General features: G+C 40.4%; 2 protein-coding genes across 2 annotated transcripts in view; one reads left to right on the top strand and one right to left on the bottom strand.

The window, feature by feature from the left end:
• LPIN2 (lipin 2) overlaps positions 1–28666 on the top strand; it is a 38130-nt gene extending 9464 nt beyond the window's left edge. Inside the window, exons 3-20 of the mRNA XM_050915644.1 lie at positions 1–32; positions 3005–3303; positions 7319–7426; positions 11637–11760; positions 12402–12723; positions 12965–13064; positions 14224–14411; positions 15625–15718; positions 16089–16158; positions 16267–16356; positions 17109–17191; positions 18343–18487; positions 19321–19469; positions 19942–20028; positions 21801–21953; positions 22985–23099; positions 23806–23909; positions 24236–28666. The exon at positions 1–32 is cut by the window's left edge and continues 64 nt beyond it. Coding sequence (XP_050771601.1) covers positions 1–32; positions 3005–3303; positions 7319–7426; positions 11637–11760; positions 12402–12723; positions 12965–13064; positions 14224–14411; positions 15625–15718; positions 16089–16158; positions 16267–16356; positions 17109–17191; positions 18343–18487; positions 19321–19469; positions 19942–20028; positions 21801–21953; positions 22985–23099; positions 23806–23909; positions 24236–24380 — 2408 coding nt within the window. The 3' untranslated portion in view covers positions 24381–28666. The remainder of the gene's footprint in view (positions 33–3004; positions 3304–7318; positions 7427–11636; positions 11761–12401; positions 12724–12964; positions 13065–14223; positions 14412–15624; positions 15719–16088; positions 16159–16266; positions 16357–17108; positions 17192–18342; positions 18488–19320; positions 19470–19941; positions 20029–21800; positions 21954–22984; positions 23100–23805; positions 23910–24235) is intronic.
• Positions 28667–32170: 3504 nt separating this feature from the next.
• EMILIN2 (elastin microfibril interfacer 2) lies at positions 32171–70439 on the bottom strand. The gene is made up of 8 exons (XM_050891563.1): positions 70315–70439; positions 70024–70146; positions 55851–56026; positions 51094–53028; positions 44690–45022; positions 44071–44109; positions 38180–38314; positions 32171–37389 (listed from the first exon to the last, which is right to left on the bottom strand). The coding sequence occupies exons 1-8, from the start codon at positions 70437–70439 to the stop codon at positions 37052–37054; spliced, it is 3204 nt and encodes a 1067-aa protein (XP_050747520.1). The 3' UTR covers positions 32171–37051.
• Between the last annotated feature and the right edge of the window lie 1402 nt (positions 70440–71841).

Below are 71841 nucleotides of genomic sequence, written 5' to 3'. Positions count from 1 at the left end.
CTTTCTTTGTACAAGAAACTGAGGAGGAAAACGTAAGGGCTTTGTGCTTCATGATGGCTACAATGCAGTATTAAGAGTAATGTGTTAAAAATATTTAATATAGTGTTGTCAATATTGTAACTTTTATGAAAGCTAGATTTTCTGTGACTGAATCTTAACATCACTTTCATACGCTGCCAAGATGCTTGGTGCTTTGTACAATTCTGCTACCAGTGATAATAAAGTAACTAATTCTTTGTTTTATTAGAGCATTATTTGAAAGATTTGTTGAAATTTTTTTACTTTGTTTTAGTATATTCATTCTTGTTGACTGCAGTTATACAGATTATAGTGCCTTATAATAATTTTTGCCTTAAGTTCTTATAGCTTGTGCTACTGATCTCTGTACTAATTAAGGTTGTCTATTTTGGCATATTTTTAATTTGTCTTATAATTTTTAGCACAGTTTTTCACAATTTTAGCTATGAAACTTTCACCAGTTAACAGTAACTTCTTCGACTTGAGAATTCTTCTTGTATTATAATACAGTAATTAATTTCCCAAGAACCTATTGCAGCTGGAAGCTAATGAGCCTCTGAAAAACAGGAATAATGGTTCATTTTTAGTCTGATTTCCTAAGGATATGGGACCTATGTAATCACAGTATTTGTCAGTCTTGAGCTTTGGTTTTGATCCCTTTTGAATCTGTTGGCATTTTTCAGCATGACAGAAGGAAAGAGGTTCTAAATACAAAGTTCCAAAAGGTATAATGAAAATAGTCAGTTAGAGGAGAGAGAAAAAAATTTTGTCTCAGTAAAGTAAAAGATGAAGTGTTAATTTGCTGTTGTTATTAGGAATCAGAGTCTTTCAAGGAAATGAGCTTGATCCACTTTTTAGTTTAGGGCACTGCTTGTTTATTGTGAGGGATTGGAGGAAGCTCTCATTTTGAAAGGAGTTAAATGTAATTTAAAGTGGAAGGAGAAAATAAGCATTAAGACCCCAAATGATAACTTAGGGTAGGGTTTCATAACCTTTAAGAGAAAGGAAGGTTGGGTTCTCTTTTAGCATACACCATGATTAAAATCAAAACTGAAAGCAGTTTTTTATAGATGTAGGCTGTGTCAGCCATTGATGGGAACTGATCAGTCTTAAGACTTTCAGAAAGCAAGGGTGATAACCACTACCTTTGTCCCCAGTACAATGTTTTAAAGGAGCTATTGCACTTGCTTAGTATATTTTAATTTATAACAAGAGTGCCTTATCTGTGTATAATGTGTTCTGGAAAGCTGGTAGTTCGTGCCAAAACTATAGATCGAGTTAGCTACAAAGCAGAGGACAGAGTTGTTTTTAGTGCTTCTAGACATTTTTTTCCTCAGTATTTCTGCTACTGATCAACATGTCCTTGTGGTCACCTCTTGAAGCTATGCTTAAGGTATAAACAATAAAGCTCTCATCGAGTTCTTGATGGATTCAGAAAGGCTCTTTTAAGTGATCAGTCTTTGCTGTTTTCACATCTTCACATTCAAAAGTAACACCACATGCCTCAATTCACATAAATCAGGACTATTATAGTGTAACTTTCAGGCATCATTTTTCAGCCAGTTTTCTTTTAACTTTTCCTCTGGTTTTTTAATTTTGTCTTGTTATTCTGGATTATCACTAATTGTATAGAATATTAACTTTATTTTAGGTGCTATCATTTTATTTGGAGGTTTTTCACAATGCAGAATCTGTGTGTCATTAGTGCTGTATAAGGCTGTATTTTGTTCTCCTTTCTCCACTTCTCTCTACTTTACAACCAGTGAAACAAAACTTGGTCTGTAACACTTAACTCAATGGAAAAATTGAATTTAATATTAAATAATAGCAGTTCAGACTTTGAACACCTCAAAAGTAGTATCAGTGCTCTGGCTGTTTCTGATCACAGTGTAGTTCCTGACTAATCTTCTCATAAGAGTCCTGTAAAGTAACAGGCATCTTGTAATTAGTTCTAGTCTTACCATGAAATTGAGCTCCATAACTTTTTCTCTTTCTCCTCGCTATGCAAATTCCATTCTCTTCTACTTTTTCCACTTTGTCTTTGTCCCTTCACCCTGTGTTTCTTTCAGTGTAGGTGTCAATACCTTTAAAGTTTCTTGTTATGATGTAAATAAACCCCAGGCAGTCCATTGGTAAAGCTTTTCCTTCATTTGAATTGTTCCTTCAAAGGGCAGTGAGTTGTATTTAGTCGACAGTTGTTTGTTGGTTTTAACGTGAGTAAGTTACAGTTGAGTTTTTCTTTTTGAAAGATACTTTACATAAATAGTGTCTGACATGGATGACAAGACTGAATGCACCTTCACCAATTTTGTGGGTAACGCTGAACTGGGAGGAGAGCTAGACAGGCCAGAAAAAGAGCCACCACATACAGCCAACTTGGCAGGCTGGAAGACTGGACCAACAAGATTCACACAAGGTTTAACCAAGATACATGTGAAGTCTTGCATGTGGGTTGGAAGAATCCCACACAGCAGTACAGGCTGGGGTCTGACTGGATGAAATTCATCTCTGCTGTAAAGGCCAGCAGTGTGCCCTGGCAGCAATGAAGGCAAACGTGTCATAGGCTGCATCAACAGGAGTACAGCCAGCAGATGGAAGGATGTGGGATTGTCCCACTCAACCTAGTATACGTTAGGCCAAACCTGGAACACAGTTCTGGTCTACCAAGTTCTGGTTTCTCCAGTTGCTCAGGGGCTGATAATTTCAAAAACATTGCACTCACTGGGTATTTGTTTTGCTAGCAAAATCAATTGTTTATGTCTGAAACTGTAAGAATACTAACATTCATTTTCCTGAACTTTTTGTAATCCCTCTAGTGAACTTGGTTCCTTTCTGGGTATCAGCTTCATCCTACTGGGCTATTGTATGGTTTTGTGTCTAAATATAGATGCAAGGATTAATCTGTAGCTGACAACTATCCTGTATGCACAAAACAAAGTAAAAAAAAAAAAAAAAAGTCTGTTCTTTATTTTCTTTTTTTGCTTAGGAAAAAGTTCCTGCATATTTGGCAACATCTCCAATACCCACTGAAGACCAGTTTTTTAAAGACACTGACAATCATTTGAAATCAGGTGAAAATGAGAGGACATGTGCAAACTCAGAAATTCCACACTCTGTGGAAACAGAGACTGTATTCACCCCAGGTTCTGTGAAAAAGAAAAAAAGAAGAAGAAAGAAATACAAACAAGATAGCAGGAAGGAAGATCAGATCTCTTCTACTGGGACGGAGGAGATTTTTGAAATGGAAATAAGCTCAGATGATGAAAAAAGTGTTCAACCCCTAAGGTAAACTGTCAGATACTTGCTGACTGCTTTCGCTGTTATCACTGAACATTTAACAGGCGACTTGTACCTTTCCTCTATGGAAGTAATGCATAAATTTCAATAGGCTCTGGGTAGGCTTTTCCTCAAACAAACAAACAAAACTCCATTATCTTCCACCTCTTTACAGAATCCTTCAAGTTTGGCCATTTTGTTATGAACATGAAATCCAGTTAAGCCCATTCTGGTAAAGAAGTGTTGTCATGATCTGTTGTGTGACTGAGAAAAAGTTTCAGTGTAATTTCTCCAATGAGGCAGAGTGGTCTTCTGGTATGTTTGGTAACCTTTACATAAACTGCAGTGTGGAATGCCTGTAGTACACCACATCTGAATTTGACTTCTCTGTAACTTGAAGTTTACTTTGGTAACTGAAAACTACATAAATGAATGCTTCTTCACATTAGTAAGGAGAATTCTTTACGTGTGTGTATTCATAAAGGAGGGGGTGGGGAGGAAAAAAAAAGTCTTGTATTTTGAAGTGGATAAACTATTAGTAGAGTAGAGCTTGCAGTAAAGTGGTAGCACATACTAATAAGCTGAAGAAGCTTATATGAGTAATAGGAAAGATTATAGTAATAGAAGAAAGCTATCAAGCATATAAATGCTTAAAATCCAGGAAAGGCCTACTCATCAGTTTTATGTGGAAGGTTCTTAGGCTGCTTAACAAAAGAAGTGGACTTAGTTTTTAGGCAAAGCTCCTGCTTTATTGGACAGCATTACTGTTAAATGTAGTACTGTCAGAATAAATTTGAGATCTGGTCTGGGAATTGGAAGAATGTTTTGGTATAAGAGAATAAAATATAACTGAAAAAACTCCTTCAGTATGGGTCTTCAAGGGAGTCTCAAATTTAGTAAGTATCAGTCAAAAAGGTTAGTGCAACAGGAGAACATGAGTCTGTTATCACACCTATGACCAATAAAACACAACAAACAAAATTTGGATTTTAAAGTGTTTTTTAGAATGTCTTTGGCTTTCTTAGTTCATTTGCCTTATTTTTTCACTGTCATGTCAATGAATTGTAATTTAGATATTCACTGCTCTGTTTAAGTCTGGGAATTGGCATTTTGTTTGGTTTGAGATTTTTCCTTTTTTCCTGTTTAAGAAAAGCAAGATCTTTGTTCAGTCTTCAGTGTGAGAGTGTTGAGACAACGATAACTCGTCATAGTGAAACGACAAAAATAAAAATAACCATCAAGTACAGGAAGAAAGAGAATATAGCCCATGAATTGTTTATTCTTTATTTAATAAATTGTTACAAATGTATGAAGAATTTAGGAATGTCACGCCAATAATGGCTGTTTTCATCCAGTGTTTAGAATTCAAATTGCTGTTCTAGCAATTATCTTAATTTGACTAGAGATGAATAAAAAATTGTAGGTTTGACTGAAATGTCAAATGTTTAGTCATAGCTGAACAGACCGTGGTGTTTATATAAAGGTTACTCAGGTTTTATTTTTTGTACCCTTTAGAATGAAAGATTGAAAAGGCATTTTATTTGTAAACCACACTTTTTTACATATATATATAAACAGAAACAGCTGTAGAAATGCATTTTCAGTCAGAGACGAGTGTTACGATGTGAAAGGAAGATTTTGTAAAAGAATGCTGTTTTCTTGTGAATAGCAAGTAAATGCAGGACTGAAAAAATACATTGTAGTAATGGAAGCCCAGAGACAGTAGGTTTGTGGCTATGTATCTGTTAGTGGAATTCATATACAGTCATTCCAGTGGGCTACCAAGGCAGGAAATAAAATGCCTTGCAATAGGCATACACTGTTTTCTTCCCAGCTAAAGATACGGTTGTGAAAAAATGTTCATAAGCTTTCTTTTCACAGCCTGTGGGGATGTAAGGTGATATCAGCATGTTTGTTTTGGTTTGGGGTTTTTTTTTAGTTATAAATGTGTGGCTCTGAAAAAGAAAAAAAAAATAGAAACTTAACTAACTGTTATTAGACATAGCTTCAGATTTCAAAGTGAAACTGGGAAAGGAAAAGGGAGGCTGGTGTTCTAACAGGAAGGTCAAAAATTCAGCCATGGGTACCAGTATGTAATGTCTTATCTAGTTCTATTCTTATAAAGTGGAAAACAAGCTGTTTCCTGTTCCTTGGGAAAATCCATTTCCAAGTGTTTATGCAACTTTTTTGAAAATATGTCCTTTTCTAGCCATTATTTACATATGTTAGTAGTGCTTGACTTACCTAAAATAGTACCAGGAGGACTGAGATTACAGTGTGTACAACTCAGAAATAGAGGGCATTATTTCTCCAGTGCTAAGGGTGTTAAAGAGTTAAAGTAGTTATCTGTCTCTAAAATCTTATATATTTATTTAGACCATGTATGAAGTGGATAAGGATGAGAAGAAGTGGTAGCACTGTTTGTAAATGTTGCAAAGTAAATAGCTTAGAATTGATAGTGTAACTCGAAGTTATAAGTTGATGCATACTGATTTTTCCCCCTCTTATTTTCAATAATCTTTGACTGCATTTGGATTTTTGACCTTCAGATTTATGCACTGATGGATGAAATCTGATTTTTTGAATGTTTCATATGAACTCATTTGGTCGCCTATTCCCAGTGAACAAAGTCTGTTCAGTACCACCTGTGTGTCATCTTGCCCCCCTCTGAAGTCATAATATTGAGGACCTCTCTGTAATAATGTTTTTATGTGTTCACACAATTGTTCAATAATACCTTTTTCCTCTTTTGGAGATACTTAGCACTGCATACAGACAAAGATAGTATAAAACGTTTCTATCACAGTTAGCTTGGTTTATGAATACGAAGGATGTACAGTCTCTGCAGCTCTCATCTCAAGTCAAGCTGTCATCATCAAGTTTCATAAGAATACTACTACTGAATAAGAAGTCGAGCTATTAAGACATTTTTAGAGTTCAGTATTTAACATAGTCTAGACTGTCTTCCAAATGAAAGACTTGTGCAAATGAGATAGATCACTGTGACTGCTTAGGGTCTAATGGGCTGTATTGAGTAAGCATGTAAATCCTAAACATTTATGTATTTTAATAGATAATGTTAAAGACTTTTCTCCATCCATAAGAGAATTTAGCATTAGCATTCCAAAACAAGTCCAGTGCAACCGTGTTGGTAATGGAAGAAAAATACTTTTTTCTTTTGTAATAATGGCTTAAAATAATTTGTATTGCACTTTACACTCAAATTGCAGGCTTGTCTTCTTTGTATTCTATCCACTGTATAGCCATGATGCCCTTGATCTTACCTCAAAACAAGTTAGTTGTATCCTGAGAATAGCTATTTATTCAATTAAATTCAGAAAGCTGTGAAAAGATCTGAAGTACTTACGATGGTAATATATAAAAGGGACTTCTGTGTAAAATACAGTGCATGCCTGCCCAATGGGTCATACTGTTGATTGGTGTGGCGTTTTTTTGTTATAGATATTGAGTAGACTTCCCAGTGCAAAACAAACCCTACTGTTCAGAAAAGTACAGTACTTCTAGCTACTTGTTGTAGTTTGCAAATTAACATAAACTCTTGGGTAAATTGTGAGGCTAGTACCTACCCCTGTTTTCTTACTGGTTTTGTGAAATGTGCAGTCATAAAGTGCAGTGTCAAAACTAACTTTTCTATTTAACTTTTCCAGTGATTCTAAGGTTTATGTAGTAAAGGTTATGTGTAAATCTTTATGTTCATCTTTGGGTTTTGGTAATATTAGCTGGCTGTATAGAGTAATATCATTTATGCTATTGTGACTTCTTCAATATTAACTTACTGTGTCAAGAGTAGTAGATTTTTAAACTTGCAATATTTTCAAGTATTAATAATACTTTTTATACACATTTTAAGTGACATAAAGATGTGTTGCAAACAATGAATGCTTTAAGCTATACACTCCTTTCTTTTGATCTTGGATTTTTAATAACATGTAAGTAACTTTTCTAACTGAATTAGTAACGCAGATTTCTTATAGCTGACTTAATGTCTCATGTATCTCCGCAGAGGATCCTCAAATTCATCACCAAAGGGTGAAGAACAAAAAGAATCTTTGATTTATCACTCCAAGGATCATTACCCCTTATCTGATGGAGACTGGTCCCCTCTGGAGAAGTAAGTCACTTTGTAATGTCATCATATGTATAATGGTGAATAATTATAAAAAAGATTAATGTGCCTTTTTATTCATTTTCCCCCCGATCTGTAAAACTATCAAACATACCTAACTTTTGTGACATCAAATGCAGCATCTGATACTTACTTGGAACTTTGGGAACTTTCCTCTCTACTGTATGTATTAAACAAAATTTGTGTCATTTTTCTTTCTTTTTTTTCCCCTCAAATAAAAAAAAAACTTTCTTATTAAAATACACTATTAAAGGAAGAAAATACAATTAGTAAGATTTCTTTAGGTTGAGAAGGATATGGAAAACGAGTACGTTCCCTGTGATTCACCCTAGCACACTTGATATGCCATAAAGCAGAAGTGATGAATATGTAAGCTAGATTTTGCCAGGTGAAGTAATGCAAATTACTCAAGGTAAAGCTAGGTCCTAAACTTGAATCATATTCCACTTCAGAACAGAGGATTTGCTCGTTACTGGAGTTCTGATATCTCTGGTTACCCAGAGATGCCAGAAACAGTATTAGTTGATTGTGGATTCTTACAAATGGCATAATACAGCTCACCAGTCAGTTTGCAGTTACAGTGACTAGGACACTTTTGTTTATACATTCAAACTCCTCAGTTTCTGATGTTCAGGCTATTATATTCCTCTTGCATTCAGTTTCTAGATTTTTCAAGGCTCACCCTTTGGATTTCACCACTCTAACATCAATCTCTATTTGCATAAGAAAGCATTCTGTCCATATGTGGTAGTACTTGAGGTAAATTTCTTACTTTTCCTGAACATTGGACATAGGGAGGGGCATATATATAGCACATAGCATGCTGAGCAGTATCTTGATTCATCTGAACTCTTTGAGTGTCTAGTTTTACTGCTTTTCAGTTTGATTGAGGAATCTGCAGCATAGCAGATACATTCACAGTGTCAGTGAGGATTACTGGTCAGCCTTGTGTGATACCTGTTGTTGCATGTTAGCGGCTCGGTGCACACGTGCCGCTGTATCAATAGGTGATAGTGCAAAATAGAAGAGATGAAGCTTCAGAAAATACTTTTTGAAGTGCATGTAATCTCTCTGCCTCGGTTGTTTCCAGGGTTGTGGCCTCAGTAGAGTCTGAATGTACCACACCATGCTTGGTGCCTGCTCATTCCCCCGGTGCATAGCTTGTTAATGAACAGAAGCAGTTGGACAGGAAATCCTATTATCCTTCCTTTTTATGTTTTGGGCTGACAACCACATCCTCAATTGTACTTGATGAGATGTAGTCTTCAAATGTTCCCCAAAGGTTTGTGGTTTGTGACTGAAAAGCAGTCACAGTGTTTGACCCTGAGGATTGACACGGTGTTGTGTGGATTATATCACCTAGATAATTGTAGCATAGAGGCTGATATTCCTTTTCAGTTTATAAAACTCTCGCTAACATAGACTAGCAGGCTATATCTGGGAGATACGATTCATGCCTCTCTTCTTGTTTACATATTTAGGGGGTAGTCTGCTCTAACAACTTGTTTGTGCATCATGTGAGATACCTAGGCTCTTTATTGTTCTGGTTTTTTTTTTAACAAAAAGCTATCCAGTACAGATTGCAGTGTAACAGAGAAATTGGCAATTTTCCTTTCCCTCTTTGGGGAGGGGGGTTGGGGGAGGGATTGTCTCTCACGTGAGCCATCTAGGAGAAGAGAAATTTTGCATGAAATTATTTCTCCTAAGCCACCAAAGAAAGATTCTATAATGTAGCCATCATACAGTGAAAGAGAAATGGGAGGTTTTAATAACCTCTGTTTTGGAGATCTGGAAAAGCTGACTTTTAGTTGAGGTTGGTTGTGTTACTCTTCAGAACCCTTGCAGGGAGCTAAGGAAAGATAATAGCCTAAGTCTTTTCAACGAGGACACTTCTGTTTGTCCTACACACTATAATAAAACCAAAAAGCATAACCATTAACTGTTTGATACCTGATACCATCAATGTTCTTCCTGTTTTAACAAGCAATGATAGCATGACTAGATCACTATTACAAGCATGGGCCTTTTGACTGAAGACTTCTTCCTGAGAATGATGATGGAAAGCTTATGCTTTGGGGGAAGTGGAACAGACTTAGGTTCTCAAAGCCCTGAAGTATTCAATCTTTTGCAGGTATTGCTGAGTATTAAGAATTAGGCTTAGAAACAGGTTAATATGTCTGCATGGTTTCCAGTTGACTTGTGATATAGGCGGAACAAATCATTTGGCACATAGGGAAAATGAGTTGATATTCTTCCTGAAAACAAATATGTACATGTATTTTCATCAATGTGTTACTTTAAATAAGCCCTTCTAACAGTACAGAAAATTTAATTTCTGTAGGAAATTAAAGGAGAACTGAGGGGCGAAATCTTTAAATGGTTTCCTTTTTGTGTCCCTGGGTGATGAAGGCTGGAAGTTGACAGTGAGATGATGAATCACCGCTGTAGACATGTTTAAACATCCTGCTATCTTGGATTTTGTGGTGTCCCTCAGAGTAATATGAGGGATTCTTACTGTCTGGATTGTGATCTGATCTGTGTACTGTCTATTTTTACAGTCTGAATTGTGATCAGTTTAGTCTTGTATGATATTGTAAAACCCTGGCTCCACAAACCTCCAGAAAGTTTCAGATATGATACTGCATTAGATAACTAATTCTTGCAGGAATTGTGTAAGGAAAAAAATCCGTAAATAAAATACCTGTAGGGGTTACTGTAAAATTTTCAGTATTAAATCATAGAACAGCCCAAATTGGGAGGGACTTCGAAAGATCATCTGGTCCAACCTTTCATGGGAAAGGGAGACTAGATGAGATTATCTAGCACCCTGACCAGTCACAAATTGAAAACCTCCTGTGATGGGGACCACGTCCCTGAGAAGGTTGTTCCAGTGAATGATTATTCTCACTGTAAAAAATTCCTTACTTATATCAAGATGAAACCTCTCCTGGTGCAGCAAGTGCAAAGACAAGCGCGAAGTCCTGCACCTGGGACGACATAACCAAAGAGCCCAGTACAGGCTCGGATCTGTGTGGCTGGGGAGCAGCCTTGCTGAAAGGTACCTGGGGGTCCAGGTGGACAGCAAGCTCAACGTGAGTCAGCAGAGCACCTCTGCAGCACCAAAGGCAAATCGGATCCTGGGCTGCATCTGCAGGGGCGTTACTAGCAGAGATGGAGATGTGATCATCCCACTTAGCACTGGTCAGGCTACACCTGGAGTGCTGTGTCCAGTTCTGGTCCCTACAATTCAAATTCAAAGATTGAAGTTTATATATATATTTAAAAAAAAACAACAAACAAACCAAAACAAAACCAACAAACCAAAATACGCTATGAATGTCAAAGTGTAAAAAGAGCAGCATTTCTATAATATGCAATATAATTGCCCTGCTCAAGAAAGGATAGACTTGGACCTGTACCAACACTAAACACTACTTCAAAACAATCTCTTGTGTTTCCTTTCCTCCCTAAGTTGTTAAAAGCAAAATAATTTTGAAATCACACCTTTCTAGCATTCTGTAGAGTGAGTTCTTCTGGCTTAAAAGTAGTCTTGGCTAAAGTAAATTTCAGAGGTCTGTTTCTGATTTATGGATAATAACCACTGTAGGAAAAATAGGGTGGATTTTAAAAGGTCATGTAGTCCAAACACATCTGAAGGAAGCCTTCAAGTAATCTCCCTTCCCTCTCCTAAGTTATCTTGTTAATGTTGTTTTCCCAGCATCAGGAATTGGTGTTGTTTCATGCATTTGTGAGTTAGGTTTGCAGGACTTTTATTACTCAAATCTTGGCATAGCAAGCTTAAATGCTATATTTTTACAGATGAAAGGAACTTAAAGCTAATTTCTGTCTTACTTTTAGATAAACTTTTTTTGGTTTGTTCTGTTTTGTTTGAAAAATGGAACATGGGCTGAGGGGAGAGCTATACCTACACTGCAGATATAGTGGAGGAATCTGTTTAGGGTGATCGCGAATTAAGTCCTTTAATGTGATTTTGGTTTTAACCTAATTTCTCACTGTCTGAAAACCCTGCTGGGCTTCTTGCCATGTTGCTGAATAATTGAAGCTCTGTTAAGCTGTAGAAAACTCTACCAACAGTAGCTGCACAACAAATGCATTTTAAACACTGTAGCTTTCTTTTTTCTTTTTCCTTTTTTCTTTTTTTTTTTTTTTTTTTTTGTTCTTGTTGATTTGCTAGCCCTTTCTCTGAGCCAGTCTGCCCTAAAAGTGATTCAGAACTAGAAGTTAAACCTGCTGAGAGCTTGCTCAGATCTGAATCTCACATGGAATGGACATGGGGAGGATTCCCAGAATCAACCAAGGTAAATTTATTTATTGTCTCTAACTTTCTGAATTGAGTTTTACCATATCTAAAATTGTCCTAAGAGAGGATTGGAAATCTGCTGCTGTTCTTCAGAATAATTCAGCTGAAATAGGAAAGTAGCACCCCCCTGTGGCTGGCAGATAGTCGAATTTGTTGAGTTCAAAAGCTGGTCAGCAAAGTAATTCCAGAAAACCTAGCAGTAAAAATCTGAAATTTTTGAATTTTTAGTTAGAAACTGAAGAAAGCAACTTTAGAAATTAATTTCCTTTATTTTAGGCTAAGTTCTAGTTCATTCCAGAGGAATTGTAGCCTTGATAGAGTAAATTTGGTATCTAACAGGACAGCTGGTGACGGAAGCCCTGGTACATTTATGCTTTTTTCTTGCCATGGTTTGGTCAAGTCAGCACTTCCTCTATGCCAGTTTCTTTACTGAACTTGTAAATAAGCTAGTATGAAGCTTCTGTTGCAGGGAACTTTGCTAATAAGGTGGGACATGTTTTATGCTGCTAAAATACATGTTTAAATTCTTACCTGGTTTACTTGTGACCAGAACTTGTACCGTGAGTACAAGTTTAATGTTTAGACCAGAATAAAACGAACATGTGAAGTGAAAGGATTGACTAGAGTTTTGTTTTTCAGATAAGCAAGAAAGAGAAACTGGAACATCCCAGAACAGCTACCATTACTCCATCTGAGAAGACTCATTTTAGGGTCATCCTCAGCTCTGATGAAGTTGAAGATGATGATGATGTGAAAGAGTCTGTCTGTACAGTACTGAAACCTGAGCCAAGAACTCATCCTCTGCTTAAGCAGATGGATGTTAAAGATTCTCTTGCTTCTGCAATCACAGAACCACAAGATCCATTGCCATTAGATGCTGATCATCATTCCAGACTGTTGGTGGACCCTTTACCAGAAACAAAGCCAATAGCAAAAACTGACTCTCCTTCAAAAAAAAAAGGTATATAATAAAGCTGTTGATTCTTTCCTTCAGTGTGATCTGCCAAATTTGAGGCCATAGTGGAAAAAGTATAAATGTGCCTTTTCAATTTTTCCTATTTAAAGTCTTATCTGACTAAAACTATAATTAAACTCTTGGATTTATAAATGCTACAAGTAAGTCTGAATCTTCCACAATTACATTTGTATTTAATGTGTCTGGATAGCTTCATCTTAGTAACCTTAATTGTTAATTTTAACAGGGGTACACAAGCGAAGTCATCATCAGGGGCCTGACGATATTTACTTGGAGGACCTAAAGGCTTTGGAACCTGAAGTTGCAGCACTCTACTTTCCCAAAAGGTAATTTTGAATTAAGGTTCTATGGATCTAGGGTTATATTGCAGTTGCACTATGTGAGTTATTACATGTATGATTTAGGTGTTCATGCGCCGGTTCTGATAAAAAGAATTGGACTTCAGGTTTCTAGGCTTTTGTGGAGTAATCAGTACTGATCTCATTGTGAAAATCTGTTTCTGATTTGACCAGAAACACATTGAAAGATCACATGGGAGGTCATTACTGAGAGTTTTCATCTTTGTGGAATCTGTATGTTCTGCAAATACAGAGGGGGGCGAGTTTAAACTGCACTCTCCTTTTGCACCGGTACTCTATTTTGCCATATTGCTAGGTCTAGATAAGCACACATCAGTTTATTTTTTGCAGGCCCTGTACATCCCTTCCAACTTTTTTTTTAATATCAAAAAAGACCAACAAAAAAAATCCCACGAGATCTTCGTGCAAGGCAGCTCAGTCTCAAAATTCACTCTCGTTTGTTTTTTTTAATGAAATCAAAGCATTTTATACTCCTAAAATACTCTCCAAAAGAATAACTGTCTAGGAAGACCTTTGTAAAAATACAGCTTAATAAGGAAGAAGTGTCTATTGGTTTATGTTAAAACTAGTATTGTAAACTTTTCGGTACTTACTGATTACATTACTTGGGATCAAACTACTAACTCTAACCTTAGATGACAATGTGATATTTTTTTATTTAAAAGGCCACCTTTTTTTTCTGTTGTACTTTTTCCAAATACACAGTGTTCTAAAAACATCAAGCAATGTCCTTTTTCCTTTTATTCTTATTCTACAGCTTTCTGGTAAAGATTGAGGAACATAGCATTGTTCTGCAAAAACAGAATGTAGAGGATCTTTTCCTCATTTACATCCAATTTTGTTGCAGGCAAGAGAAATGTAATTATTTCCCAACTTAGGTGAATGTTAGGAGAACTGGAAACTGTCAATCTGCCAGTATTATGAAGGGTTGGGGGTGTGTGTTTCTATCTGTTTTTTGTTTGGTTGGGTTTAAATTTATGTTGTAAAATGACGTAGTACTTAAAAAAAAATCATCTTGCTATTGCATTTCTTTTTCAGTAATCATACAGTGTGTTCTGTAACCTAAAATCTGTACCTTTTTTTGCAAGTGAAATACTTACAGAAAATGTGGACTTCTTCTCTTCAGTGATTCTGATCCAGGCTTCAGGCAGTGGACGGAGTCAGATACCCTTTCCGGATCCCAGTCACCCCAATCAGTAGGAAGTGCTGCTGCTGATAGTGGTACAGAGTGCATGTCTGATTCTGCTATGGACTTGCCTGATGTTACACTTTCACTTTGTGGAGGTCTCAATGAAAATGGAGAGATTTCTAAAGGTACGTGAAAGACTAAAACATAAACGGCAATAAAGCTCAGGCAGCTAAACAAATGAAGTGGCTTGAATGCTCTGATTTCCACCTCGTAAAGCTTTGGCTTATTATTATGCTTATGTTGAGAAAAGGGAATGTATAATCTTTCATTTTCTAAAATTCTCAAGTATTTGCCAAGCAGAGACAGCAGAAATTAACCTCAAATTAATAAAGAGCACTTGATGTCTTGAGAAGCTTTCTGTCTCTTTTTTTGCACTACATATTGTGTATCTGACCAACCACTCTTGTTTCTGGCTGCAATTACTTGTTTAGTGCTATATGAATCTTCACAATTTGTATTCTTTCCAAATGCCTGATAATTTTTCTTCTTTTTTAGTTTTTTTTTTAAGCGACTAAAAAAACTTTGACTATTGTGTTGGACTACCTTTTCTCCTGCTCTACTTTTCCTGTCCTAAATGTTTGTTAACCTTTAGATTTTTACCAGCTGATTCTTCTCTCTTAATGCTCTGGTTAATTTTAATATTGAAGTTGTATGCATTTTTGAGGGAGCTTCTAGGAGCACATGATCTTCATGAACATGTACTGCAACACTTTTAGTATTACTTTTTAAATGGTCATCCAGTCTCTAATGCATCAAGTGAAATTTAAATGCTTATTAATAAAGGCTCAGAACAGCCCTCTTGGTAACGTGGTAGTAATATTGGATTTGATTTGAAAAAATTATGTCTTCCCTGCAGGGGTCTTACACTCAATCGTGAATTTCTGCAAACTTGTATAGTCACTAGTCATGAAAATGCTATTAGTAGTCAGTGAATAAAAAAAACCTGAAAAGCTGACATCATCCTTCCCCCTCCCCTTTTAGCATACTATGTAGGCCCCTTACCTGCCATAACAATTTTTAAAGAAAACTTGCTTAGACAAGCATGGCTCTCTTTTTCTAGCCTGCAAACTGAACTAGTTCCTACCTTCTCCTTATCCTCCCTCTTCTAATTTCTTAATTCTCATTACTGTGACTGCTGAAGCAGTACAAGGCTTTCCCTGTTACTGAGGAGGCAGTCACAAGACTCTTGACAGGTAGGCTGTATTAGCATATCTTGAGTGATGTTGCAAGATCAGCAAAGACTCTGAAATGACAGAAAGTATTTTCCTAGATACAAACTAATCAGACATCTTGGGTTTTTATATTATTATTTTTAATTAAAATCTGCTTCTATTGCAGAAAAATTCATGGAACATATTATTACTTATCATGAATTTGCTGAAAACCCTGGACTCATAGACAATCCTAATTTGGTAATAAGGATTTATAACAGGTAAATTCTCTATATCATATAATTACGTCATAAAAGATCTCATTTAAAATCTACTCTTTAAAGTGAGTGCATTTCTTAGCTTCCATTGCAATTTGTGTTTTTGATGGATCTGTTTCTCAGTCTCAAAGAGAATGATTTTGAACTGAAGATTTGCATTAAATTTAGCTTTAACTGAAGTGAGACTTTTTTTAACAATTACCTCTGATGTTGAATTGTATATATTAAAATAACTGCTTGCAGAAAACTTTTTAATATTAGTTGTTGGCAGCAAATATATATTTTCATCAACAAAAGGGCAGTTTGCACACTGATATTTATTGACCTCTAGTCAGGTTTTGTAATATCTTATCAATAACATGTTTTAAAACAGGTATTATAACTGGGCGTTGGCTGCTCCAATGATTCTGAGTTTGCAGGTGTTTCAGAAGAGTTTGCCTAAGGTAAATAGATATATGTATACTTTTTTTGAAGATTTTATATGTAGTAACACATGATTATCTCTCTATTTTGTTTTTCTGTACAAATTAAAAACATGCCTAATTTTTCAGGCTACTGTTGAGTCTTGGGTCAAAGAAAAGATGCCAAAGAAGTCTGGAAGGTGGTGGTTCTGGCGCAAGAGAGAAAGCATGACTAAACAGGTAACTGAGACCTATTTTGATTTTTTTTTTTTTTTTTTCCTTAGCTGTTAAAAGATGAAAAGATTGTAATTTTTCAGAAGTGCCTCAGAACGCTGCTTATATAGCTCTGTGTCACATTGCCAGCTGAGATTACTCAGTGTTGCAGTAGCCGTAGCTGCTTCTGTATATTTAGTCTTAAATACCACATCTTTATTTGCTGTTACTAGTTGCTTCAAGAAAATTTATTGTATTCAGCTGTTGCACAATATCCTTAAAATTCTTTCTTCTAAGCCACAAGCAGTTGTCAGAGCTACTCTTCAGTCACTGCGGTATGTTTTAGGAATGTATACACAAATAAATAAGTAGGTGCTGTGCTGCATAATAGATGTTATGCTGAGACACCCCATTTTAGACTAAATTAAGCTTTCTAAATCTTGAGTATGTGCCTTAAATTTACTTCCCCGCCCAAAAAGGGGATTTTATAAGCTTAGAGGTTGATGGCTCCTTTAATGCTAAATTCATAATGTTAAACTAGCAGTTCTCAACTTATGGTATGCAGAGTTTTGTTTTCTGAAATAATAAAAAGCTTTAATGGATCATTTCTTCATAAGCATCCTTTTGTTAAATAATTTACAGAATGAGCAATTCTGAGACTTAATATAGTTTAGGTACTATATTGATAGCTGTTTGCTTAAGTGTGAACTATGAATTCACTTGGATCAGTTTAAAATGCTTAAAATGTCAATATGTTTTTTATTATCACGTTGCTTTAGATACCAGAGGCAAAAGAGGGGAAAACTGAGACGCAAAGAGCAAATGAACTGCCAGCAACTATAAAAGAGCAAGTTAATAGTAGGTGTGTTCCTGTCTGAAGACTATTTTGTGGACTGAATAGTGTCTTTTTTTTTTTGTCTCTTTTTTCCTCCCCCCCCCCCCCCCCTTTTTTTTTTTAAATGAAGAATTCAGTAGGAATTTACTGTAGGAAGAAACATTTTCCTCTAAGCTACCGAAGAGGACCCAGATGTGTTTAGCAAACAATTCAGCAAAATAATGTGGCAGCAAACATTGTAGGAACTACAAATACACTACAATTATTTCCTACATCCTATTGTGTTTACTTCTTAAATAGTAACATAACTGACAGAACAGCAAAGACATATATGGTAACCTTTAGCAATGGGCCACTACTCTGTAAATATAGTGATATTGTTTCTGAGATATTGTTTGTCATTTTTTTCTTTTTTTGTGAAAGACTAATATTGTATGAATAATTTAAGCCATGTGCAATTTTTTGTAACATTAAATAATTGAAACAATAAAATAGTATTAATTACAGTGCACAAGTTGCCCAAGATTGTGGTTGACAACTAGCAGTATTTACCACAAAACTGTCCCAGCCTAGGTAATTATTATGCATATTCATATTCTCCCATGATTTTACGAAGATACGTGTAAATGTTGTTGGTGTCTTAAAGATTTAAAAACCTAAATATACTGTGATTGAATACTTCAGAGAAATTAAATACTGCTTTTAATCTTGAAATCTCTAATTAGCAGAAAAATAAGTCTGTGAATAACCGTAAAAGGTGAGCTACTCTAACTTATCACCCACAGTTTAAATTATGTAGTAACTGTGGCAGCTTTTTTAAAAAACAGAACACTGTTACTCATTCAGTATCCCTTTTCATCTCCAGTTTACCTAATTCATCAACACAGTATTAGTGACTACTTGACACTGTGTCTTTACTAAACCCATCACGCGTGGAGCCAGCTAGTAATAGTAATGTTTAGAGCTCCACCAATACTAGCATGCATTACAAGTCTGTCTTGCTTATTGGCATATACTAGCTTTATCTGGGCATTCACTAGACCATGGACTTTGTTAATCTGTGCTATCAGGCTAGTAGCAAATCCTCAACATAAGCAGAAATTACTCTTGCATAAGTCTTACACCATTAAAGAAGGATTTTCTGTAGCTTACATTTATTCTGGTTGATGTCATGTTAGACCTCCAGAAGATGATTCTTCTAGTGATGAAGCATCGCAGGAGTTGAAGGAATCACTGAAAATAGATTCTGTCCCAGTAGAGCATCCAACCCATGGGAACATTACATCTTATAAGAAGTCACTTAGACTGTCTTCGGACCAAATAGTAAGTGGCATGCCTCTCTTGTACATAGGGTGCTTCATAATTCCACTCTGATTCTAAGAGTTGGACTTTTTCCACTTTTTTAGAAGTGACATGTAAGTCCATTTCACAAAGTAAGAAATGATCTTTGTGTTACTTTTCTAGCAGTAGAAGAAAGGAATGGAGAAATTTAAAAAGAAATTTAAAGTATTTTCCTGTGCTAGTGTGGGCAGCTGCAGGGAATTTTTGATTAATTTTTTTCTGTTGTGTTTTTTAAGGATCTGTGTTTGGATTAAAAAATAATAATTTCTTACAAAGTTCTATAATCAAACTTCTATATTAAGATGTTGCCGAAAAAGTGATATTGTTGGCTTCTGCAATTTGGATATCCTGGGATCTGAACAGTCTAATAATGTACATTTAAATTGGTATGCAGTTTATTCATTGCAGTTTAACTTACAAGTTAGTTCTGCTACTGGCTAAATGTATGATCTTCATCAGGGAAGAATTTTGAGGAAAGTATCCACTAAGTAGAAAATACTATTGCATACTATAGCAAACTGGGAGTTCCATTTGATAGTACTCTAAGTCTTCTGTAATAGCAAGAAAGTAGCAGGGAGTCAAATATCTGCTTACAGGAGCAGATATAGGAGCTATGGACAAATAACATGTACCCAGACTACAAAACAGACTTTGCCAGCAAAACTGTGCCAGTGTTAAGTCATGGTTCACTTTTTGATGAGTTAATCAAAATAGACGCGGAAGAGTATGAGCCATTTTCTGTAGCTCATTTATGATTGTAAAAATTTTATAGTGAGGGCACCTTATGTTTTCAATTATTTTGATTTATTCTAAAGGCAAAGTTGAAGCTCAGAGATGGCCCTAATGATGTTGTATTTAGTATTACAACCCAGTATCAAGGGACTTGCCGTTGCGCAGGAACAATATATCTCTGGAACTGGAATGATAAAATCATCATATCAGACATTGATGGAACAATAACCAAGTAAGTATCTGGTTTTTTTTTCTTTGATTTTTTTATCTTTCTTTATTGATCCTGTCCTGCTTTTCAAAATAAGATAAAGAAACTTGATTTAAGAAGACTATTAAAGAATGTTCATTAACAGTCATGAAAAAAACTTGTTGCTTTGATTTTAATTTGTACTTGCATTTACAACAAAGTAGAATATGTCTTTTAAAAGAATAATGCAAAGGTGATAATGTTTACCATGTGACTATTGCCCTTTCAGTTGGACTTCTCCAGGTTTAGCAGCCATAGGTTAGTTTGGAAACTGACTTGTGCTGTATGGCCCCGCTAATTCCTCTGTCTGGAGTAGTTACTAATTCTCTTTTGAAATCGTTAGGAACTTCTGCAGAGATAGTTCTGTAAATACTCATTATAAATTGTATATTCATTAGTGATTGTCTTTAACAAAACTCATATACTTAGTATCAGCTATCTCTGATTTTGCTTTTAGGTCTGATGCTTTAGGACAGATCCTCCCTCAGCTTGGCAAGGACTGGACTCATCAGGGCATTGCAAAACTCTATCATTCCATAAATGAGTGAGTATGTAATCTATGAAGCAATTAGGGTTTTCTGGAATTTGGGAATTAATGGGCAGGTAATTGGATTGTTGTTAATAATTATGCAATTTATTACAATGTGTTGGTCTAAATGTTGGGAAGTGAGCTACTTCTGTCATTCACAAACAAAGCTAAGTTCTTTCCCCAGATGTATATTTCTACAGGAATGGAAGTCACCACTTTTACTAGTTCCCTTCTCAAATGTTTGATTCTGCATTTTAGTTCTTAAAAACTGTGTGTAATATTGTTGTCACTACAAAAGAGAACCATAATAGCAATGATTTCTCAGTGTCATGCATGTGTATGTTTACGCCAACTCGGGTTGATCACAAGCCTATTACAAACATGGTACAGTGTAAATTGAAACCTAAATTGTGTCCTTCCAATGCATAAATATTTTGTGTTTTAATGTGTTTGCTACCAAACTTAAGTGAATGCTCCTTAGGATAGATTTCATGTTCTGAAACAAGCCTAATTAACAACTTGCCACTGCCAGAAAGGGAAGGTTGGTGGCCTGGCTCAAGTTTTCTGTCACTTTGCACTTCTGACATAAGTTGATGCAGTTCAGTAAAACAGTAGAAAAGTAATTCAGCAAAACAGCAATTTCCCCTTCCCCTCTCTGGGTTAGTCAACGTGCTCACCTTGTGATCTGCAAGAACCTGCAGAGGCAGCCCGTGTGCCTTCCCCCTGGCAGCAGTGGTGAGGTGTTTGCTTAGTTCAAAAGTGTCGCAAACCACACCCTTATAAACGTACTGTTCATCAAAGAGGTATATAACCTTGTAATATTTATGTCCGGTAACTTAGGGCAGAATAAACCTACATATTTCCTCCCCTTTCAGATTTGGTCCTTTGTTTAGCCAACTTTTTTTCAACAATACAGTGATGCCAGAAATAATACTTCCTACTGAGGAGGATCACAGGATGATCAACTGTTAAACACTTCATGATCCACTTAAAATAATCAACTTTCATCTTTGTTTTTAAGTTTAGTAGTCTTTCTTTCCCCAAAAATATTTTGGGTCTTAGAATCTATTGTTAACTTTTGTTCTTGTGGCCTTCGTTCTGTGGCTAAATTTCATCTGTGGCCCCTTGCAGTCCATGGGAGATAACCTGAACTTTTTTTTTGTATTCAGTGCATAATAGAAGAGTAGTTTTGGAATTATTTGCCAAATTGAATCAAGTCTTTGAAAAATGCACATAAACACTCAATCCTTTTGTGCATGCGGTAACTGTGTACAAATCTGTATAACAGATGAACCTACAAAGTCTGCAGGAAAAATTTAGGGGCTTGATGAATGCTTCTTGTTATTTGTCCTTCACTCTGCGTTGCGAATTCTGCCAACAGCCTGAAAAAATCCAACCACCAAGACAGGAGATCTGGCATCCAATATTACATGATGCAGATAATTTAAATAATTGCTGTCGTCCTACAGCTGGGCTGAAAAGCTCGATAAAACCAATGTGGCACTTGTTTAAACACAATCTAGTCCATCTAATTGTGTAATCTGAGTATTACCGTCCCTGTTCTTTTTGCGCTTCCTGTTTCTCAGTTTTGATTGTCATGTATTTAAACTATTATGTGCCTTGCAGATTTTTTAACAGTGGAACAGTCTTTTCCTTGTGTGTGTGCACAGCACTGCAACGCGTCAATACCTAAACTGGTGCCTCTGGACATTGCTATAACCGTATACTTATGTTGGCAAAGAAAGTCTTCAGCAGGAGTATGAACTAAGTTGATAATTCTTTTCTAGAAATGGCTACAAGTTTCTGTACTGTTCTGCCCGTGCCATTGGGATGGCAGATATGACCAGAGGATACCTACACTGGGTGAATGACAAAGGAACGATTCTCCCCAGGGGCCCTCTCATGTTGTCCCCCAGCAGTTTGTTTTCTGCCTTTCATAGGTAAGCATGTGGGATTTCATATATCCATTCCCTCCATCTCAGAGAAAGCAGATCAAAAAGATTTGGCATGCTGACCATTACAGCTGTAACCAAATGTTCCACTCTGTGCTGTATTTGCTACTGAGACTTGATATCTCTCTAGTGATCATTTATAACCTATTTGTTTTGTCTGAATTTCACTTGTTGTATACTTCTGTTTCTGTGGGCATGTTAGAAGTGGCTACAAAACACAAAATACCAGTCAGAGAGCAGCTCATTTTCCTTTTTCTTCATTCCTCTAGTCCATGACGGATGACTATTAGGTGCTGTTTATATCCGTACAATTTTGTCTTTTCAAGTATAGCTGCAAGGACTGTAGTGCAGTGCTACTGTGCAAGATGGAAGAGGAAAAAAAGCTGGGGAATATAGACTGTCATACTAAATGATCTTGTGACATTGGGAGTGCTTCATATATGACTACTTAAAAAGCATATGGAGTTCAGCTATGGTTCAACTCAGCTGATCTTTTGAATCAGCCATAGTCTACCTGTTCTTGATGGGAAGAGTTAATAGGGGAAAATTCTTTTTGGTTTTGCTTAGTTTTGGTTTTTGCTCAGTAGAAACAACTGATCTATGGCTAGCAATGATAGCAACCTCCATTAAGGTCACTAATAGGCCTTCTGCACTCTTTTGTCCGAGACAGGAGTTGTAACAAGCTTATGTGTACTTGATTAGGTGGTCTGATTCAGAGTGTCATCTACAATAAAAGCAGTTCACAAACTGCATTCACAACTGGGAATTTCATGCCATTTACTTAGACTACGCACAGGTTATTCACCTATTTTTTTTACTATGGATGTTGGAAAACAGCGAATGTTTTACTGCTTTATTGTCTCTTGTATCGTTCTTGGAAAACTACTGACCAATGTCTATATAACTACCAACACTAGCAACAGGAAGCAATGAGAATATAAATATCAGATAAATGGGGGAAGGACGATACCCTCTATCAAATCATGATTTAGAATTTGACTGTTGAAATTTTATTTTAGGGAAGTAATAGAAAAGAAGCCTGAAAAGTTCAAAATCGAATGTTTGAATGATATCAAGAATTTGTTTGCTCCCAGTAAACAGCCTTTCTATGCTGCTTTTGGAAACAGGCCCAATGTAAGTCTGTCCCTTTCTAATTGAAGGGTTAAAATGCATGAAGTACTTGGGAAGCAAAAGAAATAGGCTTTTCTTTTTGTGTCTGTTTAAATTTGAATAAGGAAATGGGACACTGGTGCTTTTATGGGTTTGGTCAGGAAAACCCACATGCAGATACCTTAAATAAAAGCTGCTAGAACTGCTTATATGTGAAAGGTGACAAAGATGTGTTAGTATTCTAGGATTTTATTAAATATGTGCCACCTTTCCATATTCTTTTTCAGCATTTGTGACAACTTTATAACCTAAGGGTATTAATTCAGTGCTCCTCAGTCTTGAATCCTTTTCCTATCGTACGGTTCCTGTATTTTCTCTGCAGCTCAATGCTATCATAATTGAGCTAGAGAGAGAGAGGATATTGTAAGAGGAATATTGTCACAAGAAATGGTATTGTGTGGTATAGATTTTGTGCGTGTTTGTGGTCCCAGGCTTGGGAACAGGAATTAAGCATTTGGGGGCAGGGGGAATGTTCTGTTATGGTGTGTGTACATTTTTGGGGGTTTCTTTGTTTTGTTTTTTTGGCTATTGTTTAGAGGGCTTTTTTTAAGGGGCAGTTTTACTGTACCCTTTTTGGATCAGCTTTTCTCATTCCTTCAAGAAGTTGTTTGTTATATCACATTCAATAAGGAAATGTTGAAGCATGTGCTTTTGTTCATGCTTTTTCCAGGATGTATATGCCTACATGCAAGTGGGAGTTCCAGACTGCAGAATATTTACTGTGAATCCAAAGGGTGAACTGATCCAAGAACGGACTAAGGGAAACAAATCTTCGTAAGATCATTTTTGTTATTTCAGCTAAAGAAAATATTTAGGAATGAGATTACAAAATAATTGCATTTGTGACCATGATGATTCGATCTCCTATTACATACGACACGTGCAAATCTTGTTTGCCAGAGACTTACAGCTTTGGATAATTGACTGAAACTTTTCAAAAAGAAAAGTAAACTGGCAAAATAAAATTGAAAATTGCTTCTGCAGTAGTGGTGCCTTATTTGACTATACCTTTCTGGTCTAGACTTCTAAAGCTCCTTTTTGGCTACAGTTGAACAGTGACTAGACTGTTAAATAATGGTCTGTCTTCTTTTTTAATATAGGTATTACAGACTAAGTGAGCTTGTGGAACATGTGTTCCCATTGCTTAATAAAGAACAGAGTTCTGCATTTCCGTGCCCAGAATTCAGCTCCTTTTGCTATTGGAGAGAGCCTCTTCCTGACCTTAACATGGACGACCTGGCCTGAAAAATACTTCTCACCTAGAGATGGAATTTCATATTCAGCTACTCAACTTCAGTTTAAATGTGAAGAACTTTCTTAATGAAGATGCTAATTTATATACTGGTACCATAAGACTTACTAAAGAAATCACTTTAAATCCGTTGGTTTAAAACAAAGAAAATGCAAAGCTACTGTCTATTTTTTTTGTGGTTTTTTTTTTTGTTTGTTTGTTTGCTTGTTTCTTTATTGCTTGTCTTTATATACCTGTTCTAAGGCACTTGCTATTGGCCTGTCATTGATGGTCACGGTACCCAAGTGCTTCAGGACAACTAAATGCTGAGGTAAACTATGACTTTGCATTTTCATCAATACAGACCTTATTGTAAGCATAGATTTTTTTTTTTTTTTCTTTTTTTTTTAATTAGTCTTAACAGTGTATTTTCTAAAATGAAGCCAAAAAGTGTATGGAAACTGCCAAATAGAATGTCAGACCTATTAATAAAAAAGTGTAGTCTAATGTTCAGATGGGCAATTAGGCCATTTTTGAAAGGCGACAGAACCTAAGACCAGTATGCTCTTTCTCAGCTAAAATACAGAAAACATGTAGATGTTACTAGCATGACAGACTCTGAAGACATAAAATTCCTCTTTAAATGTAAATATGCCTTTTGTCACATGTACAAGACTGTGCTTGTACAATTCATGCTCAAACTAACTCTGCTTATTACTTTTTTTACATGCAATGTTTAAACTATTTCATGAGCTTGTTAAAATGAAAGTTGTCTTCAGATACTTGTATGGCTTTTGTTGTTTTCAGGCTGCACTATGTCATGTTAAATTTCCATCAAGAAAAATCTTGAACATTTCTGTAAGAGTTGGGGAGCTGGCATTTTTATTTCCTTTTCAACACAGAGATGATGCATATGTGTGTGTATGCTGTGTAGGCCAGTAAAACATATGTACAGATTATATTCAGGGAATTGTAATACTAAAAAAATTATGTATTTAATTTTTTAATTGTCTGCTGCAGGTCTTTCCAGAATTCTGTATTGCAGGTTTTCAGTAGCTGGAAGGAAATGCAGCTCAATTGTGAGATTCCAGGTATGAGAATGGTTAAATGCTGCAGAGCAGAATAAAAGCCTTTTTTTTCTTTCTTTCTTTTTTCTTTTTTTTCTTTTTTTCTTTAAGTTTTAGGTTATTCATAAACATCATGTTGGTTATTCCTCAGGTTCAGATCAGAGCCTGTGAACAAATTGCATTCCAAGTCTAGTGTTTATCAGCTGTAAAAGCAGCTAGTATTTCTCTCTCCAAAAATACTTGAGGGCAAAGGTAGTTCTGCTTTTTAAGTTGAGTTAGTGCATTTAACCTCCTTTGGACAAATCTATGGTGAGAATGTATCATTCCACCAGCCCAGAGGGCTTAAGGACTACAGTCATTTAAACATCATTTCAGCATCAGTCCTGGGCTTTCTGGGCACACAGTCTTTTCTGTCACTCCTTAAGCAAGTTCCTGGGGCCATGCATTAAAGATCCTTCCAGGGGCAATGTCCAGAATTTCCACCAGGCTCCGGGGCGAGCTCTCCCCCGTACACAGCTCCCAGTGGGAGCAGGGAAGTGTGCAAGGAAGTGTGAGTGATCCTTAGAAGGCATTTGTATGGCTGCCTGCTGCGGTGCCTGCACCAGGGCTGCTCTTCTCAGAAACAGCTGGGGCAGGCCCTTCTGCTTCAGCTACTTGGGCTGAATGTAGGAAAGGAGCTGTCTGTTTCACTACCTGCAGAAGAGTACATTTAGAGAATTTTACCACACACAGAGGAATATTTTTATCAGGCTGGGTCGTCTTAACCCACAGTTCTGATGTAACACCACCTAATGCTAGACAATTGGTGAACTGCTTGGGGGGTAATTTTTAGATCACTATATAAATGAAATTACTTCTCCCCCCAAACTCTAGTGTATTTCTGTGCTTATAAAACATTAAATAAAGAATGGGGACAAGAAAAATTGACATGGAACCTCTCTTTCAAAGCAGGAGTATGAGAGTGGGAAAGAAAACTTACCTGTGTCACGGTGTGCCATGCATATAAGTGAATTGAAAGGCATCCTTGTTCTTGTACAGTGTGAACAATGCCTTCTGTGACTGTTTCAGCAAATTCTTGGTCCTGTCACCAATCTACTCAGTGTTTAAGTGGATTTCACAGGATGCAACTCAAAGGGTATTTTGCTCTTACTGCCTTTTTTTGTTTTTGTTGTTAGAAGCTTACAAACATCATTCCATGTATTTTTTTTTCCTTTTCTTACCTTTTATTGCAGAGATTTCATTAGAAACTTAAATTTTCATGATCACCAAGTGCTTGGAATATCAATGGGATTTGAGCTTTTAAGTCACTTAAATACTTTAAATAAATAAGAATCCAACATAATGAAGTATTTTAATTATAAGATTTAATATTCTATCTAAAGATTCTATTTTACATAAAGGGAGTGAAGCTGCCTCTCCTAAAACAGTTCTTTGTGGATGTCAAAATTTTCTTTGCCATGCTAAACTTATTCTTGGTAGCCCTGGTATTACGCAGGTTTTCTAAAAAAAAAAAAAAGCACTTCATGAAACTGGGATGGGTTTCCAAATGGGACAGATTGTTACCAAGGTTTGTCTGTATCTTTCTGCGTTGATTTTTTTTTTTTTACTTGATTTTTTTTCTCTTCAGTTCCATTCATCTTTTCAGATTGTCAGATAAGCTGTGGATCTTAAGGTGGGGACTTGAGTAAATGAGCAGTGTGGAAAAATAGTATCAGGTGTATCTCCAAATGCATAAATTTAAGCTGGTATGGACATGGAGGTTGTGTGGTTGTAGAGAGCTCCTCATTCTGCTAACCTGTTATTTTGCAATAGACATGTCCAAAAAGTCGCTTAGTTAAAAATTTTGCTTTTTTTGCTCTGTAACAGCTACAGTTTTGATATTTGTTCTTTGATAAAATGTAAAAGTGTTCTTGAGTATTTCTGATATGAGCAGGGCGGGGTTTTGTTCTGGGTTTTTTTTCTAAATCTGGCTTGTATTTGAAGCTTTTTGGATTCTTTAACCCTGTTTAGGGACAGAATATGGGGGCACTGTACCTGTCATTGCATACCTATGTAATTTGGACTGCTGGGCACTTTACTGACTCTAGAAAAGACATCTCATTACTATCAACCTGTAGGCTTGTGCTGCAATATTAATATGAATTGGGGTAAATTAGCCTGTCCTTTCTTACCTTAGTCGAGAGAAGTGGCCTAAAACTCATGTTTGAAAACAAGTTGTGCTATACTTATTTAAAATTAGCGCAAGCTAAATCATTCTTTCTGTGAAAGAGGAACTTCTAAGTGTGTATGTCTGTAGGCGCATGCACACCCCTGTTAAGACTGTGTTGTTGAAGATGCAGATCCTCTTAGCATTGGAACCGTGACAAAGGCTGAGTCAACGATACCTATCTGGGAATAAATAAGGAACATTGCAATTCAAAACTTGTTAGTGACTTGGACATTACCCATTTCTATAATGATTTAAAGATCAGTAACCTAAGTGGTACACATTTCTGGATTTTCTTTTTTTACTGTACCAAGCACGTTTGTAGTTCAAAAGGTTGGGCTCTCATCCCTAACAGTATACAATTGCATGTGCAATCTTGGCTCGTGTATCCTTAGCTTCCTGTCATCAGTATACTCCTTCTAAAACTTTTTTTTTTCAACTGGAAAAGTTTTAACACTTGGGTCAACTCCGTTATGGAATTTCTGAAGCAAACTCTGAATCTGCTTACGGTAAAGACAAACGAGGTGAAATTTCATGTTAATATTTCATACAAGTCTTCTAGAAAATTCTGTCATACGAATGAGAGTTGTTTAAATTACTGTAATGCAAATTCATAATGAAACATCAAAAATACATAGTGAATTTGAGATGCCTTTAAAGTGTCACTTTTGCCTGAAGAAGTTCTAGTTTCCAAAGTTAAATTCTGCTGAATAGAATGAAATTGTTTTGGATTTCGTTACAGTGTTAATTACTTCCAGATGAATGTTAAAACGTTGGTTTATTTTGAGGGTGGGAAAACTCTCTTCAATCATTTGTTTCATTTTTATGTTGAAGATGTGGAATACTTGATTGTTAAGCAACCCAATCACTAATAAGGTAGTGTGTTTAAAATTGTCAAATCTGTGATCATACCAATACAGTGGTTTTTGTTAAGACTGGACTATCTTGGGTACAGTAACCCACACTTCAGTGCAATGTTTATTGATGTTCAGAACCATGTTATCACAATAAAACAAACTTAAACTAATTGTTTTCTTCAATTTGTACTTGGGAATTCCATTCTTGTATTGCCAATTTAGTAAATGTGGGTTTATTTAAATTGTATTCATATTTTACATGGAATTCAAGTTGCTCTTCTAAGGACTATGATACATTTGCTTTCTCTCACACTCAGTTTATTTTTTTCAGGGTATTTATACAGCTGATAAATAATTGCTGTCATCAAACTTACATTATGTGCCAGTACCAATATTGGTTATAACTATAACGAAAAGTAAACATGCATTAATGATATAGAATATCAGGTAACAGATGCATGACTTGGGAATACAAAAGCTGCCTTGAAGAGAATCATGCAACTGCATAGTTTGAGCTCTTGTAAATCTGCCCTAATTTGGAGTTTTATCCTAATTCCATCCAAGTTAACTTTTTCCTTTCAAGGCAGGGAGTATTGTCTTCCCTGACAGTTGTTAAATTGCTTGAGGCAATTATTGTCAGACCATCTTGAAAAAGGGGCCTCAAGCTTTCAGTAGAAACTTACTCTTCCTGGTCTCTTGCTGCTGTTGGTAAATGCAACTAACTAGCAGCCTACCTTAGAAAATCCAACCCATTTCAGTCACACGTAGAAGTACGATAGATGCGTACGAAAGCATAAACGATGTTGTGCCTTTTGATCCTTCTGCAGCGTGTGTCATTTGTGTTGCTGCCCCCAGCGCCCATTCGCTCTCCTTGTGCCCAGACACCGAGCTTACTGCTAGAGTTTTATCGTCTCCTGCCGCAGCAGCAGGCTCTCCGTTTCTGTTGGGTTTCCCCTGTGATTCTGCTCACACGCTGCACCCTTCTCTTCACACCTAGGGCACTTCACTCCTCACACCGCACTCTTCACTGCCCGCCTTTCACACCTAGGTCTCAGTCCTCGTTTGTCGTGTGCAGTGAGTGACTGTGCCAGTGCAAGCAATAGAAGGGCGGCACGTCTGGTGTATGCCAAGCGTTCAGATTTGTTGCAAAAACATTTCTGAGCCGGCGTTCTCTCTCCTGTGTCCATCTTACCCTAATGGACTCCTAATGGAGTGACTTTGTTCTTGGTGGATTGATTTTTACTATCGTGGAGCAACAGTCTTAGACGTGTAAAGAATAGAATCACAGTTTCTAAGAATGGGCACTTTCCTGTGTGTGTGCAGGGCACTGTTTCTAGAGTTATGTCTCGCAGGTTGTACACCGAGGGCCCCGGGAGGTTACCTGTGCAGCCCTGCACCATTTTGTTTGGGAAATATGTGTGCGCTCCCACTTGTTGCAGTTGCCGGCCGAGCTCTTGGACCAGTGGTGAGCTGAGCTGTGACACAGCCGGCTGCTCAGAAGGGTTTTCTGGGCAGATGTCCTGCATGCTGCACGGGAGGGAGGGGGACGGTACAGAGCTTCCGGAGGTTTCACTGTTGGGCACAGCAAGGGCTTGTCAGGGTCTTCTGTCTGACGGGGGCGGCCACTTCTGTGCAACGTGTTTTCTAAGCGTGATGACACCAGCTGCTTTTCCTTCTCTCCCCTTAGATAAATTAATCAAACCCACATTGATGTTTCTGCCCCATACTGGAGATGCCCAAGACCCCTCTAATCGTGCAGGGGGCTGGAGCAAAGAATAGGGGAAAGGCTGCGGTGCTATAACCCTGTGCGGTGTTTTTCTTCGTGGCTGAAGTGGTTGCCGGCCGGACTGAGGCCCCAGGCTGGCGTGCGGTGGGAGGGCCTCCCAGCCAAACAGCTGTGGCAGCAGCGTGGCTCAGGGGGAGAACAGATGTCGAGCTGCATGAGAGCGGGGACTTGGGTTAATGGCTTTCGTGTATAGTGCTTTGAACGGGGCACAATTAACTGTGCGTTGGGATAGTTACAAGCGATGCTAAGCCACCTCCTCAGGAGTGCTACAAAAGCCTTTGCTTGTAAGGAAGTATGCCAGATAGATACAGTTTTGACTAAACATTCATCTTCAGTCAATTAATCTGAAGTCTGCTTTAAGGACTGGGTGGCTGCCAGTCTCACTTACCCAGCAACATGAGCTGGTGCACCTCATGTTTTCTTCCTAGTCATTTCTTTTGTTCCAGTCTTTCCCTGCCTTCTCCTTTTCCTTCTCTTTCCTACCTCACTGTTCTCTAATCTTACGTTCCCCACTTCTGATGATACTTCCTGTGTGCATGTTCTGGTGACAATAAGCAACATATAGCCTGAACTGTTCAGCCTAGAACTGGCTGAAGGGCAGGGCTCAAAGAGTTATGGTGCATGGGGCTACATCTGGCTGGCGAGCAGTCACCAGCGGTGTTCCTCAGGGCTCAATTCTAGGGCCAGTTCTGTTCAGCACTTCTATCAACTGTCTGGATGCAGGAGTTGAATGCACCATTAACAAGTTTGCTGATGATACCAAACTGGGAGGTGCTGTTGAGTCTCTTGAGGGACAAGATGCCTTGCAGAGAGATCTAGATAGATTGGAGCATTGGGCAATGATTAATGGGGTGAAATTTAACAAGTCGAAATGCTGAATTCTGCACCTGGGACAGAGTAACGCCAGGCACAGGTATAAACTGGGAGAGGCACGGCTGGAGAGCAGCCCTGCAGAAAGGGATCTGGGGGTGCTGGTCAGCAGCAGGCTCAGTGTGAGTCAGCAGCGTGCCCTGGCAGCCAAGAGGGCAAACCCCATCCTGGGGTGCATCAAACACAGCATAACCAGCTGGTCAAAAGAGGCGATCATCCCGCTGTATTCAGCGTTGGTGCGGCCTCACTTTGAGTATTGTGTGCAATTCTGGGCCCCACAATTTAAGAAGGATGTGAAGGTCCTTGAATGCGTCCAGAGGAGGGCAACAAAGCTGGTGAAAGGGCTGGAAGGAATGTCCTGTGAGGAGCAGCTAAGGACTTCGGGCTTGTCTAGCTTGGAGAAAAGGAGTCTGAGGGGCAACCTCATTGCTCTCTACAGCTTCCTGAGGAGGGGAAGTGGAGAGGGAGGTGCTAATCTTTTCTCCCGGGTATCCAGCAACAGGACGTGTGGGAATGGCTCAAAGCTGTGCCAGGGCAGGTTTAGACTGGACATTAGGAAGCATTTCTTTAGCGAGAGGGTGGTCAAACACTGGAATAGGCTTCCTAGAGAGGTGGTTGATGCCCCAAGCCTGTCAGTGTTTAAGAGGCATTTGGACAATGCCCTTAATAACATGCTTTAACTTTTGGTCAGCCCTGAATTGGTCAGGCAGTTGGACTAGAAGACTGTTGTAGGTCCCCTCCAACTGAAATAAACAGTTGTCTATTCCATTCCATTCACCAGGAATCAGGGCACTGAATGAGGAACTAAGACCAGTAAGAAGGCAGAACTTCTGTACTGTGTACCACAAAGCCTATGTAACAGTGCTTGACACTGCATAAACACTTAAAATTATACATGCAAGGTTGACTGAGGAGCCAGAAACTGCAGTTTTAAAGGTGGTGGAGGAGAGAGCAAAAATTTTGGCTTACAGTGCTGCTGTGTTCACTGGAAAGCAAAAGAGCGTCAAGACATCACACAACAGGTAGGCTTTATTTGGACAGATCTGCAGTTGTTTTCCATCACAGTTTTCTTCATGTTCCTGGATATTACTCTCTCTCTATCCATGAATATATGTATACACATGCACACATAAAGCATACTCTCAAATGCGCTGCTCTTTGCTGAAAAATTAATGTTCCTTTTTTCACAATCAAGATATAGATAGATAGCAAAACAGGTAAATGGCAAACCTGCTTATGTAGTAACATGTTACAAGTTGTTCTTTGAAGTCTCCCATATACAAAGAACTGGCAGAGCTACTGTTCTGCATCTTGTCTCAAGTCTGCAGGGCACGTTGCAGGAGGGTTGGTGCTGGCTCGAGTGCAAGTCTTGTCTTGTGATGACAGGACACAGCCCCCAGGTATTCCTGGTAACTTGACAATTTGAACTCTATGCCATTATCTGGGAGCAACTAGCAGCCAAAGCGTACCTGCTGATCAAGTCTCAGTGGAGTGCATATTCCTCCCATCTCCAAGCTGATGCTGTGTAAATGCATTTGCTGTTTTGGTGAAATAGATCTGTATCCACTACTGGGCCGTAACATAAGGACGTACTTACTTAATTCAGCAGATAAAACTCGCTTCCAAATGCACGATGTATCCTCAGGAAACAATTCAATCCTGATTTGAATCTCCTGGCTGCAGTTGGGGAGCCCTTTACCTTGCATTCCCAGTGCATTTTAAGGCGGCATTGGGTGGTGATGGGCATTTTGTTTCAAGTTGCCTTCCTATGCTTTCCACCTACAGCTCGCTCTATTTCCTTGACTATTTGTAATTTTTCTTGACTGGCTGGTTGGCTTCGCTGAGCTGACTAGTCTCTCGGCGAAACTGCACAAAGTTGCTGCAAGTAACCTGGCGTACATTGAAAGGATACATGGTGGAATACCACAGAAAATCCTCGTTGCTTTGAGTGGTCAGTATAGAAATGTCTCCACCGTCTCTGAAGTCTTAATAGCAAATTAAAATAATGAGGTAGTTTTTTACATGTTTTGTGGTGAAAACTGGCATTCCTGCTTTGCTCCAGGCTTTCCTGGGGATACGACTGATTTATATGTCGCTTTGTTGCCTTTCCCCACAGCTGCTCTAGGATACACTTAGCATGTTTGGCCAGAGCAGAGTCTCTCTGGCTGTCGGCATGCTGGCTTCTCTTCAGATGTTCTGCTGCTTATGACCTGGCGATGGGAATTCACCTGTCTGACAAGTGATGCTGCCTCGGGGAGTCTGCTGGTTTTGATATTTGGGACACTCCCTGAGAAACCACCGTGCCTTGTGCCTGGCTAAGGGGCTGTCAGACACACGTCTGTACAGCTTCACCTGGTATGGCGTGGTTTTCTTCCTGTTTTGATGTCAAATGGGAGCACCTGGCACAACAGATGGTACTGTTTTGCCTAAGAATCTCACAATCCTCATATACACTGCATTACAAAGCCACCTACAAAGCAGATCTAAAAGGCAGCACTGTGATTTATGAAACAGGCAGCATACCTGCCTTAGAGCTCCCACCTACAGGATTTTTTTTTTTTAAGGCTTTCTTGGTTAACAGATGCTTCCTATTTGAGCTTGTGTACGCTCTTGGATGTGGTAGTCAAATCATGAACCCGCAGTGTGAAATGTTCCTTTCAGTGCAGGCATTTCCTTGTTCTGTTGCTGATTCTCACCGGAGATGTAAATGCTCTGTCAGTGGGTTCAGGGTATTGTGGAGCAGGGCTTTCGCTCCTTCCTTTGAAGCTGGGCTGTTCTGTATGGAGCAAACCCTCAGCAGGCCCATGAATACGTTTGTGCTTCAGTCTCCTCCAGCTGCTGCTTTAATGAATGTTTTATCCAAGCACTCACTGGAGCAGAGACGGGAACTCGGGTTCCCCCTTCCCTTTGCTATTCAGGGGCTACAGCATTGTGGTCTTCCCAGCTGGGTGAATATTCCACCTGGTAAGCTCCAGGAAAATAACCTCATCAGGAGGAACTGAGCCACCTACCCTGACTACAGCAATTACCAAGGAAGTGGTAATTAAGGTTCAAGTCTCCCTCAACAAAGGCAGGAATCTAAGACAGAGGTTCTTTGACAAAGGTCATACATAGCCTTAGCCACCGCGCTGCGAGAGATGGTGGATGGGAAAAAGCTCTAAAAGATGTCCTCAAAATACGCCGCTGGGAGTGGGCCCTGCTGTGACACAGTTTAGGGAATGCTTTGTACCTGTGTACAAATACCAGTTATGCTGCATTATGAGGGCTCAAACAATCTCGGCATCGGCAGCAGCAGATCCTGGGTACAAGGGGAAACTCTGGTAGAAAACGGCCCTGTCCCATTAGCGGAACTGGGCTTGTGAAGATTTGTGGGTTGGATTTAGAAATCTACTGGAACGGTTAGGTAAGAATTGCATGATATAACTTTTGCAACTCCAGCACTAAACTTGCACCACTGATTCTTAAAAATGTCTCACTTGGAGGAGGCGGGGGGGGAAAAAAAAGGTTGTGTTTGCCAGCTAGGTCTCCCTAAGCACTCAGCTCATTTTGTTTGTTTCCATGAGTCATTTTTAGAACAGGCAACAATAATCTAACAATACTTGAGTCACACATAGTCTGGAGCCAACTTCTTAGAGAACACAGCTTTCTTGAGGCAAGCGAAAAATATCCTAAAAGGAAAAGTGCCTCTCCGGCTTTCATACGTAACAAGAAATTATGTTTAAAAACAAAAGTGGTTGATGTAATTGGCTTCTGAAAACACAGAAAACAATCTTTCCTGTCTGTCCCTTCAATTTTGAGACCTAGAAAGGCATGGGACAGAAAGGGGCTGTTGATTTAGGACAAAAGAAACCCAAGCCCCCCTTGAACAAGCACGTGGTTGCTAACTGCACGCTAATGCCTCACGCTCCAGCACAGGTCAAGACAAATGTGCAGGGAAATGAGACGGGGGTGGCTCCCTTTTATCCAGCTGTGAAGTGCATGTTCACTGCACATCTTTGGCTACTGACAAACAGCTGCTCTTACAGAAACAGCCTTCCTGCTACAAAATACGTCCAGTCCTAGCTTCTGCTTATCAGTAACACCGTCATTTCTGAAAATCAGGTGCCGAGAGATCTTCCTAAACCAGGTGCTTTAAAACTCCACTCACACTTTCCTTCCTGTGCTCACAACTCCGCCAGTGCAATCCTAGCTGCACAGGGACTGACTCAAGAGTTCCTCTGTGGAGAGAAAGCTTTTTCCACCTGCTTTTCTCAAAAGCAGCTCAACTTCCAGAATGTGGTAGTTTGTTGTGGGAAGGCCCCAATCTCATCGCCTGGAAACAGAGTTATTAGGGAGTATCTGTTCCAAAACTAAGCAACAAAGGCATAAGTCTTCATCTGACCTCCTCAGATGGGAAGGGCTTCAGCTAAACCATACTGTGCTGCTTACAGCATGGGGAGTTCTTCCTTCACCTAAAGGAACTGTTTGTTCTGAGGCTATAAACAGCTGTTCTGGATTTGTAAGAAGGATATGCTACACAAACCACTACAATAAATACAACTCTATGCAGCATGAATAGACTACTAAAAAGATCAGTTTACATAAGAATCTATAGGTGACAGCTGAATAGTCCTGCTCTCAGTAAAGCATGGCTGGATTTTTTTTTCAGCCATGAAAGAGATCAAAATGCTAACTCGAAAGAGCCAAAACATCATTTTTGTTACCTCCACTGACAAGGGGCTAGTATGAGAAATAAAATACTGTTGCCCCAAATGCGTTTATCTGTTTAAGCTAAGAAAGTTGTTTCATCCATATACACAGATGCTGAATAGTAAAACAAACCTCACTCAAAAGCACTGATGCAGGAGGCTGTTACAACAAGGACTCAGTGCACATGGTTGGTTTGTGCATTTGACAGTATTGGCTACTAAGACTTTTTTCCTGTATCAGCAATTTTTCCTCTTATTTGTTTTCTACAATGCAACAAAGACAAAAACGTCCTTTTTAACGCAAATACTGTAGGAGTGCCAGAAACAAACTTTGTAAAGTTTTTTAAACATTTCAAAATTACCATTTTTCTAGCTAAGCACAGACAATTTAGATTTCTCTGACCTGTTTTATTCATATCAAGCACCAAGCTTTAATCGCAAGAGCATCATGCTTAACTGATCATCTTTTTTTACTCTATCAATTGAAAATAACTGTTCTAAATCTTCCAATAGTAGCAACTGCTCACGTCTGCCCAGTGGAAAGCTGAGGCAAGGTAAGTTTCTCCCTGCACAGCTGCTTCCATTTCACTGGAATGAGTCACTCATCTTCTCTCTTAGCACCGTGCCCCTTAAGGGAAAAGAGAAAACGGATGCAGAGAAGTAACGTTTTGCTTTGCGCCACCATGGTTAGCAATTGCTTTGAACAAATTGTTTATGCGAATGCACTTGACCCAACATATTATTAAATAACAGAAGGACTAAGAAGTCATCAACCGTGTCCAATACAACCTCACTTTCGTGCCCCTGCTTTACTGAAAACATGAAAATAGCTGACCACAACTGTAAACTTCAGCGAAGATGTAAACTTTGGTACACTAGGGACAATTTGATAAACTAGGGAGAAGACTGCAAAGGCAATTTGATAGAGAATAGCAAGAGCACAGTGGAAAAGTTATCTATTGAGAACATATTTGTTGTTTAACAGTTGTTCGGCTTGTACGGGTAAACAAGGGCTTGGGAAGGAGTTAATTTAGCTACAGAAACATGTCTTTTGTAGCTACCTCTGGAAACAGGGGACAAGGAAAATGTCTCAGTAGACTATAAACCCGTCACTGAAATCAAATATATAAACTGAATATATTAAAGCTTTGAATTTTATTACACTTAATTTCTTCTGAGTATCTTACCCTTCTCTCCTGTTCAAGGTAAACCTAAACATGAGAAATGGAAGGATAAAGGAGAACTCCACTAAACGTGGAGTACATTTCATCAGAGTCTGTGTAGGCCAGTTTGCCTCCTGTTACGACAACGTTTACTTCATCTCCTGCTTTGAGGTGAAGAACAAGGTGGAATGTCCCAGGACCACCACAGGTCCGTTTCCCCGAGTAGGGTTTGTGATACTCCAGCAGTTCCCTTCTGTACCCAGCTGTGTGGAGCTGAGCCACACTTGCGTTGGAGACGGACAGCACCGCCTCTACGTACTCATCCCTCTCCGGGGCCAGCACAGCGGTGATCAGGTAGCGCCCTTCATATGGTGATGTGAAAATGCCTGCAGAAGAGAGACAGGCTCAGCTTTTCAGAGTTATTCAAAATGGAGAGACCTGATCGCTCTAAGCACGATGACAAACATAAAGCGACATGGATTACCCATGGCTACGTACACGTAACTGTGACAAGGTCAGCCTGGGCAGCTGACCAACCGACAGCAGTCATGAAGGCAAAGGGTTGCTGCTTTTGTGTTAGAGCCCACCAGTCCTTCAGGACATAAGCAGGTCTTGTCCACATTCAAAAACCCCCTGGCCTAAGCAGCTGCCGTGACTCAGAGCTGGGTGAAGAGGTGAGAGGCACCCACATGCTGTGCAAGTCCCCAGTAGGTTAAGGCACGCCTAACACCCTCAAAGTGACACGACACTCTGCTTGAGAAGGAGGCAGCCCGCAGCTACTGCTATTGGGGAGGCAGTATGTATCATCTCCCTCCCTCCTCTCCCCTACGTGATCCAGCTGGCTGAGTTGCAGTGAAGTGGGTTAGCAAGGAACCTCACCTCTGCTACCTGGGCTCAGCTGGCCTGAGGTGGGGTGAGGAGCCCAACCAGCTGGGCCAGCAGAGCAGAGGTAGTGGTGAGCTGGGCCTCAGTATTACTGAACGTTTGTGGAAAACCAGCTGTGGCAAAGTGCGTGCCTGTCCACATCCACAGGAAGCTTTTACCCTGGTGTGTCTGGTTCAGGTGGACTTTGTTTGTTTGTTCAATGTGCCAGCAAGGCCTGAGATAGCATCAAGCGCTGGTAACCCACGCTACTGCCCATCTGGCATCTCTGTGGGTCCATTCTTTGGCTGTTACCTGTATTGGGGTTATAATAGTCCCCGTCATTCACAAGTACTTTGTTAAAGTGAACCACGCCGACATCACTGGAGAAAGGCTTCTGCGTGAGCCCAGCAGAAAACGACACCAGAGAGGCCGCAGCAGCAGCGGGTCCTAAAATGGGTAACAACATGAGTCAGAGTCACATCAGGATGACAACACAGCCTCTCCCTGTGATGGTTTATAATCCAGTGTCTCTGTTCCTGCACATACTCCACTTGGACTAACCCTGTCACTTGAGGGATGCCAGAATTAGCAGAATACATATCGCTGGCCCAAGTCCCAGGCGTCTCACCGTGAAATTTACTGGGCACCATAAAATTCCCCCCTTGGCCACAGCCTCCCTGGGTTTTTTTTTCCCCTTCTAAGGAAAAGGTACATGGCTTGTAAATGCTGGCAGTGGAAATCCTGCCACCTCTCAATTCAACAATGCTTCTGCCACAGACCTTCTTCAGGAGTGAGGCTGCCCTTGGACATCTCCGCTCTCTGTCACTATCATAATGGCAACGGAAGTGCTGAAGGTGTATAGCTCGCGCCAGCTTTCCTAGTCACACTGAGAAGCTGCGCACAGCTTAGATCTCTTACCTTCTCTGCCGAAGGGTAGTGAAAATAGCTACAAGAAGTAACACTTCAGTATTAAAGCAAAGAGAATCATCACTGGGGCTTTTCTCTCTCTCTGGCACTTCTCTTTTGGGGGACTTCTCACTCCACAATTTTTTCTTCTTTTCTCAGCAGATCAAACAGACACTTAGGTATTTTATAGTGGCTATCTGCTTACTAGCTAAACACTACTGTTAGACTGGTGTTGGATGAAATACAATTTGGACAATTAAGACAAATTTTTACTTTTAACAGACTGACTTAATGGCAAGTGTTTAGTGATCGACCACTTGTTAGTCCCATTTTAGTGGGCCTGCAGATGTAAGCTAAGATGAAGTTATTTGAAAGGAACAAAACTAATTGCAGGAAGTCTACTTATTTCCACCACCTTAACACCACGCTACTTACAGAAAGCATCTCTTTTTGTATTCTCAGCTTATCCTGAGACTCAAATCAACTGAAAATGCACCTCAACGAACTTCTTGCTGACTCACTCAGAAAGGTTTCTCTCCCCTGCAGTCATACTGCACAAACAGCACAAACTATTTGCTGCCTGCCCAGAAACGCTGTCCTCTCCATTTGGAGTAGCTACAGTTCTGTTTGGGTTGGTGTCATCTGAATAAGGGAGCAACTCCTGCCCTGGCTCGCCACGGCTTCGTTCAAGATTTTCCTGCACTAGTTGCTAGAATAGTTATTAGACTTTGCTGCTGAAATTGCTTCAGATCTCCTGCCTAGTTTAGCACACCATCTGTGTTTGTCCAAAGGAGAAATCTGAAACCCGTCTAAATATCCTGTAGATCAGTTCAGTGGGCAATTATAAGGAGGTGCAGTAAAGACGCAACGTGTCTATGCTCTCTTACCCTCCTCCCTGCTTCCAGCTGGAACTGCGCCTGTTTGAAGCTTTCACAAGTCCTACCAACAGCTCTCAGCAGTGCTTTTGCAGAACCTTACAGAGAGGTGAACCACCTTCTCTTACGTGTCCCCACTTGCAAACACTTTTCTTCATGCAAAGATCAAAGTTCAGCTCCTCTAGGCAAGGTCCAGGCTTTCACTTAAGTGGTTAGTGTTGTGGAATTATAAAAATCACGAAGAAAAGTTTTTAAGCATTTAAAAGCTGGGAACCACATGCACAGCTCTGATGAAGAAACTGCTAGGCAGACAAAAAGTTTCACAAAAGATTCAACCAGTTTTACAGCTTCTAGGGGAGGAAAAATCTCTTTGACTTCAGATGTATTCAGGAAGGTTTCACTTGATACATATACACGTAAGCAGGAGCAGGTATGCGTGTTCATGGCAATCTAAGCTAGTATAATGCATTTTGGGAAGTCAAAAGACCACAGAAGATACATCGGTGGCCTTTGTTAGGTTACATCTACTTCCACCCATCTGCTACTTGTATTTCTGGTTCTCCACCTCTCTTTTGACTTCCCAGCACAGTTTCTGCCTCCCAGAGCCCAAGGGCCAGAAGGAGAAAAAGAAGAAGAAAAAAAATCAAGCAAAAAACCCCAGTGCACAACATAGGCATTTTCTATCAAGATGAAAGGAGAAAAAAAATGAGTGTGATGGTGCTGCTGACAATTGCTCAGCAACTGGAATGAGGACTCTTCAAGAATCTACACGGAAGAGAGACCGTATGTAATTCATTTGTCAGTATGCACTTAATGACTCCTTTGCATATGGCAGGAGTAGGGAGGGTATGTCAGATTTCCTCTGCTTGGCCAATACTCCCAAATCTAAATGAGAGCAAAGTGCATAATTTCAGTTAGAGCAAATGGGACAAAAATATCAGCAATTTACATCTCCCCGCCTTTTTTTTTTTTTTTAAACTCTTCCGTTTGACCCTAACACATGTCATTTTCAGGAACATTCCCTCTGCTTATGGGATGGCAATGCAGCACAGCACAGCACTACATCGATTTCCATGAGCCAGTGCTCAACAAAGCTGGGCCCATTAGCTCTGCTCTGCTAAGTCACAGTGTTTCTGATGCGGATGATAACTCACTCAGTGTGTTATGAAGACACAGCTACTTTTCTCCTGAGTTTGTTAGTAACAGCTCTTTCTGCTCTTACAACTCCTACCTTTCACATCGCAGCAAGAGAAGGTTTGCCCTAGCACTTGCCTGCTGCTCCTTACACAAATATCCCTCTCCTACGCCACCCTTCAGCATGCTTCTGTGAATTGCGCTGTTCTCTCACGCAAACAGCAGCAAAACACAACTGCTGGTGCAACTGCGGGTGATGACATGTTCTTTACCTCAAAGGCAGCAAACACGCTTTCCCCTGTGCTAGACCCCTGAGGTGTACTAATGAGAATACTGCTCTCTGTCCAATGATCAGAAGAGCTAAACATGCAGCAGAACCTGTCACAAGCAGGGTAAATTTATGTATTCAGTAAACTCTTTCTTCAAATGAAGGACCACCTACAACAACATAAATCTCACATTACAGTAACATCATGCCTTTATATTTGAAACGTGTCCTACAGGCTTGCTGCCTGGAGTCACATGGAGAAAGTAAAGATGGTGGAGTATCAGACAAGTAAAAAGAATTAAAAAGCCCAAATCAAAATTAGCCCTTTATCTGCACAGATATATACAGCAGTGTTCGCACAGCGGTAGGGCTCACTAGCTCAGCTGTTTTCTTTATTACACCGTACAAGGAGTTTCTTTTAGAGAGGAGCAACCACCCTCCATTGAAGCTGCAGGGTTAAGGACACAAGCAACACTGCAGACTGCATAAAGGCAGAGGGTGGGAAAGGCAATCTGTGCTTGCAGTGAATTTTTTTCACTGTGACCTTCTGTATGCTGATCAGAACATCCAAATCCTCTTCTTGGCTCTGTCCTTGCCTAGTTGTGTGACCCGGGATCTTACAAGCATTTTCTCATCAGTTCCCAGACCAGTTCATCAGCCAATTCATTACTTCTGCCTCTGCAATTTTCTTTGCTCCAGCAAACAAAAATTCTCACAATTGTAAAATTTGCTGCTGATGTTTCTTTAAATAACAATTGGTTCAAGTCTTTCTGTATTAAAAGGGATTAGGTGGATGCACTTGGGTCCTGACACTTAACTCACCTTTGTCATAAACTCCTTGCCTGTGAAAATAGAGCTAATATGCAATGTTGTACCTTATACTCTCTCATTAATACTCCTAAGTCCTTGAAAATCTTTACCTACAATGTCGCATTGTGAGATGCATGCAAACAGATAGCTAATGAATCTGAAAAACTCAAGAAATACTTTGGTATTGAAAGTACGCAAATCATGCCTCAGCATTCAAGAAGAGCACTAAAGTGGGCTAGTTTAATCCCAGAGGACACAGCTGGAGCCCTCAACTTCTTCCTGAGCAGTGCTTTTATATAACAGAAGCTATTCAGAAACAGAAATGAAAGGGAGTACTCAGAAGGCCAATTTAATAGTACAAGCTTCTTATTTTAGGAATTATAGTACAAGAAGGTCTGATTTTCTCTCAAATTTGAACTTCAGTACCACAAAATGCACTGGGTGAAGACTGGCAAAGACATCATAAACTGTGGTCCTGCCTGAATTAGATAGTAAGGATTCCTTGATGCCTTATTTAAGCATTAAGTTCCTCCTCCAATAAGCCAAAAATCTTCCCTTCCCCAGCTGTTAATTTCCACAACACTGTTAACTGCTGAATTCTGCCCTAGAATGCTCTCTTTCTTTGCTGCTTGTAAGCAGACACTGACGATTAGGGACAGTGGATGCAAATGCTCTAACTCCACAGAAGTCTAATCGCTGTTTGCACCATCCTTACCTCTCTGTTTTCTATGACTGTACCTGCCATTGGGGTTTGCAAGGCATTTTGGGGGAAGTTATAGGACCGATCAGCATCTTATATTTAGATAGGTCTTCAGGGGCACAGATCAGGAAAAGGAACTCCTTGGTCAAGCCCACCTCTCTGGAGCCCAGGGTGATAACGTTTCTTGCAACGTGTCCCACCAAGCAGCAAACAGGCGCACTGCCTGCCACACCCTGCCTTTTCAACACTTTTAACCTGCACCTACTGTTTCACACAGTTTTAGCATAAACTTATTAAAATACTGCTGTCTATAAACGGCAATAGGTTGTACAAAGTGGAAGAAAACCCCCAGGAAATTCATTTATCACAGAAATCTAGACATCTATATTGGCTTTGCTGGCATCAAGATAAACAAACATTTCTTTACTTCTCATCCTCTTCCAGAAGCCTCATCTATTGCTGCTTGTTGTTACCACCACAATTCTCAAATGCAAAAAGATTGCTTTAAGGCTATGATAGATTTTTAATTAGAAAGTATAAATATCAGAATTACAGTGTGAACTCTTTACAGTTCTTTTTGTCAGTCAGACTGCCAGACCAGTCTTCAGGACATGTGTCTGTGATTTTGTTAAGCAATCAAACTAAGTCCCAAGGGTAGGACTTTGGATGCCATAAAGCCCTAATGTTTTATTTTCATTTATTTCTCGTATTTCCTCAAACAAATTTAGATGAAATCATTCTTTTTGAAGAGGGTGTGGGAATATTCACTTTGATCCGGGATACCATTCCCCAGGGTTTGATAATATCTTGAGTATGAGGTTGTAGGGCAGGCAGCACCCAATCAACGTATTTATCAAGGCCAACTAGTATGTCCCACACAAGATTTATACCTGTTTATCATACAAATCCATAAATGAACTGTGATATTAACAATTATAAAAAATAAAAAAACCCCACCAAACCAAGAAAACTGCATTTTGAATCTTTTTAAACTGTGGCTGTCAGTGGCAGCACTCCTGCTTTCACTGAAGTCAGCAACACAAGCCCTCGTGATTCTAACAAAAGCCAGAAACTCTCCCACGAGGAAGACAACTCATGCACTAGCTCAGACACTAACAGTGCTTCAAGATCTTAGTCTTGGCCTTATTCATGTCTCATTAAAGAATTATTAAAGTTGTCAGAAAGAAATATGTATTTTCTTATTTAAAAGGAAAAAAAAAAGGTCAGTACTGAGATTTGCTAGGAAATAGTATTGTATTAAAAAAAACACTGAAGTAAGTAACAATAACCCAAAATGAATTATTTTTCAAAACCTCAAAAAAACCCCATATTTTCAAAGGATGCAGATTATGTTTTAATGCTTAGGTATAGCAAAAATCTGTCAGATTTTCCTCAATGCTAAACTTAAATACTAAAAATCAACACTTTGTTCTCTCAACCATGACTTTCCAGGGACTGAAATAAACATTAAGTACCTGTGTAAAGCATTTCTAGGAAACAGCTGCCTTACCTTGCGAGTCCATGGTAGGAGGAGACAACTTTGGATATCCTACAAACAAAAAGTAGTATGTGTCACACAATACATAATGGAGTACAATACGACAAAATATCGCTGCAGCCTTCTAAAAAGCACCCTTTGTTACCAAACAGCAACCTACCAAAATAGCTACCAAATAGCATCTCCTACGTAATGCTCAATTATAGTTAAGCTGGGGCGGCCATGGCAAAGAAAAACAAATTCTTACTACAATGTACTAAATCCCCTGCAAGCACTATGGCAAGAAAAAAAATAATTTAAGTTTCCCTAGTAGCAAAGACTGCAGTAGTTACCAAGGATTTTACATCAGCCCTGTTGACCTCATGCTTTGTGCAGCCTTGGCAAAGGCAACAAAACTGGCACGGAACGTGTTTCCCCTACTTCTGTCGCCAGCTGGAGGCTGCAAAGGCCCATTACCAAATCACCTCTGCCATAAGCCCATTCCCAACGGCAATAGCTATAACAGGCATCCACAAAAGGCTGAAAGGTGGCAGGTAAAGCACAACAGATCTCACTGTCACCTACCTAGCAAGACCTAGCATGTCCATTGCACTCAGACGGGAGTGATTCACTATTAGTTCGGTTCTCTCACCTGGTGCTCCAGCGTACCCTTCAGCAATGGGCATGGTACTTTGACCAGCCTGACCATCCACACTCCTAAGCCGCCCTCTTCCTGACATTAAAACGGTGCCAGGAGGCCCTGCCTCTCCAGTCTCCAGGATGATCCCGGTTGTTCCAGGCAGAAATGGCGCAACTCCTGACCCTGGTAGTGCTGGGCGCGGAAGAGGTCTTGGCTGCAGTGGCTGGAGGGGGGTCCTCTGTCGTGGGGGTTGTATCCTCGGCCTTGATGGCAGCAGGGGTATACCAGGTTGGGGCTGCAGAGGTGGTCTTGGTGGCAATGGCTGCCATGGTACTTCTGATCGCCCTTTGAAATGATGAAAGAAGAGGAAAGATACAGAATTATTCGCCTAAAATAGTATATAAAATTGCGTATTTTTGTAAAAAAAAAACAACTTTAAAATAAAACAGGCCTCAATTTGAGGCCACCTTTCCCCTCAGACCCAAGACTGCACTGGCAAAACTCCATTCCACTCTTGCAGTACTATAGACTCCCCTCCTTCCCAGCCTGTGACAGAGGGAAAGGAATGAAGACAGCCTGGAGACAGGACAAGCAGCAGTCAAACAACCTGTGAATATTCACCCACTAGTCCAGCTTTGACTTTCTGCACCAAGCGGGCTATGTATCACACCTATTCCCACTGGTGCCTTCATCTCCGTTGCATGCTCTCTCTCTACCTTCACTTCAGTCTCCTGAACCCCTCCCGCCCACCAATCCTACTTTCGACTCTGTACTCACACAACACCTAGCACAAGGCTGACCTTTTAGCACTACCATAAAGAAAAGTATCCACAGCAAAAAACCTGAGTAAATGAACACCAACTTACAGATTTTTTTCCCCTACTTTGAAAAGCAATGAACTTAAAAATGCCAAGTACTCCCATTACTAATATTTTCTGACAACGAAGGCAGAACCCTAGGATATAATCTACCAGAAAAGCCTTTATTGTTTAAAGAGAAGAGATACCATTAAAAGACTTTTCCAGTAGGGCAGCCAACACATATGACATCAGGGCTGAACAGCACTGACATGGTTACACTTGTGCATCTGGTCCAGTTCTAAGCCCTTTATAGGAATTACAGCTTATCCATAAAAATGAAGTCCTAGATGACATTTAAATATGCAATGTCCTCCCAAGAATGAAGCTGAATCACATCTACATTAAGAACAAGAATTTACAAATGTGTAGATTTCAGTAGATGCAATGACAGCTTTTACACAGAACAATTAGAATGTCATTCTAAATTAAACATTAGCATTGGTTATTTTGGTCGCATTTTGAGACTAAAGCATGGCTTTAGGCGCAGGGATGGAAGTGAGTTTCTGGGGTAACGGACAAACATCCCCTTGCAAATTTACCTGATGCAACTCATCACACCAGAGATGCTTGCCATGGTCCACAGTGGAGACCACTGCTCTGAGGTCTCAGTGGTCAGAATGAAGCACTTCAATACATCACAGTCCAAAATCAGCCTGGGTAAATTCATCAGTGTCTAGGGCTAAACGGACTGGCTGTGCCTAGAAGCAGACGTGGTCTGAGGCTTCCCCTGGCTCTGCTGCACAGCTGAGGACCCCCAGGAGGGCCTTATGCTGCGCCCTTGGGTGGCAGCTTACAACCAAGTCATGCAGGTATTGTCTGTAATGTGCGGCTGGGTTCCAGACAGTGTCGCTGGCAACCCACGTGCTGTTTCTTGACTACTCGACACCTGCACTTTACCCTTGTGAATCTCGTTTCTTGTTTTCAGTCTCATAAAAAGTCCACATAAGCCTTCCAGAGTACTGAGAAGCTGTCTGAAGTCATAGTCTTGTACCACCTGCATTCATTTGCTAGATATGCCTGCTAGAAAAAAATCTTCCTGAGCTTTGCTGGCTGACTTGTAACGGTCATGAGAATTGAAACTTATACAAGCAATGCACCACAAAGCTGGACTGAAGCTCACTCGGTAACTCTATCCACAAGGCAGAAGACTATGGAGTGAAATGTTCACTTTACACAGATTAAAATTATCTTCATAAAAATCTCAGGATTAATAAATCTTATAAAAATTTTCAAAAAAAGGCTTAAAGTATCAAAGTGAATTGTTTAACAGAGTTGTTAACTTAGTGAGACATCTTCTGTCCACAGTGGCATAGATTCAGACCTTCAACTAAGATCTTCAGATTAACCTCATACAAAACACAAACTGACAAAATACTTTACCTTGGGACGCACGTACTTGTCATTTCTCTAGTCAATTTAGCTGAGCTTTATTAAGACAACTACTTGGGCTGACACAGGGAAAATGAGTACATTTCTCTGCTTGCTTTTCTAAACTTTTAAATAACAATCAACAGCTCAAATCCCATATACTGTGCAAACTGCTTCCTTGCATGCAACATCAATACTGCAATATTCAGAATTATCCAACTACATCTCCATAATGCTAAATCCAAAATTACCTGCCTAAAGCTCAACTTAAAGTGCCAGTAATCAGATATGGGTGGGTTGAGAGGGATCTGGTCTGCCATCTTTGTCAACCTTTTTGGCCTCTTCTACTGAGATGCATTATAGCAAGACAAAGTACCAATAAATCACTAGATAAAGATGGTAACACTGGAGCTGCCCTATCCTGATGCTGAATTCCCTAACATGTGTTTTCAATTCACAAGGCAATGAGAAAATGAACCCCTGACGAAGGCTGGGGTGAATCTAGCTGGACCTGCTTAAGCTTTGGTGAGCAGCGGACAAAACAGAAATCTTCCCCATCATCTTCCCATCTATCTGCGAAGGCAAAGAGCAGAGCTGAGATCATTACACAGCTGAGAACAGTAACGCTTGTCCTCAGCAGCGGCGTCCTTGCTGCTCCAGTTGTCATCACTGGTGTAAGTGACAACTCAGTTACCATGTCACACAACAGCTTCTGCTCTCAGATGCCCATCTGCAACTGAAACAGAAGGAAAGGTTTCCCTCCTCGGTTGAAAATAAGAATGCTTTTGTTCCCCTCCCCCTCTTAAAAATATTTTATTTTATTCAGTTTGTTCAGCCAGGCAGCTTTAACCTGCAATTTACTTCACTGAAGGAGGAATGATTTGCTGGGAAGGAAGACAAGCAGCGACCTGGATGCATGAGGCAAGTGGATCTTCGCGGTGCATGTTTCTAGTATCGTTCTGCCTGTGCTCTCCTCATCGCCCAAAACACACAGAAACAAAGTGCATAAAACAAACTAGCAAGTAAAAGAATCTGTGACTGCACTCACAAGAAGCCAAAAAGACCTGACTTGAATTTTCTTATAGATACAAAAGAGATTTGACAGTTAAGTTACAAAATACCATTTTGCACAAACTCACAGGGAGCCTAGAGGAATCGACTGTATGACTATTCGCACTACAGTACTAAGATTTTATGTTGCCCTTTATCAATGCTGTAATGCAGAGCATACATTTGGTTTCTTAGACTGTAACTTCAGCAGACAACATTTTGCTGTTGCTTTCAAAACCCTGCTACAGAGACAATTACCAGAGGAACTGCAGTTCAGGTCAAATAACCGTAACCAAAGCAAACTGCACTCCCAGCACGGTATCTGGCTGCAAGACCACACTTCTGATTCCTGGAAAACTTCATGAATCTATATGAATAGGCAGTAAGTTAAAAGAGACCACTAACTTTAACATGGCTTTCAGTTTCATGCCATTTGAAGACCAAACGTACCCGCAGAGAGGCACACAGTGCAATGAGAACAACTTAGCCTACGAGGCATGGAGCTGGGGGCAGTCACCATTTAATGTGGACGAAGAGCTGCTGGATTACATTACCTTGATGAGCACATCATGCATGGTCCCCTACACGCATAGAGCAGACCACCACCTGCTGCCACCACCGTCTTGTGTACAGCAGGACGCTGCACTACCTTCACCAGAAATTATAACAAATTAAATACATTTCTGGCCTCTGGGTCCGTATCTGACGTACAATCATTCACTAACCTGGCTTGTTAGTTTGGACTGAGGCACTTGAAACCCCTTAATAAAAAATCTGGAAGAAAACACAGCCGTATTCCTAAAATCAGGATCATTTGACTTTGCTCAAGATTACAGTGCGCTGGGCTTACACTGCTTGATAAGATTTTATATTGTATTTCTTGCAATGTAGCCCTGCCTTACTGCCCTCAACAACTGTTATCAGTAACAACTTGTTTGTGTTTCAGCCCTTCCGAAGTCAAATGACATCATTTGAATGCTATGATATGCTGGCAAATACTGCATAAAAAACTCTACACCAATGTACAGCGAGGACTGACAGTCTTCCTTTCAAATAACGTTGGTATCGGAGTCGATGCTGCAGATCATGTACGTAAAAATAGTTAAAGCCATACCCCAACTCACGTAACAGTGTTCCCAAACTACTTCCAAAAAACGCTCTTTTGCCAAAATCTTTCTGCAACTCCAGCCATCAAAACTTACTTGAACTGCTGTGCCAGACAGTGTATTATTGTAATTGGAAACATTTGGGGACTGAAGTGTGTGCTTCACGAATCCTTCAGAGGCCAGAGGCACCCCATAGCAGCGAGGGATGCTCAGAGTGCCTGCACCCCAGATCCAGCAGCAGCGTCCTTCCGTAGGCTCTTAACACCCAATGGTGGATAGAGAGCTCTGCCCTGAAACAGCATTATTTTATGGAAACTCAGGTGCGCTGAGGCTTTTTAATGCTTTACAACATTGTAACAGGGACTGATAAATACAACCCATGAGACCGTTCGAACGCCTGCTTTAAATAGCAGAAGAAAGATTACTGTGTATATCTTGGACCTTTCTCCAATGTTGGACCCTAGTGCAAATTGATTTTGGGCAAGATGGATGAGAAATAGGATTACATAGATCATCATACTGCATTTTAATGGGGACTGGGTCTAGAGGTGAATGTCCTAACCCTGATGAATATAAGTCAAGATTTCACCAAAAGAATTATCTGAGAATTACCAACCCCCTCCATTCCCCTTTACTTCTTCCTTTAAAGGAAGAGAAACTTTTTTTTTTAATTTCACACAAGAGCTTCTCACCTCGGAAGGATTTTTGTGTCAAGTACTGCAATCCATTTGGTTTTAAACAATTAAACACTCAAAAGAAACATATCTATCACAGGCTTTCAAGTCTCCGCCTCGGAGTGAGAAGGATATTCTTCCCTAAAGAAATTACTTTCAGACCCTTCAGGAAGCACAACCTGCCCATTCGAGCAAGAGCGCTCATGGTCCTGCATCTGATCTCCCCCAACCACCATCAGCTGCAACAGCCCACAGGCTCTTCCCTCAGCACCTCTTCTTCTGACTGAAGGCCAGTCACAGAAACCGGCCTCTTATTTATCTCATACACGCACAGAATTCAAACCAGAGGCATCAACCAACTGAAAAGTGCAGTTTCAAAACAGTCTCCAATTCCTATGTTTTTGCGTCATGCTAACAGAAGCAGGAACTCAGCTTCCTTCTGTAAACTTTGATGCTCTCAGAAAAACAACCCATTGCTGAAATTTGGAGCAAGAACTGCAGAGGGAACTGAGCGGCGTTTGGCAAGGTCTCGAAACCTTCACGGCAAGGTTCACCAACATGTTGAGGTTACCGTTTCAGAGCATTTTGAGCCAAAGGGAATGTGCCTCTGCTTCTCAGCCACTCTAATGCAAACCTTAAACCACCTGTGGAGGTAGATTTGAGCTAACATGTTGGACTACTAACAGAAGTGGCTGAGGTGTGAAAACACTGCCAGCTGGGGTGTGCATCCATTGCCAGGTTGCCAACTACGTTGTGGGAATGCAAACTTCTGGGAGAGCTATGCAGCAGAAGTCTTATATTGCCACACCAAGATATGCCAGAGCTTGTTTGCGAAAGTCCTAAATCAAAGAGGTGGTGCTGAATTATAATCATTAACTCATGCTAAGAACCAAACTTACAGGGAATCTTTCTTATCATAAATTTGAATTCCTTTGACTTCGGTTTTCTCCATTTACTTTTCAATTTCCCCCGAGGAATCAAGAATAATCTCATACAACAAAATAAAACAAAACAAAACAAAAAATCAAATCAAATGAACTGGAATAATACACACAGATAATTATTACTTAAAACTCACTATCCAAAAATATTACTTTTCCCACTCTCTTTGTTCTGGCTCAAAGTAACCATGAAAGCATATAAGACTTTTTTTTTTTTTTGAGAATACTTTTAAAAGCCCTCACAGTCCTCTATGGCGTTCTAGAGCAAAGAGCCAAAATTAGAGTCACTGTGAAAACAAAGCAGAAATTGTGTAATATTAAATTTTTCCTCCCTTATTTAGTTCATTTATATATGATTCAGAAAAGAAAGCCAGTTGAAAAACAAACAAAAAAAGCATTAAAAAAGGCAAAACTTACTTGTGTCAGACTGAGATTTCAGCATGCCTTCAATGTCTGTGGTGATTTTGGAGACCTGACTATAAAACTGTTGGACAGAATTTTTGAGGCCAGAAATATCAGTGGAATGAGATGCTATGGTTCCATTCATTTCACGGACGCAGTTCCATAAGCTGCTCACGTGCTTATTCAGACCTTCTTTTATCTTCTGCAAGCTACCTGAGACAGAGTCCAGCTTGCCACAAACGTTTTCAACACGTGAGACTCTGCTCTCAACATCCGAAATACCCTCCTGGATACCTTGGGTCTTTTCTTTGCACTTGCTAAGATCATTCAGGACATGGTCATTCAATTGTTCTAGTTTCTCTTTCACTTCACCACAGCAACTATCACTGGGATGAGCAGTTTGATTTGCAAATGTCCTCTGCATTTGATCAATTTTTCGGAAGACACCTCGTTGTGTTTTTCTACAGGTAGAATTGACACCCAGAAGCTGCTCCTTGCAGCTACTCAAGCCGTCTTGAAGATTTTTCATATCTTTATCCATGACATTTAGACTATACCGGAATACACGTACGTCTCTCTGCATTTTCTGGATGTCACGTTGGTTACCCTTAATTAAGCTGAGTTTCTCATTAAGAGAGCTATTTAGAGACTGCAGGAGAACAGAGTTATTTTCTGTTTTCAAAAGCAAGTGATTGTATTTGTTGTTACAATTTTCTAGCTCTTTCTGAAGGTCCTCCATACTGTGTGGTGCAGACTGACATTTCTGCCCACAGAGGTGTTCAAGCGACAGTAGTTTGTTCTTCAGGAAATTAATCTCTGCTGTAAATTGCTCATTTGCAACTCCTGCATCACTGGGCAAGATGGGCCCAGGATTAATATACATTCCATCCGGGTCTGTGGCATTAGCCATCTCTAAAATAGTGCCACCTAGCCTATCTTCTAGTGCCCGCAGCTTTTGGTCAAACAAGTCTCTCAATTCATCTACCTCAGCAGCTATAGCACCGCGGAGAGTTTCCTCAACATAAAAGCAATGTTCTTCAGCATTTCGTTCTGTAACATTCATCCTTGCATCTAGCTCCTCCAACCTCTCACCAAACATGTCTTCTAGATCTGGAGTTGACAATCGACTGATTTCATTATCTATTCTGACATTCAAGATCCTGTGTGCTTCGATAACTCTGTCAATCTTCTTATCTAAATCTTTTATCCGTTGGTCAAAGTCATTTCTCTCACCCTCCTTGCAACACCTGGAATTGTTTGATGGAATCTGAGTTCGGAGAGTATTTATTTCTTTCCTCAAGTCATTCTCTTTTCCTTTTATAAGATCAATTATTCCTAAACAGTTATTTTCATTGTCATCACACTGCTGCTGGATATCCAGTAGTTTGTATTCACAGGAGTTCTTCAAATCTGCCATTTTCTTTTCAAATCCTTCCAGTACTTCCTGTCTGAGGGACTCAAATTTTGAGTCTATATACTCCTGATATATATTGTCACTGGGCACTGTTATTGTAGGTCCTTGTGCTGCCTCCTGCAGTTGTTTTAATTGTCCCTCATAGCCTTTGATTTTTCCATTCAGTTCCTCCAGCTTGTCATTCCTCATCTTCAAGGCTTCTTTGACCTCAGCTAGCTCAGACTTTATATCTTCCATTTCAAAATCAATAAAAGGGTCTTTTTGATCTTTATTACTGAGGAGTCCAGGCAGATGAATGGTGTCTGTTTCACCACCAACCGCACTATCAGGCTCTGGGCGGTCATAAAGGTTGTTCAGCCAAGTGACCAACATCTTACTAGCATCTTCCTGGACAGTCAACTTTAGGTTTTCATTCACACCTGCCACGGAGGACTGAAGTTCAAGCACTGATCGTGTAAGTCTAAACAATTCGTCCTCAAGAAACTGCATTTTCTTCTCATATGGTGGAGGTTCCGGCACTTCTGTTGGTTCTGCATCTGTTTCATGGAAATAACAGACAAAGTCTGGATGTAAGTATTCCCAGTGGTATCTGTTTTAATCAGCTGAGGCTAATTTCACTTTTCTTTAAAGCCAAATAATGATTTAAATTGCATAATGCTTGTACCCTTTTCTATTCTTGTTTTCAGTAGTTTATAATTAAAACATTATCAAAACACTCCGAACTAAAAGTTTTAGCACATTGACCAATTCCTGCCAAGATACAATGGCAAAAAATAAATAAATTAGCAAGCAGAACCCCCTTCTTGTTGAGCAAGGAATCTAAGCTATATCATATATAACAGACCATTACAGATCCATACACATCACAGCACAGTCACCTTAGAGCCACTGCATCTCCTGTAAAAATAATTTGGGAGGTGCTGCTCCTGAATTCCCATTGAAAACTTAAGTGGCAATAATTTATGTGCCTAAAGTGGGTTTGTGCTCCAGTATTTTGCTGAACTGCGGCCCAAATGCATATACTGGATGGGGTTCTGCAAGATATTCCAGTTATCACACTTGCTTCAAAAATACCTAATTATTTGACACATATTTAAGTAGGCAATAAAAATGTGTATAAAAGCATAAGCTTTACACATCCAAAATCATTAGATTAAAATAACACCAACACTATCCTCATTGAATGAAAAAAAAGTAAAAGCAGACTTTTAGCTGCAATCTACTTTTTAGCTAGCACAAATCAATTAATGAATCTGAAACCATCCTTCCAATCCTTTTGTCATTGGCAGCACCTCATTTGCAGAGCCACGTACATTTCTGGATGTTCAGTTTCAAGCAAAATGTGTAACAATTGTAGAAAATCCAAAAGAAAAAAAGAAACATTATCAGAGGTCAAGAAAGCATAAACTGCAGGAAAAGTCAAAGTAATTTGTTATTTAGGCTAGAGGAGAGGAGAATGAAGAGTGATATTCTGAAAGATAATCTGCAAACTGTTTTCCGTATCTGCTACTGATGGGACAGGACAAGAATGGGCTTCAACTGGAGCAAGTGAAGGTGAGGCATGATAGCTGTACAGAAAGTGAAATGCCAGAAGACATTGTCCACACGAGCAGCAGAATTTCCACCACTGGAGGCTGGACAAACATAGCTGATCCTACCTTAGGGGATGGATAAACAGACCCCTTAAGATCCCTCTAGTCCTATTTTCTGGGATTCTCAGCAACAAGGCACTAGTAAGTCAAGATACTGAGTGTGATCCCAAATAATCATCTAATATTAATCAAACCTGCAGCCAGACCACCAATTGTTTTAGTTTAACAAACATTTAATACCACTTTAATGTGTAGATCCACATGATCATATTTATTTGCATACTCCCATGTATCTCTGCCATTATGCACAGAGGGGTACACTATAAATACATCATGTATAATCCTGATTGGGATTTTGCATGATACCTTTTATGCAATGCATAATCCAAAGACCTTTGCACAGTGAAGGCATACTATTGCAGACATAAAAAACGTAAATGAAGTTAAGAAGCAGAAGCGAAGAAGAAAATATACTTCTTTAAACACGCCAGAAAATAGACACACAAACCGTTAGCATTAGAATAACTCTTTCAGATGACAAGTGGTGTTAACAGTTAAATCTTCAGACAAAAAAATTTTAGCACTGGTTCCAAGCTATGCATGCTACATATAGAGTGGAGAGCAACACTGAGATAGGGTCTGGAGGACATGCAGTTGGAATTTTTCTTAGTTTTAAACTGGATTTCAGCTTAAAGACATTACAAAGAAAGCAGGAAGTCACAAATGTACTCTTCAAGACTGGCAGGGTGGCTGAGTCCTTTAATAATAAAAAAGTATGCACACAGAGTGTAGCTATTACATACACACTGGTCTATTTTTGCATTGAATTACAGTTCTTTTAGGGTCAGAGCAGAAAGAAAACCTCTAGACATAAGCAGTGTGCAAGTTACTTAAAGATACCACCATGTCTTATTACTATCTTTTGGAAATAATATTTTAGGTGGGCTAACAAAATATTGAAAAAGCTTATTTTTAAAGCAGGTATATAATCTATAGGACTGGTTTGAAACCATGTATTCAGTCCCAATCCATTCCACTACACAAAAAACACAAGTGGAAATCTGACTAAGCGCTACATGTGACACTAATCTCCAATGATGTTGGGAAAAACTCCTTCAGAAGGAAACATCTGTTTATCATTTTTTGTTAATGCAGAAAAGGCATAATACTGCAGTAACAGCATTCCTTCTTGCCCTTTCAGAAGACAGTATCTTATACAAACAAACATCATTCATTCTTTAAGGTATTTCTTCAGAAACCAAGGCTTATCATTCCCTTACCCCTTAGCATTAAGGCAGGTAATCTAAGATGAATCTGTAAAATCTGCACAAGCCCTTGAACAAACAAAACACTGTGAAACTGCTAGGGAGCATTATATATCATTAAAATTAGTACCTGTTCTTTTTGTTTTAATAATAGTTCCTCTCAAATATGTCTTTTTTTGCTGAACACTGAAGAAACCACAAAAAAATCCTGTAAATTCTTACAAAAACCCCAACATTAACACAAAGATTTTCCTGAACCATCAGTAGCCAGCTAGCATTGATGGCCAGTGTTCTACAGCCACCCCTCCGTTATTCAGGAAATCCTCTGTATCAAGACTGTTATTGCCTGGCTATTATTTTCCCACTACGCAGTGTCTTCCATATGGCTTTTGTACCTGCCAGTAGTTGAGTTTAATAGAAACCATAATGGTTCTTATACTTAAAAGACAAAACAAGAAACCAGACGTGATCATGCATACCAAAATTCAAACAAAAAGTTACCCAAGCCTTTCTTCACAACAGCTTTCGCTGGTGTTGTGGGACGACGAGCAGTGTTTGGCCTTTCTGCTGGGCCTTCTCTGCAGTCTTCCCCTTTGTACCCAGGACAACATCTCCATTCCAGCTCTGTTACTGTCTTATATGCAACTGTGTACCGAGGTCTGAAACTTGTTCGGTATCTGCCAAAACAGAAAGAATTTTAAACGATCCGTAACCTAACCTGCTATTTAGATTAAAGCTAAAATTAAAACAGGGTTTTTTAAAAATGAAAATCAATTATTTTAATCTATGATTCATTTTCTCCTTCGAACATCAAAGGAACAAATGTTTCTGTCTAGGTTTTAAAGTTACCTGCACTCAACACAGTCATGTCAGGGAGAGCAAATATGGCCATAGAACAGGGGCTTTCAGGTATGGGCACAGGGATAACATGTTGTGGGAAGTGAAGGTTCAACTCATCAGACACTGCTGAGAGCAACAGTGACCACCAGTGTATTACTCTATAAATTCAAAACCTTTTTCCTCTAACTAACTGCTTTTCATTGCAAACCCACCCACAGGGCTGCTCTGGCAGCAACTCTTCTGGACATCAAAAAATGTTTCTGCCTGCTTTGTCCCACTTGTCTTTCCACAGTCTCCACTTAAACCATTCCTCGGAATCCGTATGTACAGAGCAGTCAAAGCTAGGACGGATATTCCAGGGAAGGACAAAATGCTGAAAGCATGAGTCAGATAAGGACATGAAAGAAGGAGTCAGATGAAAGGCTACAACCAACGAAGCAATCAACTCTTTCCTACTTCACTAGTTAAGTCAAAGAGGGTCTTGCAGACAAACCTATGCACACGTTATGTACCTACAACCTTAAGTTTCCCCAATTAATCACTCAGAAGTTAATAAATGACAAACTGATTCCGATTGTGCAACTTTCTTTAACCACAGACTTCTTCCGTAACTTTCCTTCAGTACACGTACCGTGTGTTCACCTGCAGTCACATACTATGGTATCCCACCAGACCACAAGCAGAGGCTGTGCTATTTTATAAAAACTAAATCAATTTAAGGCACAGCTCATTTCAGGTTGAGAGATGAGGAAAATAAGTAAAACAGGGATTTGCCACCTCAGCTCTATAACTTGGTATACTTGGAACACGTAGAAACAAAAAAGTTACCCAAATTTCTCACGTGAATACCCTTCTCTGAGTAAAACTAGTATCACACTACTAACCTCCCTACGGCATTTTCAGATCTTTTTTTCTTAAGATTATTTCAGATTAGAACAACAGTTTGCATCCATTAATGAACGACAGGCTCACTTCATGGCTGATGTGTCCCTCAAGTAGTAATACCGGCAGAATAAATACAGGACAGCAGCAAAGGACTCAACAGGAGCTCTGCAACAGATTTCACTCATAGCCCGGCTGGGCTCACAGGGAGTGTATTTTGGGACAGAGAGAGAACACAGTACAGAATGGGCACCAGAAGCAGCCATGCTATCACACAAGAACCAACTACATGTTTCATGAAACATTGTCTTGTATTAATATGCAAAATTCCCTATTGTTTAAAAATAATCAGTCATCAGCTACCAAACAGAAAGAGTTAAATCTTACAGTGACTGTGAAACAGTTTCTATTGAAAGTCACAGAGTTTAACCATTACCCTTCAAAGCTTCTCTTGCCATGTGTGCAAGTAATTGCTGAAATAATTCTGTATTTTTTTGTTCAGCTTCTTTCACCTTCAGAGACATAATTTTAATATAATGTCACACATCTGATAGCCATTTGCTGTCCCTTTTTGGTAAGCTGCTTAGCAAACTTGGGGTGGGGGGGTTAAAATGTTAACTACTAATTATGAATTTGTTTCTTTTCCAACCATGTCTTTCCCAATTCTGCCACAATATATTCTAATTTTTGCACTCGGGAAATACTCAGTGTTCTTTTGCATTATTACTTTATCTACGACTTCTCATTCAAGGGGAAAAAGTTACTTTGACTAGAGACAATGTCATATTTTTTCCAACTACTTTTGGGCCAAAGAGTAGTTTATTCTAATAAGCCTCTCTGGATTCCTTTCTCCTGTGAATCTTCATAGGAAGGCAGGGGCAGGCTAGGCTGTAACTGTCTGTTAGCTGCTCATAATTGCAGTGGTTTGCTGTGGTTGTCAGCTTTTCAGATTCTGACCTGGAGCACGTAAACTGAGAGTGGGTTTCCAATCCTTTTTTTACCTTCGCAACACCATATATGAAATAGCTGTAGACTGCACTCCAGCTCATCATTTCTTTTACAATTCTCACCGAAACATCTGCTGAATCCTGTTGACAAATGTAAAGTACAGACATCCCCAAAGACAAGTGCTTTAAAAATTAAATAGAGGAGTGCAATGTAGCACCATTGGGAAGGACAACATCCCGGCCACACAGGAACTTCCTTTTCCTTCTCCCTTATCTGAAGTATTAAACCACATCTCGTGTAGGTAATTTGGGTTTGATTCCTTTCCTTCCAACTAGCTGCCAGAGTCAGAAAAGCGACAGAATTAGCTAGATGCTTTAGTGTTTTGAAGTGGTTTTGAGAGTCATTACAACCTCTCTCACAACCACCACATTACTGAAATGAAAACTTTGAACTTCCAGATCAATTTTCACATGCCGGAAATGGTTGTACATACTTTTCTCTGATTTCAGTAGAACACTTAACTGCTCCAAACTTTGTGTGTGTTCCTCTCTATACTTTCAGGGCCAACTCCTTCCTGAAAATTGCAGTGTTTTGATTATCTTTTTTCCTAACAAAGTTTTAAGAATAAGAACTACTTTTATGCAAATTGTGCACTTCTTTGCTCAAATTACAGAACGAGGATTTTTCTTGTACCATTTCTGCCATTCCTATCATAATTTTGACAAGTTTCTCTTTGTATACCTTCTCTGTAGTCATGTTCATCAATGTAGACACCTTCAGATGACTTAAACATTCAGACAAATTATAAGACACAACCAGATACAAAAGAAGAATATAAACAAATTAAAAGAAATCAAGCTTGGTATTTTTTATATGGGCAAATTATAAAACTTTTCCAAATTCCATCTTAAAAACAAAAAATAAGCAAGTTTGACATTCTCGCTCTTTTTTATTTCATAGTCTCATGATCCTAATAGGCACAAAATGTTTTAATATGATTTAATACAAAAATTATTTGAAATGCAGAAGAATCCTCCCATTCTAAATTATAAAATAAAAACATTGTGTATCTACAACTTTTAAAATGTCGTAGCACTCTATTCCTTACAAATTCTTGCAAGTCGGAGAGCTCAAGCAAATACACGAATTGGATCTGTTTTGATTTCAGCTATGGCACATCAAATACAGACTAACCTGAATCCTAAACCACAATTCTCCTAGAGCAAAAACAAGCTAGAAACAAAATGGTTCAAAATCTAGATGTCGAACAGCTTTCATATTTTACATCTTGAACTACAGTAACAAGACAGCTATACTCATGGATGGCTCAGAAATTAAATTGGGATTTACTTACCAAGAACTATTGCTCCTCTATACTGCCAGTCCAGCTGAATGAATCACACAGCTAGTCGCATTTACTTCAACAAGGCTAGTCACGTAAGGCTGGGAAACAGGAACTTACCCTAACACTTTTCTAATTTGAATCCAGTCACATAAAAGTTTCTTAAAAATCACAGCTTCATTGCTACAGCTTCTCTACCAATGATATGCTTCATACACAGTTGTGGAAGTTGCCCATGCACGGAATGGTGTCACTGTGCCAGCACTATCCGGATACACTGATAAATGACAGTCACCAGCACGCATCCAGCCCAAGGGAGATTCTCAAGCACACCACAAGTTTTTTAAAGACAGAACTTTGCTCGCTCAGTGGATTTCAGTGGAAGAGCTGGAGACGTCCAGGATTTTGCCAGGATATAACAGTCTAAGAGCACTGAACACAATTGTATTCTTGGTTACAGTTCTAACAAAACAAACCATAACCTTTTGCTAGTGACCGCATCCTGAGAATAATTTGTGATTCTACATATTTTAATGACATAAGACTGGGAGCTACTAGACTATACAAATCAGATGCCTTTATTTATATTTGCAGTATTCCGAATCCAATTGCTCACTCATAGTCACAGCAAACATGTAACATACAAACACAAACATACAAAACATACAAAATGCACTCAGTGTAGCCGGAGAGATGAAATGTTGCTTCTCTGTGCAGCTGGGAAGAGTTACGTAGTTAGAACATGCCATGCCCAAGTTTCACATCTTTTATCTTGTAGGTGTGAATCTTTACACAGTTACCTAGCGAGGCAATTTGGTCAAAAGGGTTCACAAAAATTTCATAAGTCTCTTAAAGAATTGAGGCTCCACTTTAATGCCTGTATATGCTGGAATGTAATTAAAAGACAGTAAAACATTAAATCTTCCTCCAGTTGACTTGGATTTCTGCTATTCAAGTAAGTGTTAATAAACACAATTATTTTTACAAGTGTCTCAAAGATATTTAAAAAAAAAATTTCTTATGTGGTTAAAAGTTACATACAATACACTAGCATTTATTGTGCCTAGTCACCCCATCCTCTTGTGGAATTCCAGCCCAAGATGATGGTCATAGCCTTTTGGTGAATTGAGCTAAATACTACAAATGAAATAATTATTTTAGAAAGCACGAATAAAGAGTGATTTCAACAGTCTCTAATCTTTCCTCGCAACAGAGAAAATAAAAACAGCTGGTTTTTAGGAGTCTTTCCACAACAGGCTTATAACTACCAATGCCTACTACCTTCACCATGAATTCAACATGCTGATCGAATGAGAAAACATGTTCAGAACGCTAATGCAAATCTCCACTTTTAGTATCTAAGTATTTTGAAGCGGAAATAAAGTCGTACAGCGTGGCAATAGCATCCAAATATTCCTCCTCTTTGAGAAAAAAGTATTTTCTTAGGAAAATGCTTAATTAAAAATACGTTTGCTGCACATGCTAGACATTTTGACTAGGCAACGAGCTATAATTTTCTCATGGTGCTAAACCACAGAAGGAAGCAGTTAGCACTGATATTTGGAATGTCACCTAATAGCGATAAAACAAATCAGAAACATTTGGACAAAATTGGTGGGAAAACATATGGCTCAGTTCTGTAACTAGATATTAACATTCAACCTTTTGGGAAATGCAAGGAGATAAGTACCACCACATCCTCACTGTGAGGAAGGGACTGCAGAATCAGCATATGTTTCTACATAAGCAGCGCATAAAATGTTTATTCTGAGCACAAAACTTCAAGGTTGGTCCAAAATTCTGTAGTCATTGGAACAGGTCCCATAACTTCAGCAGCCTGCACATCACAGTCCTATTGAATAGAAGATAACAAATCTCCACTATTTAGCACTTTTATTGAATGTAGATCCATTCTTTGTAAATTATATAGTCTGCTCTTGCATGTCCCAGCCACCCAAATCTCCAATATATTGCAATGGGAGTGCTGAAGTAGCACACAGACACCCCCCAAAAATACTACCTAGAAGACAGAATTAAATGCAATCATATTTTGACCAAGCATTTTTTGTTTTGTAGGCTGCAAAGGCTTCCGCTGAAAAGATACACAAGTTGGCCATTTATACTAAACAGTTACTAAACTAGAACCAGTTGATGCCAAGTTTTCTGTTTCCCAAGAGTGCAGGCCTAATTGCAACCCCTACAAATGGTGGCTGAAATCCTAATTCCACTGAAATCACGGAGACTTTTAGCGATTGTCTGTAACAGTGAGTTTTAGCACACCTGAATTTCAGGTGCCTACTGTGTACCTATGGACAGATGCTAGTTGTCTGTATTTCCATCACAGCCAACAGAAATATAGTCGATACAGCCAGCAGAGTTGAAACAGGGCTGCATCTCAACCTAAAGACATTATTTACATCCAACTACCTAAAGAGCATGCTGGACACCACTGACTTGCATTTGAGTCACCACTACTGCAGGTGTCTAAGCTCCCATGCTCACATTCATCCCTCCGTATGGTAGACAACTGAAGTTAGGGTGAGTTGAATCCCACCTCTGGATTTTGTTCTTTTATAACCTTGCTACTACACGGCAGCGTTGGCAGCTAGCTTGTGTTCCAGCCCACAGATGAGCTTAATTTGAGAAAAGCATGTCTTTACTAAGAAATTATCCTAAGGCATTTACAGCAAGCAGTGAAAAGATGTTTTGACAGGAATAGATTAGCCTACAGAAGTCTAGGTGTTCAGTGAAAGCAAGCCGTGGAGTCGGTAAGAAATCCCAATTATATGTTGCAGCAAAAATCTATTTAAAAAGAATCCTAGTGAACCCCAAAATAGTTTTTGATTTTGATCTGGCATTAGAGACACTAAACTGCTTCTTACAGATGGACTTAAGAAAGCCTCATCTTTCCACTGCTACTCTTCCTTTAGCTGGCATTTTTGCTTTCAAAATTTATATAAAGAAGGTCAGTACATGTCTTTGCAGGTGTTGGGGTCTGGGGAATTACTTTTTCTTCAAAAAAATGCCACTGACTTTACCCGCTAGCCCAACGCCTGGCCCAGTCACAGCCATCTCAATTGAAGTTCCCGAAAGGCCGTGGTCAGGTCTTCATATAACATAATAATCAGGCCCTAATATACATTATCAAAAGCAAGCAGAGAGTGTTTCAAAATTGTTTGCTCTGGGAATAACACAATTTTGAGGCAGCTCCGTGGAATACACAAAGTTATGATGACCTCCACTAGCACGTGTTACCAAGGAGGCTCAGCTTCTCTGGGCTCACACAGGCACATAAGGGTGCTTTTAATAAAGTTTGCACAAATGTATAGCATGACCAACATTTCCACCAGATCTATTCTGAGCTAAATCCTGAATAAAAAACTGCTACTGGCTGAGAGTATTAACAGGGACTGAAACTGAAGGAAAGCAAGAGAACAGGTCAAAGCACTATGCATCTGCAGGAACGCAACTGCCTGTTGTGTACACAACCAAGAAATCACCCATCTAGGTCACTGCAAAGAGTGCTTTAATATCAGATTATGAAAGCACTGTAATTTTACTAAATGTGTCATAAAATAGGAATGAGCATTAGAGACTAAGTACTTTTTCCAGTGTTGTTTATTCTGTGCCTTCACACCACCTAGGAAGCACGATGGGAGCAGAGATTGCCTTCCATCTGGAAGAAATTGCTAGGGGGCAGAGACCTGGCACAGGTGACTTGTATTCCTCCCTCCTACTACATCCCCAGCATATCGGCTCTCAGGATGGAGGGAGAAAAGCTGTCTTCCTCTACCCCTGAAGAACACTGTCCCCTCATCTATTGGTGCCAGGGAAGGAGCAGAGAAACATGGTGCCCAAATCAGCTCACTACAGCCTGGTCTCTCTCACATGGTACTCTTTAATGATGAACATTAGTTCAATACACCCAAGAGAATCTGGCTGAATTTTACTGCAGAGTTTAGGGTTTTTTCAATAAGAGGGGCAGAAGATTACAGGAACTCGTAGAAGACAAAAATGCTCAACTCTTCTCAGACAACACCACAGGGTTTCATTTGTAGCTCCATTCAAAATCTCCAGAAGTGCCATTGTTCATCACTTATACAGTGAATTTTGATGCCACTCATCTCAGTTAGAATTCTTCTATCCAAAAAACTGAGATGCAAAATACAATTTTCTCTCTTGGGAGAGAAATGTTTTTTCTTGGGAAGAAAAAAACAAGGGACTGCACACTCTGAAACATGCCCCCACGTCTCATACTAGTTATTTCTAGTTGTTGTGTATATATATATCTCCATACACCACCACCCCATCTGTCTGTCTGTCTAACTCTCTCTCTCAGCTGCCAAGGATTTTATTTTTAAAAAGCTGACCACTGAAGTCCAGTAGAAATTCCCCAAAAATAAGTTTCAGGTTTAGAATTTTAATACTCTTAATGTTCATGAATTACCACTCCTGAAAGCTAGGTAGGCTTCCTCTTCTCATGAGCAGAGAAACCAAGACATAGGATGCATTTAAGTAACTTACAGCCACAGACAGTCTGTGGCAAGGCTCAAAGCAGAGCTTCGTTCTTGGGATTTACAGTCTTGAATTATCTTACATGGTTGCTTCCTTCCATTTTGTCGCAAAATAAACCTATGCTAGTCAACCACATGCTGACAGACCAACAGTAAGCTATTAAAAACCCACTAAATAAAATGGGACAGGAGAACCCTGAAAACACAGTCCTTTCAAAAGGATTTCAGAAAAATTTTGCAGAGCAGCACTGTGATGAAGTCTAACAGTGATGGAACAGGAGCGACTTTGCAACACGTTATGTGTTAACAACATTCTCACCTGTCTCTTCCAGCAGCAGGGACCAAGTTACTCACCCTACACCAGTAGAAAGGTCACGTGAGGATGCAGACCACTGCTCCTGATAAAGCTTCCTGAGAAACTGAGCTCCAGTAGTATCTCTTCTGCTTCTCTGCCCATGAAATAAGCTTATTTCTAGGATCATTCCAAGAAAGAGCTACTGCTGACAGATTATTCGAAAACATACACAGATAGAATAGATAACCAATACTTTCATGAATGCAAGAACTAACCTGTGGGATTAGCTGGGACCCCAACCTTCAGAATAAAAGGCAGCACTGTTTTGAGAGCTGATACTTTTCAAGTCAAAAGTGAACCACAGGGGAGAGGAAAGATGAGATGTGAATGCAAAAAAGAAGTCAGATGGGAGTAATAATCTGCAACGTGTAAAACTGGCACTGCCCCCTTTCTAATGGTGCAGAATGTTCCTTGGTTATTTGGGTGACTTATGACAAAATAGGCCTCAAACAGGTCAGCAGCACCCTAAAATTAGTAATTTGTTGTTTTGGCAACAGTTTGGTGCTTAATAGAAGAGTCCCCAGACCTCCAGGTCACACATTTCTCAAACCAGAAAAGCATAAAACCTCTAATTATTTACATTAATGTGAACTGAGGAGCAGTTTGTGATTTTTTTGAATCATTGCAACAAACTCGAATGATGTGTGAAATGAAAATTCCCTGTCCAGTTCACAGGGAAGAAAGACTCTGTTGCGTTCAGTGCATGGAGGCAGAGATGCACAATTTCAAGCTCAGGGAGACAGCCAGGAAAGTTTACCACACACAGCAGGCGCTCAAAGATTTTCAAACAAGCACTCCAGGAAACTGAAGTACGTTCTGAAGTTTTTTAAGTTTCCTTACTGTTTTCAATGCACAACCCCTTAGGCTAACCTCCCTATGTAGTCAGCTAGCTGGAGCCTGTACAAAGAAATTCTGCTTCATACAAAATATACTAAGTAGGAAAAAAAAAAAAACCAAAACTGAAGACCTTTCTAGATATTTGCAGGGGAAACATTAAACAGCTCTCACTTTCCCTTCAAGTTTTTGTGCATCCCGAAAGTTTTTCTTATGAGATATGCATTGCTAGAAGCCAGTGGCAAACACAGGCTCTGATCTGTGCTGACTTGTGTATCTGAGGTTTGATCCTGCCTGGTGCTGAGCACTCTGACACTGGTCTGTGTGCTTAATTTCTAGCAACTGAACAGTCTCAGAGAAAACCACGTTGGGACTGTTGAAGGGCTGAAAACTACATGTGGATTTCCAACATGTTCCTAGACTGGGGCTGACGTGTTCCACTCAGGTTATTCTGGGGTTGCCGGAAAATGGTAAATTGATGAAGCCATTTAACTTGAACTGGAAGTCTGATATGCTGGTTTTCAGTAATAAAATTCCCACTTTTACTCAATATTATTTTATTAATAAACATATTAATAAAACATATTAATAAAAGCTGTGTGTTACTCATAAGTATACTCATCTATCCTGATATTTATGATTGAGAAAACTAGCAGTAACAGTCTCTAAAGTCATTTCAGTCTTTTGCGTTAAATCTTCCTCTTGGCAATGATTAAAACCATGATTAGTTTGGCAGTGAGCTTATTTACGGTCATTTGAAAGTATTAAATGACAAGAAGTTGGAAAATATTGCTCAATGAGAGATTTGGAGAGGCTTGCTAATTTAGCTATTGATTCATTCATCATTTTCTTGACCATTTTCTAAGTATGCGCAACCTAGTGAAATAATGGGTTTGCTTATTATACATTTATCATTAGTGTTAAGATCAGAAGCTCACACTAAATCATGAAATCCACTCCCCACAAGCTAAGGACAGGTGACCTGACTCGTTACACACTTGAGCACACAAATATCTTTACTCACATGAGCAGAATTAATGGGGACTGGTACTTGAATTAGGGGACCTGATAAAACATCCTTTCTTCAAGTCCCTGAGCAACCTGATCTAACTTTGAAGCTGGCTCTGCTGTTAGCTGGGGGGTATGGGGGGATTACATGACTTCCAGAGGTTCTTCCCAATTCTAAATTTTTTCCTGTTTGATTTACTACCTCATACAGGGAAGTCCTATTTGCCAGTTCTGTAGCAAAGACAGAAAGCCAGAAAACACCCCTCTGCTTCAGCCGCTTCAGTTCACTTCAAACTTTAAAATGAAAACTTTACTCGTGAAAGCAGCTTTGCCCAAAAATGCTGGGCCATAAATTGGAGCACCTATGGTACAGCCAGGTGTCCCAACATACTCTACAGCACAAGAGGCAAAACAAACAACTGGTATAACAACATCCTACCCTGAAGTGGCTACATTGACCAGAGGATGTCCAAGAGAAGCCACAGCCCTGAAGAGTGTGTAGGATCTAGCCAGAAGGGCAATACATTTTTCTTTCAGAATCAGACAACGCTATTACGGCTAATTAAGTTACTAAAATATTCGTAAGAAAGCTAGGAAGGGAAATTCACAACAAAAGAAGTGGGGAGGGGTCAGTTATTTATGAAGCAATATTAAATTTCAAAACATACAAGTTGTTTTCAGTGGGTAAGATCACTAATATTTTTGTATAAGTATCTTTCAGTCCCATGACCCACAAAGTTCCTCCCTCCTTTGCCAGTCACAGTTTTAAGAAAAATAAATCAGGAGCCCCTCATACTTCAAAGGGAACATACTTCAAAGGGCCCTTCTGCTTTTTCTTTCTACTCCCTCTCTTCCTATCTCTTAAGCAGCCACACTTCAACTCACATTTATCCTTGACACCTTAATCAGCCAAAGCATTCACTAACTTTTCAGTGAGGAAACGCACTATCAAGCACAAACCTATAAAACAGTTAAACAATGAAGCGTAATAATTTCCTGAATTTCAACTTAACATTTCAGGAAATAAACCCCGTAGCCAAACTGAAATTACAGTTAACACTCCTAGACGTGCAGTCATTCCAACAGTGTGGGGGGGGTTCAGACAAGTGATGTTTTAATGGGCCTAAAGGGTAGATAAAAAGGGTTCATGCACGCATATGATTTTTAGGCTTAATCACCAGAGCTTTCTATTTCTAAAAAAAAATTTTAAAAAAATCAGTGCTGACTATAATCCATATCTGCAATACACACTGTCTTGAATTCAGGAATACACTGTATGCTTAAGGCAGTGAAATGCTCCCACATAAAATGCAGTGAGCTTTTTAATTTAAGTAATTGTTATGCATAACCTAGACTGTACCTAAACACTAGAAGGGCTCTTTAAACCTAGCCTTAAACTAATTTAAATCAACAGTAAATCCACTGACTGATAAGAAAAACCCCTAATAGTACTTAAGTACTAATAAAACCCATACATCTATGATATAGTTAACAAACTCTTTGTTTGATTTGGATCTCACTGGCCCTACTGTCTGCAGCAGAATGAGCTCTTAGATGAACCATGGGTATCAGAAGGAGACTACACAGGGACTATAGTTTATTCCAATGAATATCTGCTATTTAGTTCATTTTTAACTTCTCTATCTAAGTGTATAAAGGAAAAAAGAGATTAATTTCAGAAGAGTCCTCACAGTCATTTCTTTGTTGCTTTTATAGCTCTTTCCTGTCCTATTTTTGTCAACATTAGCTAACAAACATATATAAACACATTTTGTTAGTCAGACCACTACCCTTACTTTTCACAGGAATGAAGTTACGGGTTTGCAGGATCTGAACCGTGTATTTCAAACGCTTTGGATTAGTTCCTTTCTTACTCTGCCACTGAGATAATGTGTATATGAGCAACAGAAAGAAAAACAAAAGTCACAGCCTACAAACAGAGACTTTTGAACACAATAAAATTTCAAGACTTTGATATTCCAGCAGCTTTCAGTGTTAATTCCAGCTTTTCAGTGTTTTAAGTACCTGTGATAGGTACTTAAAATATTTTATGTTAAGAATAAGGAATTATTTTGCAGTTGCCATTACGGTTATGAAGAAAATAACAGTGATGTTCACCAAAGAAAGTTAAATTGAGGAAACAAAGGCTTATGGTAAGTATCTAATTCCATTCTCAAAAGAACAAAAAAACCCCATGAGATTGGCCACAGCAGGCGAGACCAAATGTCTGTTTAGCTCCGTATTCTCTGTCCGACAGCAGTCAATTCCAGATGTTTAGAAGCACAAGGACAGACAATGCCATTTCACAGAACCACAGAGTAATCTAGAAGGGATGGGGCTTCTGGAGGTCATCCAGTCCAGCCCCCTGCTCAAACTGGGCTTCCCCTTCTGACTCCTGCCAAAGATCTCACCCACTCAAGCAGTTCTCAGTTCAGGAATTTCCTGAGCTAGAAGCAATGCCTTTGCACTTTCTTCATTATCTACTAGCAGATAGTCCAAGAAAATCCTAATTTACCGCCTCTGAAATTCCTTATCTTAATGCTTGGTGATTTATGTGTTCAAAGAGCTCAGTTTCAACCAGTCCTCACTCCTCCGTAGCTCCACTACCAAGACTCCGCACGACAGAGGGCACACCCCATTACACAGCCCGTAAGCTCAGTCAGAAGTCCAAAACGGCCAGTTGGACACTCCAAAAAGAAACAAGGGAAATTACACAAGACAGTGTTTCTCAGCTGTCTGCTGCCTTTGTTATTTCCCTCAAATTCCAGTGTTTATATATTCCAATAGAGAAAAGCTGGGGTTTTTTAACAAAAATAACAATCCAAACAAACAGAAAACAGTGCATCTGAATGCCAAACGCCCAACACCTATTGTCACAGACCCCAGGGCAGCAGCGTCATCCATGTCCGCAGTCTTATTTCAGTAGCACCCAGGACCTAGCAGTATCAGTCTCATCCTCACTGTTTCACGTCAAAATAAAAACTAGTCATTCTTTGTTGTAAAAGAATCCTCACCATCACCTCAGCCCAACTCTGAGCCTAATCCCACGAAGATGTATGGGTGTTCTTCCACTGACTTCTGAGCGAGGTGAAATGGATTTAGAGTGCTTATCACCTACAGCTCTTTCAAACAGAAGTGTGCAAATATTACTGCTTTTCAAGTGGGAAACTGAGGAAAGGGGATTTGCCTGAGATTAGCCAGAAGGTAAGTGAGACACAGCTGCTCCCTGACTCCTGCTGTACCTGCGGGCTCACACAGCCTTGCTGCAGGACACCGTGCTGCAGGCGGTCACTCTACAGACTACCACGTGGTCACACTCAATAGCACGAAGCTTAAAATCAAACAAGTAACTTCGTATTACCCCCTGTAAAAATCTGCACTGGCTGCTCTCCTTTGTGGACAACCGACAGGGATACACAGATTGTAAATGCGCTGGCTCACGTTCCTGGCTCTCCCGCGCCGCTATGCACCGATCCAGCAACACAGAGCAACTACAAAACCGGTTCTGAGCGCCGCTGTACCCTGGCAAATCTGGGCCAGGGTGCGGAGGTGCGCTCCCAGCAGGTGCTGGCGTTCCCGCTGCCCACGGAAAGCAGCCTGTGTGCCTACCGCCTGCCTGCAAGCCCCGCCACGCCGCGCAGCGCGGCGTGGCGAGGTGTGCCGGCGCAGCTCCCTTTTCAGCCGCGCGCAGCGGACAGGCTGTACGGACCAACAACGCGCTCAATCTGGCTCTAATTAGCTCCGGCAGCCTTATGCTTGCAATAAGAGCGAGCGCTTTGTTCGGGGCGTGCTGGGGACCAGAAGGCGGGACGCGCCCTCCTGCCCCGGCCGTACGCTTTTTAGGGTGCCGGGAACGGCCCGAGCGCAGCGGCAGCGACCGCTTCTCCGCCGGGGCTTGGCAGTGGGTGGCCGAGCGCTTTCCCTCCCGACGTCGCCTCCTCGGCTACTCACACCGGGGTGGGCTGGCAGGGGAACTGGTTCCAGGCGCACTTGTACTGGGCCTGGACGTAGCTCTCCGTCCCGTCCAGCACCGAGCAGCTCACGTTCCTGTTCACTATGTAGGCGCACCAGTTCCTGGGGAGGGGAAAGACAACGGCCGTCAGGGACGGGCGGCGGCATGAGGGGGCCCACACGCCGCCCCAGCCCGCCCTGGCATCCCCGGCTGCCCCAGCCCGCCCGCCCCGGCTCGACCCGCCGCCGGCAGCGGCTCCCGCGGTCCCCTCCGGGGCGGGCGGTACTCACTTGCTGCGGGAGCCCGGTCGGGTGTACCGCAGGTGCGGGGTGGCGTGGCTGAGCCCGGCGCCCAGGGCAAGGAGGAGCGGCAGCGCCCAGCCCGAGGGCGCCGCGGACCCCGGGCACAGCTCCATGGGGCGACGAGCAGCGGCGGCGGCGGGCGAGCGGGGAGGGCCGGTGCCTCTCCGCGGGCTCCCTCCGTCCGTCTGTCCCTTCGTCCGTCCCGCCCGCCCTCGCCCGCTCCCAGCTCCCTCACTGACGCAAATCCCCCCCACCCCGTTTCCGCCCTCCACGGCGGCTCCGCACCCCCCTCCGGCCGAGGCGCCGCTCCCCTCCACCCCCGTCCGGCCGGCCCCGGCCCCAGCCCCGGCCCCGGCCCCAGCCCCGGCCCCGGCCCACCGCCCCGCTCTCGCCCCGCGGACGAGGAGGAGCGGCGCTGCGCTCAGGCGAAGGGGCAGCCGCCGGCCCCACATGGCGCCGGGTCGCCATGAGCGGGGCCCCCCGGGGGCAGCCCCCGCTGCCTGTCCCCTGCCCGAGCTGGCCGGCGGCCGCCCCCGAGCCTGTTTTTCCCACTGGAAAACTGATGGGGGGAGAGGGCCGGGCCCCTGGGGAAGAGCGGGGCAGGCAGGGGGCCGTGCCCTCTCCCGGGGCCCGGGGTCCTGGGGCAGAGGGCAGCCCCCGAACCGTGGGCAAGTGGGGCCAGCGGAGGCCCAGTGGACTCATGGTGCGTGTGAGAGAGGTTTTGGTGGGCTTGCCGCCGTGCAGCGGCCCTGTGGTCCCACTCGACACCACCGCCTTGACATGGTCGGTGTTCCCTTGCATGGCCCAAGGGCTCATCCCAACCCTGGGGCCTGGGAGGGCTGCTGGCGGCTGCCTCTGCAAGTGATGTACAGTAGGCCATTATACATAAGGAGAACCATTCGCTGGGTGGAGAGAGCAATGGGCATTCAAATTCACTCAGGCGTTAAAATCTAACTCGGGCACCTTGAGTGGGTGACCTGCCCGTGCGAGGCCGTCTGCAATGGGTCCCACCATGGTCCAGATCACAGGTTGCCCCCTCTGTCCTCCTCAGCTCCGGCTCTTTTGAAGCGATTGATTAGAATTCAGGCAAAACTGAATAAAGCGTCGAGGCTAGGCCAGGGCAGGCAGCTCCCAGCCTGGAAGGAAGGGAAGGGAGAGAGCAGGGCTTGGGTGGAGAAGAGGTCGGGTGGGAGATTTGGGAGCAGTGCCTGCTGCTGCTGCTGCTGAGCCTGACCAGTCCCAACCCTGCCCACACGCTCCCAGGCCTCCCATGGCCACAGCAGCCACTCAGGCTTTCTAGGTCTCACATGCAGGCAAAGCAGGCAGCAGGCCAGGCCCTTTCTTCTGCTGTAGGCAGCGGCCTGCCTGAGCTCAACCTGGACCTCATCGTCTGCCCCGACCTGCTGAAACAGGCAGGTTTCATCTGCCAGTCTTACACTCGGTCTCGCCCGACGACTTCACTTGGCCTCTGAGTCTGACAGGGAAATAAGCTTTAAATGCTGAGGTCAAAATTAT

Source organism: Gymnogyps californianus, chromosome 2 (genome assembly GCF_018139145.2).
Source record: "Gymnogyps californianus isolate 813 chromosome 2, ASM1813914v2, whole genome shotgun sequence".
Lineage (NCBI taxonomy): Eukaryota > Metazoa > Chordata > Aves > Accipitriformes > Cathartidae > Gymnogyps > Gymnogyps californianus.
Note: the sequence above shows the minus strand (reverse complement) of the source record. Positions and strands in the feature narration are given on the sequence as shown.

What these genes read in the sequence shown, in the direction of transcription:
- EMILIN2 (XM_050891563.1), bottom strand. Translation starts at nt 70,439, where the DNA reads ATGGAGCTGTGCCCGGGGTCCGCGGCGCCCTCGGGCTGGGCGCTGCCG. An exon ending in TGTTGTGAAGAAAGGCTTGG is followed by an intron (nt 53,029 to 55,850) that starts GTAACTTTTTGT and finishes TCCATGAAACAG; the next exon opens with ATGCAGAACCAACAGAAGTG. An exon ending in AGGGTACGCTGGAGCACCAG is followed by an intron (nt 44,110 to 44,689) that starts GTGAGAGAACCG and finishes TTTTGTTTGTAG; the next exon opens with GATATCCAAAGTTGTCTCCT.